Source organism: Platalea leucorodia (genome assembly GCF_965183815.1).
Source record: "Platalea leucorodia genome assembly, chromosome: 9".
Classification (NCBI taxonomy): Eukaryota; Metazoa; Chordata; class Aves; order Pelecaniformes; family Threskiornithidae; genus Platalea; species Platalea leucorodia.
Genome location: NC_138831.1, coordinates 48,522,360 through 48,592,651, shown reverse-complemented (window position 1 = coordinate 48,592,651; position 70,292 = coordinate 48,522,360). Strand labels below are relative to the sequence as shown.

The following is a 70,292-nucleotide window of genomic DNA, read 5'->3' as shown; positions in this document are numbered from 1 at the left end:
TAGAAAAGCAGCAGCATTTCCAAAGGGAAGAAATCCAAGGTCTGACGTGGACTAGATCTGAAAGAAAAACTTCTGGAAAGTATCAGGGCAAGGCCATGAATTTATGAAGTAGTTGTTCGGCTGACTCTAATTTTTAAAGCATTATTATCCTTTTAGCGGGGCTGTCAGGTAGATGGAAGCCAGAGCTGGCATGATGAAGAGCAGCTGAATAGTGATTTGCAGCAATTCCTGCCTTCCACACTTTTTTGTGCAGAGCGGCAAGCCAGATTGCTTGTAAGCAGCTTACTGCAGCCCGAAATGCTGCAAAAAGAGAAATTTCTGGGCTTGCAGCGTGAGGAATGAAGAGGGAGAATGAAAAAGGCAGAGAAACATCAATGGCATGTCCTGAGATCCACCAGCGTTCGAAAGCCCAAAGCCAGACAGAAGGTGACGGGAACATTTCCTTCAAATCCTTGGAGATTCCTTCTAGACTGACCCAAACAGGGCAAACCAAAAAGCCGTTCCTGGAGATTTAAATGCACTCCGTGTGCCCTTGCAGCAAATCCTCGCCTCGCTCACAACCGTGTCATCTGTATTTCTCCTGCATTGCGTACGCGCAAAAGCAGCTCAGTCGGATGCTGCATCTCTCTAACCTTCCAGGCGCTCATATGCCACCTTCCAAGTAATGCAATCAAAACAATCCAGCTAAAAGCATTTCATCTGGCCTCGACTGACATGAATTGTTTCTAATAAAACTAAAGCTCTGTGGGACAACTAATGGGTGCATATTAGTACAGGCAATGGACTATTCAATCAACCATATAGGGCAACTAATGGGGATTGATGGCTAAAATACAAGATGAGGACTTACCTCTTTAAATAAATAGCTGATGGGCCGGTGATTGGATTAATCTTACGTTTCTATGGAGAAAGTTTATACCTAGCTAATAAAGAGAAAAACAAAACGTGTGGAAAATATCATCACCGCGTCCCTGGAGGTTTTAATGTTATTGCTTTTGCAGTCATGGCAGCAAGTGGGTTTTCAGAGACACCCATCTTTCCAAACGGCACTGGTTTGGGAGAGAGTTAGCAGGTGGTGTAACCCAGATGATGCAAAAAATTCACAGAGCAGCTGGAAAACCTCTCCCAGCATTTTTATGTCTCCGGCTCTTCTGTTCGTCTCCACTTGTGACAGTCCTGGGTTTCACTACCATAATCTTTGCATTGGAATCATGAGCAGCAGGTTCTGGAGATGCGCGGCCACGCAGCATGCTGCAGGGGCAGCTGGGGAAGGCAAGCTGTAACCTTGCTTCGTTTCAGAAGTCAAAGCCTGATGGGTGCAGTCTGCAAGCGGGGCAATACCCCCTGGCCAGGCACTGCTTTTAATTTGCTTTCTGTGCTGCGGTGGTTTGCACCAGACCTCAGAGCTTGGTCGATTCCCTTCAACTCAGACATCCCACATCTAACCTGGGAAGTCCCTGAGCACAACGGAGGCTGCAGAGCACACCACAAACACCTTGCAGGCCTCTCTTCTGCTTTATTCTTCTCTGAGCATCACCCTCATCTTCCGCTGGGGAGAGGGTTCAGGTCTGGATGAACCTTTGCACTCACTCAGGATGGCCCTTTTTTTTTTAACCACCTTGCAGACAATCCTACCTGTCCTGCTTCATCTCTTCCCTTCGCAAAGCAAAGGCTTCCCAAGGTTTTTCCAAAATCCAAGATTTTTCTACCTTTGTCCTTGAGCTGACAGAGGAATGGAGTGATTTGCAGAGCTAAAGGAAGGGTACGGGCACCTCCGGGGCAGCAAACCCTTCCTTGATCTCCACCCTCCTGTTTCCTTCCCTTTGAAAGGCCTCCGACCGGATCACAGATGGCAATTCCTATGTGACAGATTCTTATGTCATTACTGACGACAGACCAGATGTCCAGGGAGGCATATTGCTCCTTTTAATCCAAAATTCATCAAGAGCCTCACCTTTGTAGTTTAGGGTAAGTAAGTGTAAAGGTATCTTCATGGGAAGGGTTGGGGGGGGGGGGCACGCATTTTTTTTCCCTCTTGCCTCGTTTTTCCTTTTCCTTTGAGGAGGGGAGAGCTTCGCACAGCATGGCTGGGAGCAACTAAACCCGACACCAAAGGGGTCCTGTTCTGTATAACAACGTCATTAAAATGCTACAAAAATCTCTCTTGAACTTTATAAGGACACGGGAAGGGATATGGTTTGTGTGATAGGGTATGTATGAGCCTCAAGCTGTTATAGCATGCTGCCCCTGCTCCTTGCTGCATCCTAGGTACCTATTGCCTAGTCAAGAGAAAGAAATAATTTGTATTTTGGGTTACAGAGCAATCCTGACTCCTAATGTATCAGTTTATCTCGCAGTACTCGACGATACCTGACCGCTCTCAGCTGGATGTAAATCAGATCTAACACTCACTTGCAGACACTGGTTAGGCCAGTGCAAAACTGCTCAGGGAGAGACTCGGTCTACGCAATCACCCAGCGTGGCTTTTTCTTCTTTAAATCACACAAATGCAGTTGTTGTTGTGAAAGTGCAGACTACTGACCTGGCTCATTTTGTCTTTGCCTGTCAGCTAAATACGGCATATTTTTCCCTAGATTAAGTGCCGTACAGCTCTCCTGCTATCGGGCATGGCAGCTGGATGAAAAGGAAACTACACGGGAACAGCCGTAAGTGGGAGATGCGGTGCGGACCGCAGCTAGTTAGCACCAGCTAAAAAAACCACAGGTGACTTGTTTCCACTAATATTTTAAAGCGAGAGCTCTCGTGCTCGTTATCTCTCTTGGAGACAGGGAAAAAATCCCAACAGCCTTTGTGGCAGCGAAGACAAAGCTTTGCTCGGTGGGAGATGTCCTATACGGCATAATGTATGCCGGGAGCAATCCTGTTGTTTTATGGGCCCGGTTAGTGTGAAGTGCAAAACAGGCTTGGGGCTGAAGCTGCATTATTCATGGGGGAGCTTAAATATTTCAGTGCGAGGCTGAGGTGGGGAACAACATAACAATAGCGTATTCTCCTCTTTCTTCCCCTAAAATCATTGCTTGTGTTTAAGAAGGCAAGAGAGGAATATTTTTTTCCTTTAAATGTAATGCCATGCGCTGACGCATCCCAGGGAAAAGCAGGATAACAGCAGGGCGACCCCCAGCCCCTCTGAGGGAGAGGGAATCGCCCCATCGCTTCCCGGCTCCCAAGGAAATATCAGTCCTGTTTTTAGAAGAGGAACGACTCAGCGCCTGGCATTTATTTTTGGAGCTGATTCACCGGTTCTGCCGTGCTGGAAGGGAACAAATCAGCAGGTGGGTGTGCAGACAAGGAAAGTTTCTTGCAGTTTTTCCCCTCCGAAGCAGCAGACTTACTTCCATGCCACTCTCTGATAACTCTCCCGTGCACGACTTCTTTGCTCAGAGGCAATGGCTGGTTCGCACCAGGGCAGCGGGAAGCTGCGTTATAACCCTAAGTTGCAATATTTGGGGCAATGTGGTGAGAGCAGCAAAGGGAAGAGGCAGGGGAGCAGGCAGAGCTGCCTGTCCCAGCCCTGCCTGCCCGGCCCTGCGCCCCGAGCTGCCTGCTGGCTGCCTCTGTGCAGATGCGCTGCTGCCATCAGCCGGCAAATGGAAACCAGCACAGGGCAGGATCCCGAGAGCTAAAGCAAGTACAATACACACCGCTTAACACGCCAAACCCTCCTTTTGCTGTTTTCACTCTGAAGAAGCATCCTTCGGCATAAAAAAAAGAGCAACGCAGCAGATGGGATGCTCAGACACAGGGGAAGCTGGACCTCTCCAAGCAAAACTTGCCTTTAAGTGCTGCTTTATCCTCCCCAACGCCACAGAGCTGAGAACTGCAGAAGCATAAGGCTGGAGTGATGGTGTGGACAGGCCTCTCCGGGTCCCGGGTTGGGTGTTTCGGAGCTCAGCAGAAGTGGGATTGCTCAGGCAGCTCCCTACATAGCATTCACACAGTGCTGAAGTTGCACCAGAGACATACACCCCATTCAATAGAAATTAAACAGTCGTGAGAAGCAAGGTTTGTCCATCATCATCAATCCATGGATCTTTCTTTTAGATTTTTTTTTTTTACATCATTCACATTCTAATTTCCAGTTCCCCTCCTCTGCCACCTCCTGCCGAGGCCCCCAAGACCCCGCTGTCCCCAGGAGCTGGCGGCAGCGAGCAGCCCCTCGCACAGGCTCGTGCCACATGAAATTGCGTCTACGCAGCGGTTCCCTGACCTCCTGCTGGGCAGATTGCTGCCAATCTCACAGCTCATTGCCTGCCCTCACCTCTAAAGCAAAAGGCTTCGTGGCCTTCCCGCAATACACATCTGTCATATGCTGGTTTGAATCATGAAAAAATGTATAAAAGAGGATGACAGGTATTTAAAAGAGGAGCAAAAACTGGTTGCAAAAATGGTAAGGGCAGAGGCTTCATGTTTCCCAAGCTAGAGCCCAGTCATTTCTGGGCAGCGGTGTGCGACCGGCTCCATCTCTGCATCCCACCCCGTGCCCGAGGGGGGCTCTGGGCACGCTCAGGCAGGAGCTGCAGAGGGGAGAGGACTGGGGGCTCGAGCCCACGGCTCACCGTGCCACCCCACCGCCCAGCGCGGGCTGGCACCTCCAGCCAGCCGTGCTCCCTGTGCTAACGGCCAGCAAAAGCGCACACCTTCCACCACCGACTGCGTTGAGACCTTCAGCTCCACACGGAGCCAGTCCAGACGGCTCTTCTGGGCTCAGAAACCCATTTTTCAGGTGCGCAGTTCCCTAGCAGACAGCTTGGCTCTTGCTATTTATCCCTACAGCTCTAGTCTGGCGTTGAGAGTCTCATGCAGAATGGGGTTTGGCCAAACTTCAGATAACCAGTTATTTCAGATAACATGATTTTGGCCAGAGCTATGTGAGATTCCAGACCTTTCTCACTTCTGTTTCCCTTTCTGCAAAAAAACCCACAAAGATAATTCTTGGCAGCTCTCTCTTGCACGAGATAGAACAGAACCCGCTCCCCAGATCTGACACAGCTGAAGTGCAACAAAATCCCTGTTTCTGCTCTTTTTGGAACTATCAGAAAGAAACTCAAGTGACTTCCCCAACAGCAAGAAACCACAAGCTTTTCAGTTCTCATTTAATTTCTATTTCTCTCCTATGTTCCTTCTCAGCTCAGATTCAGGTTCATAGCCAGAAGTTCGTAATTCATAGCCAGAAAACCTTACTCTAATCCATTGTAAGTGCTTGCCATGAAGTCAGTTTATTTGTAACCTGGTACACACACTGCAGAACTTTCCCTTTGGAATCAGCCCTCCGAAGGCAGGGAAACATAGGGCCTCAAATATTTCTGAGATAACAGCCCTTTCTGATTTGTGTCAGGGTCATGGAAAAACAATATTTAAAAAAAAAAAAATACCCTGGGGTTGCATGGAACATCCTCTGCCTGGGGCGTTGGGCAGCGTCACACCTGGAGGACGGGCAGGGTGGCCGTGAGCCCCCTTCGCAACCCCCAGAGCGGGGCTGCAAAGCTGCGTTTCCCACAGGGGCACCCACAGCACCCGGGGTCTCCTGGGCACAGACAAGTCCTTGCCACGTCTCTACCTTGGCTGCAGCTGGAGCAGGTGATGGACCAGCATTTATGGTTATTCCCGTGTTGCCAAAAGTAGGCTGGAGGGGCAAGTTAGGCAAGCTTCAAAGCAGCTTTGTGTCACTGTATACCGCGAGCCATTTTTATCGGACAAGGGAATCTGGCCCGTAACAAACACTATCACCTCGTGCCGTGGCGTGGCAATACTAGGCTAAAGAGTGATTTATGGACCTGCCCGCCTATTGCCAACGAAGTGGTCAGAACAGCACTTTGCCAGGAGGTGTTGCTGCCTCCAGGACAACGGTTGCACATCCACAGGTCTCTTCCTACAGGACTGATACGACTACTTTGAAGACTTCTGTTTAGACTACCTGGGAGGTAACAGGCACAGCTCATGTCGTGTTTCTGAGAAGATCATAGAATCATAGAATTGTTAAGATTGGAAAAGACCATGAAGATCATCGAGTCCAACCGTTAACCTATCACTACCAAGTCCACCACTAAACCATGTCCTCGAGCACCGCATCTGCCCGCCTTTTAAATACCTCCAGGGATGGAGACTCAACCACTTCCCTGGGCAGCCTGTTCCAATGCTTGACTACCCTTTCGGTGAAGGAGTTTTTTCTAATATCCAACCTAAACTTCCCCTGGAGCAGCTTGAGGCCGTTTCCTCTTGTCCTAAAAGACGGAGGAGAACACAGAGAGTGCAGTGCAGGGCTGGGCACGACCCGCACGTGCCCCATGCCAGAGCACTCAGCTTCCTCCAGCAAGAGCGTTCCCGAGAACCAAATCCTGGTGCAGCCCCCGTGCTGCCCCGGGGATGCCCACACTGGCTGGCTAGGTGCAGGAAAGTATTGTTTATCTCCTTGGAAAAGCTGCAAAGCTCTTATTTGGGAAGGGGGGAAGAAGCAAGAGGTCCCTCCTTTGTTGCTCACCAAGCAGGTGCAGTGCAGACGTCGGGGCTGCTGCCGTCCCCAGCTCCTGCCAAAGCTGACCCGGAGGCTTGCTCCTGACCTGGCTTGGCTTGGAGCCCGTGACCTAGAGGTGAACTGCTCTATATCCCATATCCAGTCTCCCACTGAGTTTATTTTCTAGTGTGTCAGATCAAAGACTGCTGTAAGAAGCAAATCTATGAAAAGCTCAGCACCCTAAGATAGATCCAGCTCGCTTTTATGTTTACTTTTAACAAGCATACTCCTTCCTATTGTTTAGCAATTGCTTTAAAATGGATAATTATCAGATTTCCCTATTAATGGGAAAAATCAGGCAATCATAAATCTTAAAACGTGCTATTTGCACACTGCATGTATCACATTAGGGAAAAAACAATCTGTGGAGCAAAGCTATTACTGAGTGACCATGTCGCGGCTCAGCAGCTGGTTTTAATTTCAGCAAAAGAACCCCTCTGCTGCCCAGCAATGCCACCAGCCCTGCTCTTCCCACCGCTTCCCTGTAAGCGCTGCAAAGCTCCGGCGCTGGCCTCGCACATCACACGCTACCGCAATTCAAATCCGGAGAACCTATGCATCCGAGACAATGAACGCCGGCTCGTTACTGCATCTGCCTTGCCTTTCTACACACTGTGAGCCCAGCTCTCTTCACACGCTGTTTTTTAGTCAAAACTATACTCGCTTTAGTGGAGTTGTTCCTGAATTTCACCCGAATAACTGAAAGGACTTCTCTGGCTACCTGATCATAGACACAAGGTATCAGAAAGCTCTGGAAAATTGCCATCTAGTAGGAATTAACTGACAGCACTTTCTATCCTCCGATGTGTCTGGACGAAGTGAAAACTTTATTTATTTCCCCCCATGTAGCGATTTACACAAAGCTGAACATGGACTCAAATGACTGGTGGCCGTGCCACCTTTCAAGTCCTGATATCTTCCTTATTGCACAAAGAGCAAAAGAATAAGGGAATGTGGGCCAAAAGATAAGGGACGGTCGTGTGGTTAAAGCAGCGGACCGGCATTCCGGACATTCGAGGTGAGATTCTGGCCCTCTCCCCCCAAAAAAGCTCGGAATCAACCGTAGCCTTGAGGACTAATCTGAGTTTTGCTACAGATTATGAGTAGCTTTGGGTAAATTGCTTAACCACCCTCATTCCCCACTCCCCACACTAGCTGGGATACTCGTGCCCGTTTTGCCGGGATGTTGCATGAATTCTCTGGTATTTGGGAAGCTCTTAAATCCGTGGAACCCACACGTAACAATTAAATGTGGCCCTGCTTTTAGATTAGAACTACAATAATTCAGAGCTGACCACATTTTGTTTTGATTTTCTTATGACTATATGAATTCACCGAGACAAGTGACAGAGAAATATGATTCATCACATTCATATGACTATTTCCAAAACAGTTCTTACTTTTATCTGAGCAATCGGAAAATGTTAAAGGCGAGACTATTTTACCCAGCTGACTTAAGAAGGTTGTTTTATTCCACATTTCTGTTTTCAATAAATCTCTCAGGACAAAAACATCCCCTGCAGCATATACGCGCAAAGGACAAAAAGGCGTTAAATCCTAAGGGGGGGCGGGGAGGAGAGATAAATAGTTTACTTCTATTATCTTTACCATATGTTCTATTCCAACTGGATACACATAAACAGCATGTAATCTTCAAGCTCAGCTTTAGACTCTTTGAAGTGACCTGACCATACTACTGATTTATTTCAAACTAACCTTTCTCTTTGAACCCTAGGTCAAGGTTAATTCTATAATAAAACATACCTTATACAGCTGGCTTTTCCAGTGGTGCTAGCGAGTAACGAACCCCTCAGTCATAAGCATTTGTTTCACTGAGTGTAGTATTGTATTTCTGTTTTCCCTTCCTTATATTAATTTCCTTCACAGACCCTAGTTAAGGGGAAAAAAAATCTCTTTTCCGGTCCATGAGATCAATTTTAAATACACTGGAATTAAATGAAGATATTTAAGCCACATTTCTCTGCTGAAATGCATCCACCAACACCAGAAACTATTTTTATTACAGTCTATGTTAAATAATCAGATCTTCAATTTCATAAGAAGCTGTACAGCTACGTTATTCAAACTCCTCCACTGGCAATGACCCTGGCAGAACCTTTTACAAAACCATCTTTGCACTGAATCATAGCAAACCACCGAGGACAGCTTTTCTATCTAGGAAAATAAAATTGGAAGAGGGAAATACATTTGAAGGGCACTTCTCAAAAAAAAAAGAGAGCTCCTTGCAAGTGCCCCCAGCCAGTCTTGCCTGCCTGTAGGTATCGAAGGGCAGAAGCACACCGAGCAGGGGTGCAAAAGCGCGCGAGCTAGCTTAGCGGCGTGGGATGCAGTCGTTAAGAGATGCTGAGGTGCACACCGTATTGTTCAAAGGCTGCTGATCGGGTTGTTTTTAAGAGGACTGGAAAGATGCTTTTGAATCTCAGCCTCCAGCCCACGGCACATACTTGCAGCATTTAATTAAAAAGCAGCAACGCAGAAGCTAAAACAGCAGCTGTTACGTATTTCTTCTGACTCCAAAGCCTTGCCAACACGGTGCCTGCTACAGCTGTCGGGAGAGGGATGAGAGGAGATCTGGGTTTGGGGCTTCTGCGAGGCATAGGCTGGAAGACCTTATCTGCCATCGTGCTTCCCCTCCCAATGAGTGATGACTTTATCCTGGCTTATCCTCACACATTTTGCAGGCCCAAGTCTACAGCGGGTTGATGTTCAGCATCACCAACACACAAAGGTGCGCTTCCCTTAAAACCGGCACCAAAAGCTTTCAGTACTTCATCTCTGGCTTAGTGGCCGCTTTGTAAACCAGGGTTTTAGTCCGGTGTTAGATGAGTTATATCAGACAGCACTCTCGGTCAGCGTCGATACAGCAAACTTGTTATCTCATCAATATCTGTCATTGCCTAACTCAGCTGAGCTTGCTGTAATGGAAGCACCATCCATTTCAAATCCCAAAGGTAGGCATCAGTTTTGGATCAATGCTCTCAGAATCTCCATTAACTATTATGATGCCAGTGATGTTTTAGATCTATTTTGGGTTAATTTCTTCATGCCAGGACAAGTCAACAAAAGGCCTTCACTTTGAGAGACTCTCTTATGGTAATACAAGAGTGGTGGCACGATGAGCCCAGCATCTCCAGAACTGACGTGGTTCCAAGGAAACCCATTTCCCTCCAGCTCTCCCACCCCATTCCACCACGCTCTCCTTTTTTTTTAGTTTCTCCTCAGGGACTATCGCCCATCCCTACTCCTTAATCGCATGCCAGGACGCCCCGCTCCCCACAGCAGAGCCCCAGTCGCCAATGCCGTATGTGTCCTGCCCTCCGCACCATACTCTGCCCCAAAATCACAGCCCTGGGCACGCTATGAGATAAAGGACACAGCACGCTGCCTGTCACGTAAAAGCCCTGAAGGGGAGACCAACACACCTTTCGCTACATGAAGTGTCTCTGCCCGTCCCAGGGATATCAGAAGTACTCTTCCTCTCTTCTCTACCGCAATACGTGGTATTTTAAACGAGGGCACTGGGATTACACCAATTCAAGAGCTCAAAATAGCAATGCAAAATTCCACCCAGAGGCGCTGAAAGAGACATCTCTACCATTTTCTAATACTATTCTTTAACAGCGCCAAAAATTATTACTAATGATTTATTAGTGACTGAAATCAGCCAATTAGACAGACGATGACTGATTTTCAAAGGGATCGCACCGAACAATTTAATATAATGCAAGATAATAAACATGTCCCGAGCTGAATCACTGAATGATGTCGCTAACAGCCTGTCAGAGATATCAGATATTTACAGCAGAATAAGGCACCACATCAGATAAAGTAAAATACATCCTCTCACGGATATAGAAATGTGGAAAGGAATCTCTCCGGCTGCATTTCAAGTCCGGGCAATTTACATAACTCCTGAGAAAAAGCTTTGTGTGGTGCCAGACCTCTTCTTACAAGTCACCCATCCATGCTGCTGGTATGCAGGAGACCCTCTGGACCAAGCGCGGCATGGCTGCTACCCAGTCTAAGAAAGCCAAGAGCACAAAATACAGCAGGAAACTGGAAATGTGCTGGTTGTGACACTCAGACAAACCTCTATCGGTGTGAGAAGTTCCACAAAGAGCAGACAAAACCTAGATTTCAAGGTTTCATCCAAAACCTGCACAATAAAAATCCATTACTAACAAGTCAAGAAGGAAAAAACAGCATGGACCTCATAGGCTAAATCATTTTTTAAAGATAAAAACATGTACAGATATCTAGTAAATGAGGTAACCTAAACCAAAGGTACCTTTAAAATCATTTTGTCTACATGTTGCCATTAAATATGTCAAACCTAAGCAAGTATTTTTGCTGTCCTAGAATTGAAGGCTTCATATTGCAGGGTTGTTCATGCAGCTGTTATTGAACAATGCATTTTTGATAAAATGGTAAAAAGCAAGTAAACAAACCTACAACTCAATTCAATTTATATACGCTGTGTGAAATCATTTTCAATTTAGTGTAACTGTGCACGGTCTATGATCTATTCAGTTCTATCCAGAATTATGAAAGCTCCTTATACTGCCAAGCCATTCAAGTGGGTGAGTAACAATATGAACTCTGCACTTAGGAATGAAGTTCACATTTTGTTTGCTTTGATATCAGTTTGCCCTTAGATGGTATTTAATACAGCTGCTGTTCCTGTTCGTTCGAGTAAGGCTGCAAATTACAGCTCAGAAAAAGAGTAAGACCGTCTTTGGAGATCCAGTTGCAGGATGAGAGCTCAATAACAGGTATCCACAAGTGACCTTGACCTTTTTCCGAGGATCTGCAATAGTCTATGGGAGCAGCGGCTCCATGGATATGTGCAATATCCCTCCTGAATGAAGAGGCCAAGAAAGGTGTTAGAAGACATCTAATATGGCTATACATTTCCTAAATTGGTCAGTCTCTGTAACTTGCGCTCAGGAGACCAACAGAGTTTGGGTTGAGGAGACCTCCACCCTGCCAATGGTGACTTCTAATACATCTTGGAAGTGAAGGGATGCCTCAGAGTGCTAACACTGCGCCAATATTTCAGAGAGGAAGATTAAGCCCCCATCTCAGGCAACATAGAGAATGCAACCTGGTGAAACCACTGGTAAGAGGTTCAATTAAAAAGTAAATTCCTCTCCCTTAATTCTGCAACACCAGCCTGCAGGAGATGACTCAAAGAAACCTGGAGTCATTCTTCGAGGCTACAAGCTTGGATGATAAAGGGAATTGCTAAGGAGTAATGGCATCTATGTGCTTTCGACTTACTGTCACGTAACAGTCTGTTAAAATCAGAGCTACATAACACCACGTTTTACATGAAAAGCAGACTCCCCGGATGACAGGGCTAATCCGGTCTCCCTGGATTACCCATTCTGGCTAAGGAGCGCTGCTGTTTCGCATGAATGCAATGCCCAAGCTGTGAGTTTGCATCTGCCGTGCCCCAGCAGCCGGGGATCAGGGCTTGGGACCCTCCTGATGCCATGCAGGGGAGGGGGCACCCGGTGTCTGACAGGGCCGTGGCGCAGCTCCCATCCCAGCACGTCGCCGCCATCCCCGCCAGCCGCCGTCCCCTGCCTTGAGCTCACGACGCGCTGGCGTTGTGGGTACAGAGAGCTGGGCTCCCCCTCCATGTTCTCCCTGCCCCACAGGCCACGGACCTGTCCTGGTCTCTTGCTGAGGGGAAGGCGCCATTTCCCCTTGTACCTCTCTCCCAGTCGCTACCCGAGGGACAGGCACCATTGCCCCTGTACCCCCATCCTGGTCTCTACCGGAGGAGAAGGCGCCATTCCCCCTGTATCCCTCTCCAGGTCTCTACCCCAGGGGCAGGCACCATTTCCCCTGTACCCCCATCCCGGTCTCTACCCCAGGGGCAGGCGCCATTGCCCCTGTACCCCTCTCCAGGTCTCTAACCGAGGGGCCAGGCGCCATTGCCCCTGTACCCCCATCCCGGTCTCTACCCGAGGAGAAGGCGCCATTGCCCCTGTACCCCCATCCCAGTCTCTACCCGAGGAGAAGGCGCCATTGCCCCTGTACCCCCATCCCAGTCTCTACCCGAGGAGAAGGCGCCATTGCCCCTGTACCCCCATCCCAGTCTCTACCCGAGGAGAAGGCGCCATTTCCCCTGTACCCCCATCCCGGTCTCTACCCGAGGAGAAGGCGCCATTGCCCCTGTACCCCCATCCCAGTCTCTACCCGAGGAGAAGGCGCCATTGCCCCTGTACCCCCATCCCAGTCTCTACCCGAGGAGAAGGCGCCATTGCCCCTGTACCCCCATCCCGGTCTCTACCCCAGGGGCAGGCGCCATTCCCCCCAGGCCTCCCTCCTCCCCGTGCCGGGGGAACGGTCGCAGCCGCGGCCGCGGCGGCCCCAGCGGCCCGGCCACGCGGGTCAGGAGAGCCCCGCCGCGGCCCGGGGAGGGCGGACCGAGGCGCCGCAGCGGGCGGAGGCGGCCGCCCGGCAGCGGGGCGGGGCGGGGCGGCGGGGCCAGGCCGCGGCCCCGGCGGCGAGGCGGAAGGGGCGACGCCGGCCGGGCGGGAGCTCTCGCCTCCTGGGAGCGGCCGCCGCTCGGCAGCCCCCGCCGGGCATGTCACCGCCCGGCCCCGGCCCCGGCCCCGGCCCCGGCGAGGCGGCCTCCCGCGTCAGGGAGGCGGCGGGGAGGGACCCGCTGGCCGCCGACCTGCGGTGCAGCCTCTTCGCCGCCGCGCTGCAGAGCTACAAGCGCGACTCGGCGCTGAGGCCCTTCCCGGGCCGCTACGCGGGCGGCGACACCAAGGACTTCGAGGGGCTGGTGAGTGGCAGTGCCCCCGGCCCGGGGCGGGTATCCGAGCCGGGAGCACGGGGTGCCGCCTCGGGAGTGAGGGAACAGCCCCGTGAAAGGGCCCGGTGGGCGCGGGAGCCCGGGCCGAGCGCCTGGGCTGGGCTGGGGGAGAAGCAGGCGAGGTCGCCCTCGGAGGCGAGGGCAGCGGCGCCTCAGGGTTCCAGATAAAACAGGAGGAATGGTTTATCCCCTCAAGGAATCCAGGTTTTAAAGTACATTTGGGATTCTGACCAATAAACCCACGCTTGGAAACTTCCAAATCCAGCGTTGGGATATGAAGCGTTAGAAGAGCTTGCCCGACGTGAAATTCAAATGAATTTTGAAGGGTTTGTGTTTTCCATGGCCTGCACACCCCCCTGTGTCTGTCCCGCTGCAGATACTGCGCTGTGATGGCTTGTTTTCTTTCAGCAGTTGGTTTGGTTATTCTTGTATGTACCTTGCGGATATTCTGGGTAAATATAAATATTTTATAACTTGTCTGGTATGTGCTTTCCGAACAGGTGGCAAACTTTCCCACAAACTGGATACAAATGTATCTCAGAACGGAAACTGTTTTTTAGTTTACAACCTATTAGGGTGAAATATTGTTTTGTTTTCACTAGAGGTCTCTGTTTAATCATAATGAAAAGAAGGAGCTTGTACTAAATGCCCGTCTTGTTAGCTTGCAGATACCAACGCTCTACCAAGCCTGAAAGAACTTCTGGAGTCTGTTCCAAACACAGAGAAAAGGACCTGGGATTTGTTAAGTTGGATTTTATCATCTAAGGTCTTCATGATACAAAGTACTAAGAAACAGGAGGTAAGTTTTGAATTCTAAACGTTTCGATTAGGATTCATCTTTTGAGGCAAACTTGCACTTCAGAAAGTATTTCCTCCTGCCAGAAGTTAGTTGGTTATTGTCAGAGCTTGATGGTTCAACATGAATGCGTTATTTTTCTGTATATAGAGAGGGGTTTTTTAAATAAAATTTTCAGGAACACTACTTGGAAGAAATAGTTATCGCTGTCAGTAGTTGGTGATGGGCAGTGATTGTAGGTGGTTACTGCCGTTAACGTAGCACGCACCTTCATGTTCTAAACCAAGATAGTCCGACTCGGGTGTCATGGAGCTAGGTCCTGCTTCTCACTGAGAAAGACAACTTTGTACTTCTGCATACGGCCCCAAAAATGGAAAGGTTGAGAGCCACTGAGGAACTTCTGTAACAGGGATCAAAATAGTTGTAGGGATTAGCAGCAAGATGAAAACAACTTCTGTTTTCACTTTGTTTCCTCTTCCAAGATCAGCTGATGAATATATCATCTTAGTAGCCAAAGTGGCATAGTAGGATTGGATATTGTCCTTATGTCATCAATTAAACCATAACCACAATTCAGGTTTTTTTTCTGGAAAGAAGAATTAGGATTTAGCTTTCATAGCAAGGAACTGTCAGAATTCTCACCGTATATTTACTCGTCCTGAATTGTGACAGTGTTGAATTCTAATGCAGAAAGCTTAATAAAAATACATAAAGCAACGTGAAAGACTAAGGGACAGTAAGCAAAATTTCCAGTGAGTAATCTAACCCCATAAACCAACACTCATATTCCTTCCTGTTTTTAAGTACGAAAAGATCCAAGAACTCACAGGGATGTCTGGGGCTGCGGTTCCTGCTCCAGACTACCTCTTTGAGATCGTGTATTGCGATCAAATGAACTCCAAGTTTGCTGAGACCAAGGGAGAGCGGGACCTCATCTACGCCTTCCACGGGAGCCGCCTCGAGAACTTCCATTCCATACTGCACAACGGCCTGCACTGCCATTTGAACAGGGTGAGGCTCCTGGTATTGGCACCATTTTCTGTTGGTCACTTGCAGCTAGCGACACTTTTTAAAAATAGGCCCAAATTCCTTTAGGGATTTGAAATGTGCTGATGATCTTACCCTGCTGTTTTCACTTCGGTGTAGGCCTTTGTGGATGATTGTGTTGGATTTTCTAGTGCAGCCTGAGGGTAAAAACTGGAAGCAGCACAAAACTCTTTTCTCCGGTGTGACGAATTACAGGTAGCCTTTGCTTCTTTGTAAGGAAGTGTAATGCCCCTGAAAATACTGGCCTGTCTGACAGCCTGCAGCTGGAAAGTGCCTGTGCACAGAGGAGGATACTGGCCCAGGCAATGCAGAGATTCTCTCTTTCTGCCTAGCTTCAAGTTTAGATCAACTAAGTTTTAGGTGCTGTTTGCAAATGGAGCCTTCTTTACATGGCCTGGTTAAGGGAGACATCCCATAGGATTTGCACCTCTTCCGATTTCAGCGGAAAGGCAATTGCGACTCCTGGCTTTTTCTGTCATCTGTAAAGCAGCTTTAACACAACAGCTGCTTGACCTTCCACTCAACCTGGACCATGGTTTTGTCCCCACATTCTTTATGAGTAGTGGCTTATCAGGTACAGCGGACTTACTGGATTAATAATTTTAGCCAGAGTGGCAAATCCCCGGATTCAAAGTTATTAAAACAGTTAGATTTGAAAGGAATTCACAATTGAAAAGTACTTCCCTCTTTTCTAGTACAGCACGGATTTCAATGTGAGTAAAACCTTGTCTTGTTTGTGGAGGTTGGATTATTTGAATGACGGCAGTCTCAATAAATCAGTGAAATGCCTCTGACAGCAGTGCAGTCATGTTGATATAAAATACTTAGGCTGGCAAACTAAATCCAAATCCGGGAAAGCATGAATCTGTCCACACCAAGGGCTGTGCCAAGCAGCTAGTTTGAGGGATGGGAGAGGGCAGCTGCCCCACCCTGAGGAAGTTGTGCCAGGACAAAAACAGTGCATGGACCAGGCCCAACACAGGTCAGAAAAGCCTTTCTTAATTTACCTTCAGAAACAGAACTGCCTGTCTGAAAGTAAAGAACACTTGTATGTTGTTTATAGTTTGCGCTGCAGGATTTCAGGATATATTTCTGCTCCGTTTCAGACGTCCCTGTTTGGTGAAGGTACCTATCTTACCAGTGACCTGAGCCTGGCTCTCCTTTATAGCCCTCATGGTCTTGGTTGGCAGCGAAGTGCGTTGGGCTCTATCCTTAGCTGCGTAGCTGTTTGCGAGATCATTGACCATCCAGATGTGAAGTGTCAGGTCAAAAAGAAAGGTGAGTCTATTGCAATAATAACTACGGGTAGTTCATCTCTTACTTAGCGCTTCTCATATTTCAGCTTTGTGCTATCATATAAAGAGCGCAGTGTATGGAGCGTGCATACCCTTCGGCAGAAACTGGCTGCAGACTCCTTTTCCAATTGACCCTTCAACAAATGCACAACAGCCTTGTTGTCTGTGAAGTTTCTCTTAAAATAGTATATTTAAGGGGTAGAAAATACTTTGGTGGCATTATTTGGTTTTCCTAGTTTCAGTAGTATGATAAAATCATGTTCCGTAATGCCCGATCATTTCACCTGGGATGATGAAACAGAAGCATCACAAACGTATCAAGAAGGAGCTATGTTAGATGCCTAGGAAGCCTCTGCTCAGATCCTTTGACTGCTTCCTGCTTGCAGGGCTCAATCAGTCCTTCCACGTTGTTTTTCGTTCCCTGTTAATATTAGCAGCTCCTCAAGCACTGTGTGGGAGACTCGCCTCCGTTTCACCCTGGTCTGGGCCATAATGCCATCCATACCAAGGATGACTAGGAGTGGTATAGCCTCAAGCAAACTTTTCAGTCTATTCTTGGATGCTGAGGAATTCAGGGGAATACCAAGACCAGATCTTTGGTTATCATCTCATCCCCACTCGTGTGTGTGTGTGTTTGTGTAGGGGGTGGGAGAGTGTTGGCTGGTTGCTTTTTTACTTGAAGTTGTGCATCTCTTTTTGCTTTTCTATTCCCCAAAGACCACTTCTTTTCTCTTCCCTTGCAGATTCAGAAGAAATAGACAAAAAAAGAGCAAGAGTGAAAAACAGCGAAGGGGGTGATGTACCACAGAAATACTTTGTTGTCACAAACAATCAGCTTTTACGAGTTAAATACTTGCTAGTATATTCACAGAAACAGCATAGGAGGTAAGAGTTCAGTTGTCTAGAGTGATGAGCATGGTATGACAGCCAAATAAGCACATCTCATTCTTGAAAAACAACAGAAAACAAGCAAGAGAGATATGCTGCACTGCCAGAATTTGGTTTTCGTCTGTTGCCTGTGAAATAAGGCTTACACCGTCATGTTGCCTCTGTCTCACTCTTTGACACTCCCAGGCTCAGCTAAATTTGCTTTTTCACCAGACCTGTAAGCAGCTAGTAGCTTTGAGAGCTCTAATAATCTCTTTGTGGCAGGAAAGAAAGAGTGAAACACTGACAAGTGCAGCTCTTAAAACTAGGGCAGTTTTAACTCTGCCCTCATCTATCCCAAGTGGCAGCATTCACCCAGCTAACCAGCGTGGCTGTACAGGGCAGGCGGTTACAGCTCCAAACCACAGCGAGAGGTGTGAACGTGGGGAGGAAGGACAGGACTGTGCACGGAGACGTCGGGAAAAGGGACGGGGAATCAGGCTTTGTTAGTTACAGGGATTGCGGAACAACATTCTGGTTTTGTCGCATTAGCTTAACAACTGAAAATCACAAAACCTAAAGTAGTACCCTTTGCCAAGGTATTTGTGCATCTCTGACAGAATTCATGCTCTTCTCCCTTTTCAGGCCTTCTAGTCAATCTTCCTGGTTTTACACCCACCGTTTTGCCATCATGATGATGCTGTACCTCCTGCTGCTAATAGTGATAGGGGCCAGCAACTCGCCAACCTTCGTCTACTACTGGCACAGAATGTTTGACTCGGAGAGATGAATTGCTCGAGATGATAAACTGTTACTTTCACTACGTGCCTTAGGAATAACCAATCTACAACGCACTGCGTCTGTTCCAGAGCTCTGGAAATAAAGGTGCCGGGAGCTTTCCAGTTCTGTCTCCAGTATATTATCCTCATGGCATCTTTCCATTTATTCTTATTTCTGTGCTCTGATGATTCATGAGGATGCCCAGTACAGCTGAAAAGGATCACAATGGTGCAGCTTAGCATGAATCAATTGTTAAGGGTCCATGGGAAAAAGTTACTTAAAGTTAATGAAAACTCAGTGTGGAAACACTCAGGTGTAACTATCTTCTGTCAAACTGAAGTGGTAATATTTGCACAAGTTGGAAAGGAGGATTTTTCTGTCTGTTGGACAAAGCAGCCTGGAGGGCGTCTTACCAGTTTGTTTTCAGAAACTGAATTTAGTGACGTTTAGCATGTATCAATGCAGATGGGATCACTTCTAAAACTAACTTTGGCTTTGGCCAGGAATTTTTATATTTGAGCATAATGATTGTAAGAAAACAACAAGAAATAAAACAACCACCAAAATGGAAGAAGTTAAATGGTTTCTAGTATGTGTTTTTTCCCCCCTGTAAAACAACCCCAAGGTTTGTGCTCTCAGCCCTGATCTACCTTGTCCTTCATTAGTGTGCAGATGAGACAAACTCGGGCCCTTCAGCGTCAATACTGAGTAAGGATTATTCCTATCAAACTGCCTTCCGCTTGGCTTTTCTGCACCAAGAAGAGGTGAAGGGTTCCACTGATGCTGCCACCTGCCAGGAGTTTTGGGGTTGGGGCTGCCTGGGCTTTGGGATCTGGTTCAACATTTTTGCCTGCGTTGAACTGCTTTCAGCCTCCCTTTACGAACAAATGGACTAACGCAGTAACGTGCCAGCGATTTCCTGAAACACTTGTAAGAAATGGAGTAAAACGGCAGCAGAACTGGTAGGGTTGTATTTTATGTCTGTGAACATTTGTAGTACAGTTAACTTTGCGTAGACTTCACTTAGGCCTCTACGTGACAACTTGTGCGTGCTACTATATGTTTGTAAGGTAGACTGTCCGCGCTAAGTTCTCACAAAGGTTGAGTTTTCTGTGGTTGGAATTACGGCAGTGACGCTGTTTGCGAAGTGCTTTGGCTTAATGCTGGTGTGTAAAACCTCAGTCTCTCTCAGGTTCATCTTTCCTAATCTTCAAGAAGGACATTTTTGGCGTTTGTTTGGAAACACACATACAGGTATGCTCAAGTTAGTCATGCAACATAAACCGGGCAACGCTCTCGCCCTCCTGTCCGAGTCCTTTGCATTTGCTGTTGTTAGAAAGCAACCTACAACTACCTGAAACTGAAAAAGGAGCAAAGGAGCGTCCTCTGGTTAGTGACTGAAAAAGAGCCCGGGGATTCTAGGCAAAGAAAAGCTAGATATGTGCCACAGTTCCAGCTTGCAGCCTAGCTTTTAGCAGACTTGATAAATGCAGGTTTTCATTGCACAGTGAACCCTAGCCACAAAAAAAAAAATCTCGTCACATATTTCCAGCAAATGAGTCTATGATTACTACCTTACTCATTAAATATTTCAAAGAAAATTTCTTCTTTCTCTGATGTTGTTCTGGTACCTAATTGCCAGAAATAATGACCTGGTAATCAGGTTTTCTAACTCAAGGCTGAGAACAAGTTCATTTACAGCAACCCCTCTTCTTGGTGGATGGAGCTAGAAGCATTTATTCCAGTTAATTTTGCTGCCAGAACAAATTTATTTATTCACCATACAGCTTGCAAAACAAGAACATTATAATCCAATTCCCCATTGCCTTTTACAGTCCATTAATAATGCTCACTGTTAAAGCACATTGCGTTGCCTCAGCCCAAGAGATGTATGTGCTAATTATAGCGTTGATTTGCAATTAAAATATACATAAACTAACAATTTCTTGCACAACAGATTCAACTACTTTATAGTAGTTTACTGTTTGATATTCCAATGCAGAAACTTGAGGTTTGAGACATGCATGGGGTTCCCAGGAGTATTTGCCCATTTCTGGGCCACCTCAGCACGTTCTATATAACCTCGCGCCTATATATATCCTATATAAGTTCGGGGTAAAACCTAGAGGTATTGGATGCTACCTAAAGGATATTGTGTTGTTAAAAGGCTTGTACATCTGCAAACGCACCAGCTTTTGGAACAGATGGGCTATCATCGGGCTTTTTGGAAAAGGAGGAGGCTGGGCAGCAGTTGTGGGATGGATGGATGGCTGTTGGCGCTGCAGGGAAAGGCGCAAACCGGGGCCTCAGACGAGAGGAACAGATGGGGAGGAACGCAGCGGGGTTTTCAGGCTCCCTCCTTAGGCTTTCTTTGCGTAGGAAAGTTTCTGAAGAGTAATCAAAAGGAATGAATACATAGTGGCCGTTCAGCACTATCTCCTAGTGTCTGTCTGGGCTTTTATTTGGCTTTAAGGCATTCAGCTGAGCTCTCATCCCAAGCGCGGGGCAGTAGCATCCGCGGAGGGAGCTAGTCCCCAGGCTGATCTTCTGCACCAGCTGCTCCAGGCTCTATCCCCAGAGAGAAAAGTACCGCGGGGCTTCTCACGGCAGACACACGCAGTCCAGCACTGCAATTAAATCAGCAGGTATCAAAGGAAAAAAAATGGTTTTTTCTGCTTTGAACAGTTTAAATGGACCCACAAGGAAGAGGGGGCTGAGTCCTGATGGACATGTCTGGAGTGCCCCTCGGAGGGCTCGCAGCCCCATCCCTCCCGCTCCCAAGCCTGCAGGGACCCTGGGCTCAAACTCCTCGGTGCTTCAGCTCCACATCTGCGGAGCGGGGTAACGCTGTCCTTAAAGGCAATGGGAAAATAAATACATTTAAGGTGCTCAGACTCTACCTTAGCGGGCCAGCAAAATACTTAATATCCTACTCCCACGCTTGTTTTCTGTGCTCCCTGCTGATTTCGGCATGTGTTTCCCAACGTGGCAAGATGCAGGCAGCTGAATTCATGCGAGTATTGTGCTGAGTAACTCACAATATTATGAATTAACCCAAGGTTCGTGTTAACCTCTTAAGCCACTTGCGTGCCTCTTTGAACATGCATAGTGCTATAAAAATGCTAATGGGGAATGAATCAGAATTTCCTCCCGAACAAAAGACCGCTGTGTCTGAAGCAGGCAGCCCAGGGTGAGGTCGAGGAGTTGTAAAATATAGAGCTACCTGTGCTTATTAATATGCTCATTACATTATTGTGGTGAATATTAAGGAACCGTTACTGAGTCAGACAAATCCAGCCCTGCTGTGACTGCAAGGAGAAGTGTGGCAGCTGGTGTTTCCTGGGGGGAATGCGCAGATTTTGGGGAAGTGGGAGAATTTTCCTCCCATAAGGGGAAATAGATAATAAATATATATGGAGAGAAGTCCGGAGCCAGCTGAGGAGGAGGGCAGGTGCTGTTGGAGAGCTGGGTTTGAGGCAACGTGGGGAGAGAAGGAACCACGGCAGAAAGCAGGATCACCCCTGGGGCGGGGAGGAGCGAGGCTCTGGGTTTTGCGTTCCTGATGAGTGATGCAAAAATCTTTTGCTCTCAAATGGATTTAAGAAATGCAGAATCAGAAATATGGAGACATTCAAACCAGGCCTGGGCTTCGGTCTGCCTCTGGCCGGACCCAGACCCAGGCTGATCCCCGGTGACCCGGAGGCTGCCCGGCTTCCCCGGGGAGGTGCTGCCCGCCTGCTCGCTCCCCCTTCCCGTGTGTGTTAGGCGCACGGCTTGGCAGCATCCTCTTCTAGTGACATTTTCCTTCTATCATGAAAGCTGTCACTTTGGGCACCTTGCCCATACTCCAGGCTTCCCAAAACGTTAGCCTTGAGCACCAGCAATGGGAGGGAAGGTATCAAGAGGCAGGCAGAAGGAGCAGCACTGGAGTGCCTGCGAGCATCCCAAGGGATGTGTCGTGCTTCCCCCAAGAACCAAGGCATGTATCTTTGCCAGCATCCCGATTTTCCTACTCTTCACCTAAAGCCAAACCTGCTTCTGCCCTCCCACCGTACCCATGGGGTGTAAAGGTGCTGGGTCCCTCCCACAAGGGAAAAACTGCTTCTTGTCCTCTCCAAGCTCTCCTGCCGCTGTGCAAGAGGGCACAAGTGACCTAAAGCGTGCAAGCAATGCTGGACCCGTTCTCTCCCACTCAGCAGAAAGCAGATGAAGAACGTTCTTAGGAGATTAAAGACACTTTCCTGCTTATTTGACGCCTGCCAGAAAACCAACACACCTTCAAAGTCTGCCTCCCATTAGCCATCATCGGTAATATAAACAGTGAGACCAAATGAGTGTTTGATGAATAAATTAGCTTCCCCTACCACAAGTCATTCCCATCACCTTACAAGGAACACTTATTTCCACTGGTCGAGCCGAGCCAGCCTGGCAGCAGCGAGCCCCGATCCCGTTAGCATTGCGTAATTAACCTTGAGCAGAACGAGTCCAGGAAAGCCAAACGGCGATTACGCATCTCATTGGAGTTTGGATGCTTCCTAAAGGGCTCACGCTAATCCCCACCAGCCCGTCTGGGCTCCTGCAGTTCTAATAATTGAATATTTTTCTCCTTGGGCAGCATGTTTAGCATAAATGATAGCATGGGGAAAGGCAAGTGCTCAACACCCATCCACAGCTTGGCACCACCCTGAGCAAAATGGCTTCCCACATCCTCACTGCCCAGCCTCAGCCAACCTTCAAACACCGCTTGCCATCTCTCTAATTTTAATAATTTGTTAGCTGGGGCACTGGGAGACCAGTCCAGATCCTTTCTGACCGATGGGGATCCATCCCTTCTTGGAGACAGGGTTGAGCAGGCCCCCTTGGTGCCCAAAGGAGATTTGCTTTCTTGGGGGGGAGACATCTCCCAGCTTCCCTACACACACAGCCACAGCAAGTTAAGAATTGTTTTTAAAACAAAGCTCTTTCATCCTAATAAAGTCCAGATGCTCATTCAAAGCTGCAGTGGCCACAGAAATACCAAGAGAGCTGCCTCCTGACAAATCCAGAGCTCCTGAGCTGCCCAAAGATTTCACAAAACCAAAAAAAAAAAAAAAACCAAAAAACCCACCTGGCTCAAAACTAAATTTCTTTTCAAAAGCAAAAAATGCATTTAACAACAATCAGCACATAATGAACAAATAAATAAGCTACTATTTCTAGTTGCATGAAAGGGAACAACACAGCTGAATAAAGCCACCTCTTCAACCCACACCCAGAAAAGAGGCCTCCACCTTCACAAGCAACTTTTGGCACATTGGTGAAAAGCAAAAAAAAAAAAATCCATTTTACTCACCATAGCTCAGCTGATCCCTCCAGCAGCCTCCCTTGCCCTCGCAGTGCAACCAAAGACCATCAGCACTTGTGGGTGCCAGGTGGGTGCTGATAGACCCCTTCACCCACAGGTGTTTCCCATCACCTTCCTCATTGGCATCACCTGTGGGGTGGCTGCACCCACCCTGCTTGGGGCAGAGACGAGGTGCTGGCATTGGGTCAAGCCATTAAGGTGAAGTAAATGGGTATAAATGAGAGAGGGAAAAACAGAGAGGAGAAAATGTGGGGTTTGCCACCGAGACCTGCCAGCTCGTGCCCTGGGACACGGGGACAGAGACAGTCAAGAGGGGCTGAGCAGCGTCGCGTCTGGTTCTCACTCTCTGGTTACCCCAAATACTCTCTCTCCTGGTCAACCCTGTGTCTCAAAAAGCTGCTATGTAAGGATGTGTTCATACTGCTCCCTGTATGCCAGAACAAGGTAGCAGGGACTGTTTTCCCTTCTGGCTGTCTCCAAAAGGGAGAGAAAACCCCATCCCATCCCACTGCAGTTCTTCATACCCCTCTTGCCTGAGCCCCTCCATCCCAGCAGCACCTTCTCCCTCCCCAGCGTGGAGGCAGCCCATGGGGGATTAATGTCCTTGCATTAGTAGTCCCTCCCCAAAGATTTACATCCTTCCCAGGGCTTCACACATGGCCATGGGAGAACCAGGTAGGTTCTGAGCCAGGAGAGCCAAAATTTCTGGAGAGCCTTTCCTACAGCAGGTGGGGAAAATGGAATAAAAGCCTGTGATCGCACCTTTGCAGCCTCTCAGGGTGACACCACATAGTGCTGTGCATCTGTGCAGCTCCACACTTCGGTGTAGGTGCAAAGGGCACTTATAGATTGGCCACCCTGGGAGACGTGGCCCTGGACTATGGAGAAGCTAGTATGTCTCCTCTCAGGGGTCGATGCTGGAAGTGTGGCAGATGCTTTCTCCCAGAATCAGGGTTAGAGCTTGTGTAGGGTACAAAAAGGATGGTTTTCTAGTTGTCACGGGACTGCCAGAATATGGAAGAATGACCATAAATACCCCCAAATATTTTTCACCCTGAGTACAGGCAGGAGAGACATTCCCAGTTTCTGGCCAGAGACCCTCACCCACCAAAGTGGGGTGGCAAACCTCCTTATGACAGTCTCCAGAATGATCCTGTGGGACAAGGCAGCACCCAAAGCTGTGCCTCCCATCTCCTTGTGGGTATGTCTCTTCAGCAGACTGTGTTGACAGTTGTCCCATTGGAGCCCCCTGATGCCACCCCACCATTTACAGCACCATCCTTGATGTTCTTCTCCGAGACCGAGATGGGTTTGTGTCTCTCGTGCTTGGTAATGGCTGTTTCAATGCTCCTGAGACACAACTGCACGTCCTCCCGAAAGGAGGGGGTGTACAGTCCATAAATGACAGGGTCGGTGCAGGTGTGCAGCAAGCCAAAGAGAAAGAAGCTGTGGTTGACATACTCCGGCATCTTCTGGATCATGGCTGGCTGGAACCAGTACCACAAGCCCAGGAGGTAGTATGGGGTCCAGCAGATGATGAAGGTGGCAACAATCACTATGGTCATCTTGAGAGTCTTCATGCGTGCCTTGGAGATGTGGTCATTTTGATTTCTTATCAAACCTGCCAGGGAGAGTCAAAAGGATAGCTGGAGATGGGAGAAAACGAGGAAAACATAACCACCCATGACCATGCTTCTGCCAGAGAGGGGAGACCATCTCTGGTCCGTGGCCCGCAGGAAGCAGAAGACAGCAAGAAGGGGGGTCAAGAAGTTTGTGTAAAACCCCTTAGTTGGATTACTCTTCAAAGGGTGTTGGGACAGACCAGGCTCCAGGCTGGAGCAGGTTCAGTCATAGAGTCACGGTGGACACTAAAGGGCTGGGATCTGCTTACCTTTATTGATCTTTAGCTGCTTACTGATCTCCCAAATGATCCGGATGTAGCAAACGATCATGACGCTCAGGGGGGTGATGTAGAGGGTGGTGAAGGTGAACATATTGTAGACAGTTTCCTCCCAGTGCGCTCGGAAGCTTCCGTGAGTAACGCACTGGGTGAAGTTCCCTCCCGGGACCGTGTGCAGGTGGAAGAGGAAAAGCTGAAATGGAGAACCAAATAACTCAGAGAGGCTTTGGAACAGGGCATCACATCATGCAGATGCTCCTGGCTGTGCATGGAGAACATCTCCCTGCCCTGTCGGACTGGGAGAGGCACTCTGGGCACGTAACTCATGGCTATGGCCAGGAGGGATGGGATCTGACGGCTGAGAAATCCCATTTTCTGGCCATACCAAATGTTATTTTGGTCAGGAACTGCTCAGATTTATCTTTGTCTGCTCCAACATGTTTTGTAGTGGTGCAGTGATACATTTTTAGGAGAAGATAACCATGTGCATGAGGAATAAAAAATAGCGGACACAATTTTTTCCCAGCCCTTGGCATAACACCCTGATGGTGTTGCAATGAATGGGTGCCATAAAGAAGGTGCAAAGCAGCGCTGAGCACCCAATGCAGCAACCACACCGCTTTGCTCAGCAAAGCCAATCCAGTGGTGGTGGAGCCCGTGGATTGGGATGGACTTGTTGGGGCTGTCGGGATGGGGAAGCCCTTCTCCAAAACCACCCCAGCCTGGGCAAGCCACATGGGGAGAGCACCGAGCCCTACCTGGGGCAAAGCCAGGAGCACGCTGCCAGCCCAGGCAGCGCGGAGCAGCAGTCCATTGCGGCTGCGAGCACGGGAGAAGGGATGGAGGACAGCTGCATGCCGATCCAGGCTGATGACCACCAGCACCAGGGCAGCTGCGTACATGGCAAAGAGCTTGAGGAAGTTGAGGACCTTGCAGGAGATGTCCCCTCCATACCACTGTACCGTCACGTTCCACGCAGCGTCCAGGGGCATCACCGCCACCGTCACCAGCAGGTCTGCCAGTGCCAGGCTGACGATCAGTGGCCGCACGTGGGATTTCCTCCTCTTCCTCAGCAGGCTGACGAGTACTGTTGCGTTGCTGCCCGCCGCCAGCAAGAAGAAGATGGCTGTGATGATCACGCGGACCCTTGCCGCTTGCGTGAACTGGGGTTCGACCCAGTGCTCAGGGCAGCTAGAGGCTGAGACGTTGGCATCCCCATCCACGGCGGGGCAGCGGGGAGATGTGGGGAGCCGCTCATCACTCATCCCCTGCTGAAACACAAGCAGCAAAGTGAACCCCCTCTTAGGGACTGTGTCATGTGCTGCAGCGTCAATATAAGGAGAAATGGGGAGATGGTGGGATCTGCACCAGAGGCACCAGCAGCAACCTGCCAGTCCCGGCCTGTCCCTGCCTGTCCCCTCCATGTTGCCCGTTTTGCCGAGCTGCCGCACCTCCCCGTTGCAGTGACACTGCCCGGCTGCCCTCTTTGGCTAACCCCTGCTGTAGCTATAGTGATTGCTCACAGACACATATATTTTTAGCTCTTTATGAGGTGGTTGAGCAGCTGGGAAGCGGGAGCGGTGGCCAGGACCACGGGACGAGCCGCTGCCCGCCAGTACCCGACAGGGAATGGGTCACACTGGAGCTGGCTGAGCCTGTGCCGGGGCAGCCGTGCTCGGTTCAAGGACTTGTCCTTCCAAAGGGGTTTTGCAAGCAGGGCTCAGCTTTTTAGAAACCCTACGGCACTTTCAATTAGTGTGTTAAACCTTAATGGTCTACCTCCATCTCCAGTGCTGGATCTGGGGCTGTGGGTGGGAGCACTTGGGGGTGGGCAGGAGGGGGATCCCATACTGTCAGGGCACTGACAGTGGCTCTCGGGAGAGGATCACAGTGGCATTTAGGAGCCTGGACCTTCCCAGGACTGGGGCAGCACCAGCTCAACACCTCTTTCCCTTTGCCTTCAGGAGGCGAAGAAGGAGGAGGAGGTGAAGGTAGAAGCACACCCACACGGGGGGGTGGCGAGGGGGTGATGAGCAGCGTGGTGGTCCCCCACGGCTTGATTTAATTGCCCTTTTTGCCCAAGCACAACCAACTTGGGGACAACTCATGTTTCAAGGGCAAATACTTCCAACTCTCAGGGACACAAGCTGTTAACATTTCCAGCCACAGGTAGGGTATGTATCTTAACTGTTTCAAGCACCTTCTGGTTTGCTGATACCAAGATAAAGCATTCCCCACCTTTGCACAAATAACACAAGCAGCAGAGATCAAATCTGTCTCCCCAGCTCTGTGGGATGGAGATGCTGACACCTTGCAGCAAGCCGCTCTCCTCCAGCCCCACCACCCGCACCCCAAGCCCCTGAGAGCAAGCCCCCCTGCTACCTTCGCCCCCCTCCCTCCCCAAAGACCAACCCAACAAGCAAGCAGCAAAAAGAAAAAGTGCCGAGCTGCCTGCTGGCTGGCTGGGAGAAACAAGGGGAAACAGATGTCAAGGTCTGGATTTGTCCCAGCTGATGGGAACGTACCTGGCATACGCATGCCATGATGCCAAGAGAAGATGCTCCTTGTTTTGCCCCGCGGGTTTCCCACTGCCACGGTGCCGAGTCAGGATGCTCCAGCGCCTCTTTGCATCACATCCTTGCAACAAACCCCTTGAAGCAGCAAAATTTCCCCTTGCCGGCGGCCAAGCCGGGAGCTACGCTGTTTTTAGCACAGGCGTATGCAGGCATCTGGAGATGGCAACGCTGATGCAAACATCCCCTGCACTGGCAAACCAGGAGCGGGACAGGCGGAGGTGGGCACCCACGGGCAGCCCGGCTCAGGCAGCTGCCGGTGTTTCACCCCCAGGCAGGGGCCGGCACCCCTGCCCTTGCGGACTTAACGAGCTGCCCGATTTCAGGCTTAATGAGCAGGCAGTGGGGATGATGACAAAGCCGCCGTATTGCAAGAAATGGCCAAAATTCAAGATGTTGTAGCCAAATGTGGCCCCATCAGGGATAAGTGCCAACGCTCCCTGCATTGGTTTTCTATAAATACAGGAAAATGAGTTAATTATCCCTGTTAGTGATGAATGTCCCGTTGCTCAGACAACCAGGAGACTCGCAGCACACACAGACACACACACATGCCCCAGCGATGCTCCTGGACCACACAGGTCTGTGGGAGCATCATGGATGAACATAGGTACGTGCCTGGACTGGAGATGCTGTAAGGAGAGAATTAATAAGGAGAAACTTGGGTCATTTTGCCATTTTAATGAATATACTCTTTCCTCTGCACTCTAGAAGTTCCCACCTTGTTCTTTTTGTATCTCTTTCAAGCGTAAGAGCTTCAATGTGCGGCACCAAACCCTGGGAGGGACAAAGAGCTCACAAGGGCTTAAAAAATACAATGTGCGATGCAAGGCCAGGGAGGGAAACAGAGGACACTCTGCTCTTCTGGCCAGCAAAAGTAAAAGAGCTGTGGGGATGACAAGCCCCGCTGGGGCTGGTGCTGGCACGCACGCTCCCAGGGGCATCGCGGGGACTTTCATCACATGCAAACAGACCTTCACATCTCCCACTCTATTCAGTTAAGAATACATGGTGTACGAGGGGACCGCAGGTCCCAGGCTGGTGGCAGTGGCTCTGCGTTGTTCCCTGAGAGGATGAGGTTCACTTTCTGGGATAGGAGGTTTTCTGTCGTTAAACCTATTCCCACCTATTTTTGGGAGGAAATGGCCGAACTCTGAGTGGGAGGAAGATAGACCGTCTTTGAGGCTGTTCCGCTTGCAGGACTGTTCCTGGGCACAGGAAAAACAGAGGATTTTTTTCCCTTTGTCGGTTTAAGAGTCAAATTGTGTGGCGGAGAGACCAGCTCCTCAGACGCAGGAGATGCTGCAGGCGCTGGACCACGTCAGCCCTTGAGGCATCACCGTCCATCGGGGCCCTCCAAACCCTCCATCGCTTCTTCATTTGACCGCCAAAAGGGATCAGGCTGGAAACTCTCAGCTCAGAGCCGCAGAGGGCAATTTATGCATTCAAAGTGCTTTACATCCGAGGGGAAAGAGAAGAGCAGACTCACCCCCGGCACTGCCAGCCCTCCACCCAAAACGTGGTCTCACAAGGTGAGAGCGAAGGGACATTGTCCTCCCAAGACCCAGTTTCAAAGCAGTTTAACATCAACAATACCCCTCCAGAGGGGGGTACCAGCCCCCTGATCCTGCCGGAGCCTGGCTGAAACCCCAAAGCCACCGCGAGCAGAGCGGGAGGGCAGGCGCCCGACAAGCACCGGCCACCCCTGCCACGCAGGAGGGGACCGTCCCCATCACCTCCTTACCTGCCGGAGCATCACCCACCAGTGCAGCGGGAAAGAGCCTGGTCCCTGGGGGAAAAGAAAGCACAGAAACCACAAAGAAGTTGGGTGGAAGCCCATTTATTACAGCAGCCATCTCCTTCTTGCGTTAGACTCCTGCTTAAAGCCGAGATTAATTCGGCCCCACATGCTCATCCTTATTTTTCCTTTCATTTAGCTCTTTGCACCTGCACTAAAGCAATTAAATAGCGAGTCAGGAATGTATTCCCTGTTTGTCCTCCTTCCCGGCTGGCTGCCTTTTTGTCTAGAAATGTCCTCTCCATCCCCGACTGTATGATGCAAGAGAGGGACAGGATTTTTCTTAGGAACTGTAAGTCTCACTCATGCCACAACAAAGCCTTTGGTCCCTGTTCAGAGAGGATTTTTTTAGCATGCCATCACGCAGAAATGTCCTGGGCATGCATTAGCAATAAGTCTTATTTTAAGGGTGGGGTCCCTTATTAAAATGACTATTTTTCTCCAGCGTTTGCACAGTAACCCCCTTGTGTTTTCTCTTTTTTTTTTTTTTTTGCTCGTCTCCTCAAAGGTCAGCTTGGATGTTGTCTGCTCAGCAGCCTTCAGCTGAATCTCTGAACACTGGTTTAACAATCAGAGGTTTTTGGTCCCCAGGATTAGGAAACAGTACTGGCAGGCAGGGGTTGTTTCCATACACCCCGGCTCGGCTCTTTCCGAAATCCCCTCCTTTTGGGATGCTGCCCCAGTACATCCCCGGAGCTGCAGCCCAGCGCTGGATCACGGGGAGTCAGAGCATCTCCAGGCTCCCCAAACAGGACTTTTTTCTCCAAATCCATACAGATCATCCCAAGATGCTGGAGAAAACAGAAACCAGCAAGCCACAACAGGTAGCACAGCCCCAGTGGCAATTTTTTGCATGAGGAGACCTTGAAGAGAAGTACAAGCGCTGTGTTTTTCCATCGGACATCCCATGTAAATTGGGATCTCATGCAGGGAAAGCGGCATGGGATATAATTTCCATTAACCTAGTGCAAACACGGGGCAGGGAACCTGCTGCCGTTTATCCTAATAAATCACTGCCAGGGTCTCGGCTTCACAAAAAAGAGAAAAACTTGTCTTTTTGCCTCCAAGAGAAACTCCTGCTGCTGGGCATTACGGGGGGTCATGATGGCTCTTCTTCAAGCAGAGCCATCCTACAGCAGCACCCATCACTCGCCCCCTCGCCCCCAGCACCATCACCCCAGGCAGGTGCTTCTGCTGGGCTGGCTGTCCAAAAATTCCCCTTTGCTCAGAGAAGCCTCATGATTTCAGAGTTTTTAATGCTGATTTTTTTTTTTTTCCCTCCAATATTCTTCTCCTCCTCCAAGCCTTGAATTGTCTCAGGAGCAGCTTGTCCAAGGAAATTTTTGTCTCATACTGGACTCGAAACAGAAAGTCTAGTCAGGGACATCTGACATGCAATGTTTTTGTGAGTAAATACCAGCGTCCATGAAGTCATTTCCCGGGGTTAGAAATGAGCTCACCTCTGGAACGGCTTCTCTTCTTACCCAAAGTTCACAAGTGAAGCAGTTGTGAAGCTCCCAGTTTTCATCCTTCTCATTAAAAAACAGCATCGGGGCTGCGTGCGGCACAGTGCTGCCTCCGGCTGTACGCTACAGACGGACCCTGGGCATCGGCTGTCGCAGGGCATCACCCTAAATTCCCCAAAATCTTTTGCAGCAAAAGGCAGAGGACCAAAGCTCAGCGGTCACCGGGGATAAACCAGCAGCTCATTCTGCCTGATCACCCAGCCCTGGCCACTCTGCCGAGCCTGCCAAGAGGAACGATAATTGCTGTCCCTCGTGGGGATAATCTGGGTCATCCCGTCCCCCTCCTAAAAGTCCTTGTTTAAAGCAGAGGGAGGGATCTCTCCTGCCCACTGTGCTCAGTATCTTGGCAAACTGTGTCTTTGGGCCGTTTCTTGGTGAAATAACACGCTGTTTCTGATTTGGCTTTGTATATCAGAGCCTCGCTGGAGCCCTTGCTGGTAAAAGCCCTTCTCCAGGGGATATCATGCCATCGGACAGTGGTGCTGAGAAAAATGTGCTCTTGATGCTCAAACCTGCTGCAATTCCCATGTTTTAATAACCTGGCTGGTGCTCCTGGTGTTGCTGAGCCCAGCACATCACGCTGGATATTCAAGTGACGTACCCAGCCAGGATGGCATAGAGGACAAGGACCCCGCTGGCAGGGGAGCCCAGATGTCCAGAGCATCATTCCCAGATGTTCCCCAAATTTACATCTGCCCACACAGAGCAGCAGCTCGCAGCATCTTTCCTCCGTCTTTCACCAGGACATCTCAACCAAAGCAAAATCCCCTTTCTCCGTTTCTAAACTAGACAAGAGAGAAGAGTAAATTTATCACCCTAGACCAAACCCTGAGGTCAAGCTCCAGAAAATGTGGTGGGCTTTGGTGTCGAGCCCCTTCCGCTCACCGCCAAGCAATAAAACCTGGATGTGTGCCTTGCTGCTCCACTCACAGTGCATCTTTCCCATGGCAGCTCCGCTTCCTTGCCCAGGCTGGAAATCCCAGCTGGGGGGATTTATTTGGGAAGTCTCACCTGGCACCCCAGTCCCGTGATGCTCCTGTCCCCAATAAACCAGGAAAATCACCCACGAGGCCGATGGAGGGGCCATGGGTCCCCTTCGGCTCTGGCACGCACTGACCCGGCCAGGGCTTTCGCTGCCCTAACTGGGTATTTTTCTTGAGCTGGAAGAAATTATGAAATCCCAATGTTTTCATTGTGACTAACCCATGGAAGTGAACAATTTTGCCCTTGTTTTTGGATGGGCTTTAGTTGCTGTCCTTGCCTTTGCCTTTCATGCTCTCTTTTATCCTCCGCTTTTTTTTCCTCCCTGTGGGACCTGCCCATTGCATTGCTCCAAACATCGAATATCCTCCTCTCTCCATGCTCCCAAATTGGACTGTGTGCCCCAAGACCGTGTTTCAGCGCTCCCTTTGGATGCTCCTTCCCAAACACAGGCCAGACTCGAGGGCTGGTTTCCTCCATTTTGCTGGGGGAGAGGTGAGATGGGGGGAAAGCTGAGACTCCCGCGGGAACCTCAGCAGCGTTACCTGGAGCTTGCAGGAGCGAGAAGCAGGGAAAACCTCCCCCGGCACCTCTTTCCCCTGTGCTTGGTATCTCCAAGCAGTTTTAAAGGCTTAAAAACACCCTTGGGTGAGCTTCAAGTGGGGCACAACTCCTTTTAGGAAAGGATCAGTGGCTCGGTGGGGAGAGGTGCCGTTAATGCTGAATTAAATCAGCTGGAGGAATGTAATTTCTGCTCCCCCACCCTGTTTTTGCCCTCCCGCAAGAAACCTGCTCTGAGCCAAGCCCTGGGACTGTGGGACCCCGGTGTCCCTTGGGATGAGCATCGGTGCTGACATCTCCCCCCGGCTGGATTTGGGCTCCCAGGGAGGCATTTTGGGGAGGCAGCGCTTGATCCAATGCCAGGAGCATTGTGCTGAGTTTCTCTCGGGAAGGGCTTATCTCCCATGCCGCCTTCCCGACCTGCTCCCAGCGGTTATCATCTCAGCCGGTCCCAGGTGCTCACACTGGGGGGCTGCCAGCCCTTCCCTTCGCCAGCGCTTGGCCCCCGCTGAACACCTCTGCCCACTGCTGGCAAAGGCACACTTACCCTCTGGGGAAAGCTGATATGGCCATGACCACGCCACGGGGAATCCCAGCAGCGCTGGAATTAGCTTGGCAGAGAGCGGCTTTTCCGAGCATGCCCTTGGCATGATGCATGAGGTTGTGAGATATTTTATGGCTCTGGTCGCCCCCATGACCACAGGCGCTCCGGGAAGGGGAGGCGTTTCTATGCCGCTTTTTGCCAGTGCGGATGCTGGCAAACTCTTTCGGAGCCAAAACTCAGAGGCAGATCAGCCCTGATTATCCCAGCCCAGGCTCAGCTCCATGTTGCTCAGTGCAATAATTAACCTGAAATAAATTCATGCATGGTTTAACGAGGAGTCCCCACCATCCACCCAGCTCCATCCCTTCCACATTTTCTGCCCATCCCAAGTAGAGGCTCATCCGCACACTAAAAAGCAGCTTTTAACCTGATGCTCCAGTTTTGCTGCCAACACCAGATCCTCTGGTCCGGCTTGCACAGCCTACGTGCTGCCGGTGCACATCAGCTGGGAATCCCTGCAGAGCAGGAGGGGGACAAATTGCAGGGTGCTGGAAGACCCAAGCCCTCCCCAGCACCCTCGCAGGTCATGCAGGATTTTGCCATTTTTTTTGGAAAAACTGGCCAGTGTTTGCTGGTGTAAATCAGCTGCAAACTGGCCCACCTTGACGTGGTCTATAGCAAAAAAATCGAGGAGGAAAAGGCACAGATGAGACCAGGGACCGCCATCCCACAGGTGGGAGGCTGCCCTCCCCACCAGCACGGGTGCGCAGCCCAGAGAGCATCTGAGCGCAAAGCTAATGCCAGTAAATAAGAGCAATAAATTAAGGATTTCTTCAGGAGCAATTAATTGCCCAAAGCAACATGTGCTTCAACACAGGACGGTCTTTGTCCACCAAGCCCTGTCCAGAGCTAAAGCAAACAGCCGGCGGGCTGCGGGTTGGAGCTCTGCTCCTGCTCTTTCTCTGCGGTTTAAATGCCCCCATTGAGGTGCTGCCTCGGCTCGGACCTGGCCACGTTCCCATCGCTCCCGTTTGCATCCTGCGACCGCATTTCCATCACCAACACGAGGCTGTGCAATAACTCAGGCCCTGCTGCTAGCCCGCGTCTGCCGGCAGAATGTTCCCGGAAAATAGCGGTGCTGCGCCGGCACGTGGCACCGTGATGCTGCCCTGCGAGTGTCCCCAGGGGGTTAATGCTCCAGGCACAGGGCAGGGAGAGGCTGGGACCTGTGTTACTCATGGAGGGCTTGAAAATAATGGCCTTCTCCATCTCGCAGAAAGTTTCTAAACGAGCCAGAATACTTATCTTAATTTCCCCAGCTCAGCAACGCAATTAAAAAGGGATTCACTATTGAGACACTTGTGGTGCTCTTATAGCATCTCTTGTCTCTGCTTTTCCGAGCTGTGATGGGGAAGGAGAGATGGCAGGGATGGGGATGGCAACCAGGAGGAAAATGCCAGCAGGACCCTTTGGCGGTCCAGGATGTCCCAGTGACTGTGAACCCCTCTCCAGGTGATGTGGGTCTGGATGCAGGGCTGGATGTGTGCGGCAGGGATGGAGGTAATAGTCCCTAGGCACTCAGATAACAGCCATTCCCTGCAAAAACACTAGGAAAAGCCCTTTTCCTTGGCAGATGTGATCACGGAGCAGGGGACACCCCCCGTTTTACATGCTGGGGGGGTCAGTCATGTTGTGCTGGTGCCAGCAGACATTCAGGGGCTTGCTCCATGGCTGGACCCCACGAGCAGCACGGCCGCAGCCACTTGCTCTTCCCCAGTTCCTGGCTCTTTCACGGCTCCAGAAAAAGCCTTCCCGACCTCCAGAGCTAAAATCAGCCTTTCCCTGGCTCCTGGCTTTCATGTCGTCCCCCCTCAGTGGTGCGTTTTGCATCTGTTTCATAAATGACGTACATGGAGCTGAGCACCGCTCAGCCACGGTCGAGGCTTTAGCTCCTAAGTAAATCCTTCCAGGGGGGAAAGGTCCACTTGCTCCTTTTCTCCCAGCCACAGCCTGTAAATCCTCATCCACACAATAAAAACAAACTCCAGTAGTTCATTTTTTGGGCTCTTTTCCAAGGCTTTTAGGCAGCTGGACTGCGACTTTGTGCTGATGAAGCGGTGGAGGAGGGCTTAAGTGAAACAATATTGTGGTGGCTGCGAGGTTTGCTGGTGGTTCAGAGCTCAGAGTGAACCCCGGGGACTCGCCACATCTCCAAGTTCTTCTACAAACCATGAAAATCGCCAGGCCGGCTCCTGGGATAGCAAAACAGGATTTAAAAAACAACGTTAGCCACCCCTGGAGCATGGCTGGAGAAGTGCCGGGAGCCAAGCGCTTAATGAAATCCCAGCTCCCTGCTCGCCCTCCTAAACCACACAAACTTCCCCAAAGTGTTTGGGATGGAACAAAGTCATCAATCAGTTATTTTAACTCCCATCTCTGTAAACAGGAGCAAGCCCAGAAACATGCAGCAGGGGAAAATAACCGTCAGCTCCCTTTGGTGGAGAGAAGAGGGTGCAGGGAGGGAGGACGGGGGCAGCTGGCGGGGAGCTGAGCACAGTGTCCACCCCAAAGGACATATCATGGACCCCATAGGATGTTTCACGGAGCCCATAGGATATTTCATGGAGCCCACAGAGCATTTCTGAGACCCCACAGCCTGTAAATCCCACACACAGCCCTGAGAGCAGCCCCTCCATCCCTGCCGCCCTCCCAGCATGGTGCAGTTGGCTTTTGGTGGTGGTCACTCTGCCAACACCGTATCGGAAAAGGAGGGAGGTACAAATAGCCAGGATGAGCATCAGTAGCCTGTTTTCCCCTGGATTTATTAGAGGGGCACGAGAAGAGTGATGGAGACAACGACAGAGGAACGTGGAGAGGGAGATGCTGCTGCACCATCAGTTATCACAGTCCTCTTATGCTGCCCCATCCTTGGCCCTGGCTTGGGGGGAGCATTCAGCGTGGCAGCATTCACATAAATATACTATGGCCTTGTAATTACACATCGGTGATGAAACCATGGAAAAATCCCATGAGAGCCAGGCAGGGCCCCCAGGGGATTAATCCGGGAGGTGAATGCATCTGTGGCTCTGCTGTACCAATGGTTTGGTTGGGCAACACCAGCCTTGGACAGCTGAACCCACAGCCAGAAAGGTAAGAGCAGTTTGGTCTGGGTTGCATCCTTCCCCGCCAGCCAAGGGTGCTACAGCCCTGCAGAGCAACGGCCCAGCTGCCTCTGGGCATGGGCCAGCACCCACCTTGTCCCCTCCACCCCACGGGTCGGGGCATCGTCCACCTCAGGCAGACGGAAAGCAGCCGAGCATCTCCTGGAGCCGCGGCGCAGCCAGCGGTGCTCAGCGCTGGAAACATCTGGGGCTCTGCTCATGCTGCTCCATCCAACGTCAGCCACATGCCGGAGCTGCAGCGAAGGATGGCCAAGCCAAGAGTGATTGCGCAACCAGACTGTTCTAGAGACTTGGTTTTTGCATGAACTCACGCGTCCCAGACCCGCTCCTGAATCCACACACACGTCTCCTGAGCTTGTCTTGCAGGACCCACGCTGGGGAGGGGACACCTGTGCTAAGGAGGCTGCAAAATCCCATGCAGAAACACCTGTGTCTGCGCTGGGCTAGAGCTAATACCTGGTTTCCATACCACAAAGACTAATATCTTTTGCCTTTTGCAGAAAAGCATGTTTCTTTACCCTGCAGTGTGACCCATGGAAATCAATGCCAGCACATGCCAAGCAGCCACTGGGATCGGAGCTGCCTGCTGAGGCACCGGGGCTGTGCCAGGGACAGGCCGGCTGCGGCGGGAAGTAGGTGCCATCCAGGGAAGATGAATTCCTTGCTCTCAGTCTCGGCACCTTTCCCACATCTTGTCCTCATCATGGCGGGGAAACGCGGCTGAGCTTCATGTTTATCTCACAGGTCTGGGGCCCCTGGCTCGCCAGGCTCTCCTTGCCCACCGGATAAATATTCTGCCACTTTTTGGCACATCTCAGGTGTTTTTTCCTTTTCCCTCGTAAATATAAACAGGAGCCGGTGCAGGCCACCGCCAATTATTTTTTATGTGACACCTTGATCGATGTTCCTCTTGCACCGCTCCCTCTGGCAGCAGGGTCGGCAAGGATTACTAAGAGGCAGCCCAGGACACTGCCGGCACATCCCGCTGGCTGCCCTGCCGCCCATCCCCGTCCCTCAGGGATGGCTCCCGCCGTGCACCGCACAGGTTTCTGCACCAGGCTCCTGCAGCAAACCGGCAGCACAGCCCCACGGTGCCCGGGGCTGCGTGCGTGGGTGGTACCCACTCGCACACGGTCGCACACTTCGTGCAACACCCAAGAGCCCCGAGCCAGGACTGGCTGCCGCGAGTTACATGGGAATAACACGGCTGCAGAGGGAGGAAGGAGCTGGGGGGATTGAAGCCAGCCTGGGGCAGGCGGGGAGCTCTCATTAGGGGTCATTGCTAGATCTCCCCACGGCTCGAGTGAGACGCAGTCACGTTTATTTGCAAGCATGGTCCTGCCTCTGCAGCTCTGTGCTGCCCCGGGTGTCCAAACCAAGCCATCTGGCTTTGTCCCACATCCCCACAGCATCCTCATTTGACCCCTGCCAGAGCCAGTGCCGGGGCAGAGGCAAGTGGGCAGCATGGGCAGCGCGGGCAGCGCGTGGGATGGCACCGAGCCGAGCCCTGCCCCATGCCTGCAAAACGTGGGAACGCCATGGGCAACTCTGGGTGGGCACTGTGTTTGTCCTGGACCAGGTGAGAGCCAAAAAGCATCCCCAAAACTCATTGCGCCACGTGCCTGTACCTCCATCTTCAACACTCAGCAGCATCTATTTGGGATCCGGACCTAGGGCAAACCCCTAAGACTGACGGTGCCGTGCCAGGACGCGGTGCCAACACCAGGACGTGGTACCCACACCGGGACGTGGTACCCACACCGTGCCCTGCCCTGCCACCGCCAGCACCCTGCCATGCTGTGACATTGCCGCCAGCCCCGGCGGCTGCTGTTTCACCGAGGGTTTGTGTTTACCATCACCTTGTTAAGGGATTATTCAGCCTGCGGTTTCCTCGCTCGTCCGATCTGTTTTTGCTCGGCGGCCGGTGGCTCACTGCCATCCCCTAAGCTACACGCCGGGCTATATAAGCGACCTCGCCGCCTCGGCTGCGGGGAGGCTCGTGCGCAGCCCGGCTCGGCGGCGGTGCAGGGGAGGTTTCGGTAAGCTGCAACTTTCTCTCTCCTTCCCAACTGGCTGCAAATCCCTTAACCCACAGCTGACAAGCCCTCACCTCGCCCCCGGACCGCAGCTCAGCTGGCGGCTCTGTGGTGAGAGGACAAGACCCTCCTTAACTGGGGTTTTTATGGTTTTTGTAGGTAAGATCAAAAAAAACCCCCAGCCTTGCTACGTTTTTCCCCTTCGTCGCAGCTAGTGGTTATATAATTTTGCTGTGTTATTAAGGCAGTGTAATTAAGAGCGGCTGTGATTGAGGGCAAGGTGGAAATTAATTGATGGAAAGATGAAGGCACAGAGGCTGCGGGCTGGAAAACATTGGTGGGGATGTGATTCTTCGCGTCCCGCTTCTCCCCTCCTCATCCCAGCTAATGGGTTTGGGGCAGGGTTACGGGGACAGCCGGAGCAGGGGCTTTGGGGGGGCATGGGGCTGTTTGATCTCCCGTGGCTCCGTCCCGTGCCGGCTCTCCCAGTGCCCTGCCAGAGAGGGGACACGGGCGATGCCGAACCCTCCCCGTCACGGAGATCCAGCCGCTTGAACTCCCCCCTTTCCAGCATCGCGTGTCCCGGGGAAAGAGGGACGCATCCCATTCCAAACCCAGCGCCGAACAACTCGCAGCCAGCTCCCAAAATAGCCACCGAGTGGGAAACAGCCTTTCAGCCTGGATTAATTTTTCCTGGTTATTGTCTGGCTGCGAGTTCATGACCCTGCCGTAAGCCCACAAAACACCGCTCATGTGTTGCTTGTTATTTTTGCTTGACTGGGATTTGCTGAGCCATAATCAAAGTATTTCCTAGTCCCACATTCCCCAGTCTCGCAGGGGATGGTTAATACCTCTTACAAATAACAGGGTGTTCTCGCTGCCAGCTGCTCTTTGTAAGTCTCATTTTATGGGTAAACTGAGGCACTGAAAGGCTGAGGCAATATTTCCACCCACCCCACGCCCCCCCCAAGTTCATTAATTTGGGGTGCATAAAATAAAGCACCTGTAGTTCCAGCTGCTGTCACTTGGGATAACACCAGCTCCATGGGTGCATTCACAAATTAAATACCCAAATGCTTGACGCCGCAGGGCTAAGGGACTCCAAACAAAATCTGAAGTTGCTGAGCTGGGGAAGAGCAACACAAAGCCTCAGTCCCTCATCTCTGCATGTAAAAAAAGGAAAATATTTGGCTTCTTACTCACATTTGCAGTGAAGGCTTGGCTTGTGCACGGGATTTTCCATTTTCAGAGGCGCTCAGGAGCCTTCCCCCTCCCCACACTCCTGGGATGTACTGGGACGAGCCGCTATCCTCACACTAAGCCCAGTTTGCAGGCGGAGGGACGGAGGCACGGAGACGTCCTTGCTCGTGTTGGGGGCCGAGCAGGGAGCTGGGGGTCTCGTGGAGCCGCATGGGCTGCAAAAGCATCCCTGCAGAAGTATTTAAGCTGTTAAAAGGCGCTTTAAGGAGATGTCATTACAAAGCAGCGCTCTGCAGAATAGATTTGGGCTCAGATGCGATGGCGAGTAGCAGAGGGGATGCGAGCGCAGACGCCGAGTCCCTGCTGCTCCCCCCTTGGGTGTAAGTGGGGGGCTGCCGGGGGTGGGCAGGGGGTATAAGCAGCCCCATGGCGTGTTTTGGACTGGTTCAGCCTGGAGAAGGTCCCTGAAGGCAGCAGAACCCTGGGTGAGCCTCGACACGGCCAGGCTTGTCTCTGCAGGTCTGGGGAAGGTGCGAGACGGCTGTGGCTGCTCCAAGAAGCCCCTGGTCACCTCTGAAGACAGCAATGATCACCGCAAAAGGATTGATCCTCCTCTTCCTCCTGGGAGCCACGTCCGTTTTAGGTGAAGGTTAAAACATTTCTATTCCCATCACCGTGCTGTCCCCTGCCCGCGGGCACACCGACACGAAGGCACGTCCGCCGGTGGCTGCTGAGCCAGCAGACATGGGGCCGACACCGATGCCGGGCGCTGCTCTGGGTCAGTGCGACATTCGCCCGGCCAAACCACTTCCAGACAAGGGCTGGCGCCTGTCCAGACCCCAGAGCATGGGCAAAGCCTGTCTGCAAGTCAGCCAGCCTCTGGTTGACCGGGGGTGAGCCCCTGTGCCCACTGGGCGTGCTGGGACCATCCCAGAGACCCCACAGTGTCCAGACAGCACCCCGGCTCCCCTCTGCTCCAAGCAGACCCACCCTGGCCGGTGCCTTATCCATCACCCGAGCACGAAACAACCCCAGCCTCGGAGCCAAGCTGTTGGGAAGCAGCAGTGTTGCTCTTCTCCAGGAGAAGATGCTCAGGAGCAGCAGGATCTGTCCGCTGCTGGCTCTGGCGGGTTGCACATACCAAAGCGCTGAGCGATAAGCAACCTGCCCCTCTGCTCCGGTGGGTCTCGCAGAGCAAATGTGTTTGCAGGCTCTTTGGATTTGTTTTCTGAGGCTATAGAGGAATTTTGCCCTGAAGTGCTCTGGCCAGACGCCCAGGGATAAGAACAGGGAGAGTCAATTTGTAGCTGGGGAGGTGCCCAGAAGTCCTGCTGAGCCCCCAGGAGCTGGGCACGGGTGAGAGCTGGTGCTGGGCAGCTTCGGACTTAGCTCCCCAGTTTAAATGGGACCGGTCCCAGCAAGCACCCCAGGAACCAGCTATGACCACCAGCTCCCCATGGGCAGCCAGCAAGTGCAGAAACCAGTCCATGTCCCATAGTGACAACCGTCCTCGTTAGGTCCAACCTCATGCACCTCAGGTTCATTTCTCCTCATGCAGGGAGAAGCAGGATATATTTTATACCGCCAGCTATAAAAAGATGATTTGATCTGAGCTGCTCCAACACAGAAAGCACAAAAAAGTTTTTCTTGGGTGCTAAGGGAAATAGCAAATTTGCATCATACCCGAGCCGCAGCGATGCTGCGGGGCATCTCCATCATGCCCTTCACTTGGCATCGCCTGCACGTGATGCACCGCAGCCCACAGGAGCTCCAATCAGCAGCTCTAACCAGCCACAACCCAAAGGGAAATCTAAAAAACTGAGCCTAAGGATGCCCAATCCCTCAAATCTAAATAATTTATTATTAATCTAATTTAATCTCTAATTTATTGACCCTTAGGTCAAAGGCTTCTGAAACCAGCCCTCGGCAGGATCCAGATAAGACAGAAAACCTTCAGCCCGCTGGTAATGCTCAGCTTGGAGAGTAAGTTATTTCCCAGCTCGGGCAGCTTTCCCTCTCCAGGACAAGAGGTGTTTACATGCATATTATTTTTTTCAGCCTTAATTTACAACCGAACAATATTATTTGAGTAGATGAGGACATTTAGGCAATGGAATAAATGTTAATCATCCGCGACCTCCTGTAGGGTTTTGGCTATCGCTGACACATGCTGTTGGCTCCTCTCCTGGAAAAGTGAAGGTCAAGTGCATGACCACAGCCCCAACTCCCATCAGAGGCATGCACGGCCCCTCGCCGGGCTGGGAGGGCGAGGAGAGCCCAGGGATGGGCAAGCACACGCTCCGACCTGCCTTTGCCCTGCCCAGCCTGTCCCCATGCCCGGGGCGGTTTGCGACGCAATTGCTTTAGGATTAAAGCCCATAGGGCATTAATTACCCGCAGAGCCCGCTCTGCTCGTTAATCCCCAGGAGATACCCCGACCCCTCAAGCTGTACTGCCCAGGGCTTGGGATTTAAATGCCAGCAGGACTGAAAGGGCTGGACATGCTGATGCCGTAGCCGAGGGATTAGGGGACTTTCCCAGCTTTCTGTCCCATTCCCAGCAGCTCTTTTAGCTGCTGGGGAGAAGCAAAGCACTGAAAACATGGACACTCAGAGAGAGGTCCCCTCCACCTGCTGAGAGGTATTTTTAGGAAAGCTACCAGGAAAATTGCTTTCCCCTCAAAGTGGATGGCACAAAGCAGTGATGCTGAGGCTGGGGCTCGCAGAGCAGGGGGTGACTCCTGCTCCTCTAGGGAGAAATAAAGGAAGATCTTGAGTTTTTGACCAATGCCACTGGAAATGAAAACATCTGCCCTTGGCAGCAGTGAGCTGTAAACTCAGTTTTTGCCTCCAGGAGAGGGTGTGCCAGACCTGCTCGGCCTGAGCAGCCGGGCTCGGTGCAGCCAGGCCGGCAGGTAGGACTGGTGCTCAGGCAGGGAGCAGGCAAACCCTGCCCGAATCATCCTGCGCGTCCTCTGCCCGCAGGTACGAGGAGCAGCTCTCGCCGGGGAGACCCGACCTTGGCCTACGCCAGACGCAGTACGTTCCTGCCGGCCGGTGCCACGGGGTAGCTCTGTCCCTCCCCATGTCCCCACCAGCGCTCGACCCCTCGGCTTCTCCCTCGACCTCCGCTTTCTGCTTTTTCTGCTGCCGAGGTGCTACCCAGAGCCATATAATGCCATTTTCCTCCACAGGACTCCCCTCCTCCTTTCTTACCATCACCAGCCTGTAGATCAAAGCAGCCGATCCCAAACAAGCTTAGGATCTTACTAAGACCCCACTTTACCCTGTTGCACATTAGATTTTCACTCGGGGCAGGTACAGATGGGCATTTATCCATGTGCCACCCGGGATGGGACCACGTCTCCAAGCCCACCTCCTCCTGCATCTCCCAAATTGCTAAATAAGGTCTATGGAAGCACCCCTCGGGCTGCTGAACTGGAGATGCCAACATGCCAACAGATTAAAAACTCGCCCATCTAAGCCAAGCGCTCGCTCCAAACCAGACAAGACACTTCCGTGGCTGCTCATTTAAAGGGTCTTTTCCAGCCACTTGCTTTTGTAAGCCAGGGGCTTGGTTTTGACCATCACTACTCAAATAGTCCAGCCATGTGCCTGTCTGCCTTTCTAGGAAATAACCTGACCTGGTTTATTACAAATCGGGTGGAAGAGTAGGTGTGGGAGACAACACGGCACATGTTCCCAAGAGACCTCATTTATAGAACCTTTGGTTACAAACTCATCCTCATAAAAGTTATTAGAACATTGTCATTTAAAAATAAACCCAAACCACAGACTTGGAGTGTATCTTATCCATTCAAAGCAGCTTAAATTAATACCATCTCGTAGACCGGTTAAAGAAATTCCTTTAAAAATCTAGCCGTACATTAAACTCTCGATAAACCCTCTTTGTGTTTTACAAATCAGCTGGCCCCTAACATGCTCAGCCTGCTCGGTAGCATCTTAGGCTTCTGTTTGCACACAGTAAAACTGGTGCTCACAACAGGACACGCGCTTCCCCTATAGAGAACATGTGTTGAAGTACAGTTAAAGACATTCAACATGATCATACCAACAATTTTACGCTCTTTTTTTGTTGGTTGGTTTTTTTTTTTTACTTAACCACATTTGAAATGCAGGCGAGTGTTGCCCCTCAGACAGCATTTAAATGACAATGTGTGTTTGATTTCCTTTAAGCCAAAGTTATTCAACACTAAGCATGAGCTCCATGCACTTTGCTCCCCTTGAGTTTATCTATCTTAATCATCCTGAATTCAGTAGCCTGCAGGGAATTCAGTCAGAAGCATTCAGGCGCCTACTCGTGCTTTATTTCCCAGCTCCCTGAACATGCTTTGAGTTTGTTTAATCCATGTGGTGCGTAATATCCAAACGCATAGCCTGAGCTGTATAGAAAAGCTGCTATATAGAAGCTGCTACAAAACCAACTGCCTGTTTTCAGGCAGCCATACACGTAACGTGCATCTCAGTAACACACTGATGTTATTCAAGGTCCGCTGGTGCAAGATTCAAAACGGTTTTTGTCTCCGTGGTCGAAATGGAGCGAGTGCTCAGGAACGTGTGGCCAAACCGGCGTGCAGAAGCGGACCAGATCCTGCCTAGCCGAGCGCCTCTGGGGCGTGCACTGTAACGAAGCAACTGAGGAAGGGCGGCTCTGCATTGGACATGTTTGCTCAGGTGCTCCTATAACCTCACTTACGGGCAGGGGACAAGGTCCTGATCTCACCACTCCCTAGGCGTTGTACTCCCTTCGCTGCCGTTTTACTGTTTTTCTCTCCCTTGCCAGAATTTTGTGATGCCAGTGCCTTCAGGAGCAGGGCTGGAGAGTACTAAGGGAGCAGGGCATGGGGAGTTTATAGCCAAATAGCAAGATGAGGGGGGAATCCAGGTATGGGGAATCATCAGGGACCCATAAAGATCCTGGGGATATAGGAAAAATCCCGTTAATCGTGTTGCAATGGCAGCTCTTAAGGTGGAGTCGGCGATTGCAGGCAGCTGCCTCCATGCAATCTCCAGGAAGGAGAAGAGTTGGGAATATTGAATTGCCGCAGCCCTTGCTAAAGGGGCTTGTAATTAATTATATTATTCTTATAATCCTCTTTTAAACATGTGGCTCTGAAAACAGTCCATGTTTTCTCCAGGAAAGTTGTTTCGGGTTTTCCCTGATTTCTTCCATTTATTTCCAGCTACAAAAAAAATTATCACGTAGCTGCTGTACAGGGATGCTCTGTGATTGTAAAAGGAATGACCTGAGCCCTTGCATTGGGAAAAGACAGAGATTATTATTTAGGATTAATCACTACAGGTAATGAAAATGTTTCAGAATCACCGTTTGGGAGACCATTCCTTAAATCCATCAGATAATGCTCATTTGGCGATTAACCTATGTCTTGCTCAAGCCAGGCTACCATCGAGTAAAGGGAGACAGCTTTTAAGATAGACCAAAGTCATGACTTTTGGGCATGAGTTGGTAACAGAAACCTACAAAGTTTAAGGGATTTGGATTTGTAATTTTGCCAGGGTTGAGCTAAGAGCTCACGTGCTGATCTGGATTCAAATTTTCCTGAAATTCAGTCCTCTGGGGAAGGTAAATAACAGTTCCTAGCTGTAATTATATCCACGTGGCTGCTTTCTACTAATTGTCAGGTTCAAAACAACATTGTCGCTGTGTTTCTAATGCACAGCTGTTGATAATCAGCAAAAATATGTTTTGGATACAATTTATTCCTTATGCAGTATCTGCCTTATTGCATCTAAATTAAAAGCAGACGTGAAACCATGCTGTGAGCATTACGGGGACTTGGGGCTGCTTTCTGACCTGCGTACCTCTCCTCCAGCCTGCAACATCACCTGCCCCATGGGCCGCGTCAACGCCGACTGCGACGCCTGCATGTGCGAGGATGCGACCCTGCACGGGAAGGTCTCCCTGGAGGACGGGTCGCCCGCTGCCGGTGCCCGGGTCTACCTGCAAGCCAAGAAACTCAAGCTGTTGACAACGGCCGATAACAGGGGCATGTTTAGGATCCCAGGAATCTGCCCCGATGGCAAAAACGCCCTTAAAATCAAGAAGGCTAAATACGCAACAGCGACTGTCACCGTGCCAGAGAGCAACAGAAGAAACCTGGCGATCCAAGTGCAGCTGCAACGATCAGGTAGCCCCAAAGAGGGTGGGAATGCAGGAGGCTTTATGCAGGAATCAGAAATAAACCCTGATTTTTAGGAGGGGAGGAGTAACGAGATGGCCTTTTCCTCCTCCCGCAGGCAAACCCTACATTTTCAGGAGCCCCGAGGACAAAGCAAGGAGAGTGGGACAGAGCGTGTCGCTCTGCTGCGATGCCCTCGGGAGCCCGGCCCCCGACCGCTACCTCTGGTAAGGAACTCGAGTTTGATCGGACAGAAGTCTTACCTGTCCCACAAATTCAATTTTTATCTCCTTACCATCTCCATAAAGGTGTTTTTTTAGCTGTAAAACAGCTAAATACGCCGAGAACTGCTGGAAACAATGGTTTCCTCGAGATGTGCAGAGCTGGCGTTTCTCACAGGTGCAGTAATGTCGTCTGCAGAGGGACTTACTGGAAAAAAATACAAATAAGAGTTTGAAAAACCTCAGCAGGCACGACTGGCAGCTCCGCCTGCCTGCCAGCCGCCCGGCAGCCACATCTCAGTACTGCCAGGGGAAGGGGAATAACTTTTGGGTGATGCCACTCAGCCAGACTTCAAATGGGGAAACTGAGGCAAGAAGTCTGGCAAAATCCACAGGGCAGGATGCAGGATTAGGCCATCGCTGTGCTCCAGCCAGGCGGTCAGTCTCTGTCCCCTTAACTGCCTGCTTGTTCCTGACAGGTACCACAACGGCTCACTGCTGGATCCCTCCTTGTACAAATATAAAAACAACCTGATTCTGAAGAACTTGAAGAGAGAGCAGTCAGGAGAGTATTTCTGCAAGGCCAGCAGCGCCGGGGGCTCGGCGAAGTCCCAATCTGCCAAGCTCGCTGTCATAGGTAAGAGAAAGTGCACATGATGCTCTCCAAGCAGCTGGGGAGGCGGCGGGGTGCAGAAACCAGAAATCGTGATCCATGCGGGAAAGAAAAGTCGCAGGAAAAATATTTGGGGTTTATTTCATGCATCTGTTAGCAGATAAGCTTGCGTGAGCTGGTTATGAACCAGATGCTCTCTACAAACTGGAGCTCTGGATTGCAGGTGACCTCAGTCTGCTGATTTCAGCAGGTTTCCCACTGCACTTGCTGCCTGATGTGGGAATATTTCTGTTTGGTTTGGTGTTTGTTTTTTTTTTTTTAAACCCCGGGACACATTTGGGTCTGTCCATAGCCAAAAAGCCAGGCAGCTGCAGAACATCCAGCCGAGGCTGGGTTGGATGCAGTGGTGGGTAAGCAGGAGCTGGGACGCTCCTGCAAACAGCACTGCTCTTAATCAGGTACCTAAAGTTAAAGCTGAGCACCTGCTTCACCAAAACGGAGGCCAGATGAATTCAGCTAACCAAAATCCTGCAAAACATCTGTTTTACGGCTGCAAAAACCTCACTCTTATTAGCAATGTTTAGCTCTGAGGGTGTCAGACCACATAGCGATGACTGTACAATTATTTCACGCTGCTCATTAAGAAATCCTATTCAACAGGACGACAAGAGGCAGCCTGCAACTCCCAGCCCCAAAGCCACCTCATCCGACTTCCACATGACTGCCTCCAAAAAGCGACCAACTCCTTCTACTACGATGTGGGCAAGTGCCCAACGAAGACCTGCGCTGGGAAGCTGGATAAGGGACTCCGGTGTAAGGACAACGTCGCCTACTGCTGCGGGGTGTCCAAGATGGAAACCAGAGACATCTCCTGCAACGGGTACACGCTCCCCACTAAAGTCGTCACAGAATGTGGCTGCAAAAAATGCACCGAGACCAAAATAACAGTTCGAGGCAGAGCTACAGCAGCAGATAACGGTGAGCCACTGAGGTTTGGCCACATCTACATGGGGAATAAGAAAGTGAGTATGACCGGCTACAAGGGAACCTTCTCTATCCACGTCCCAGCAGACACAGAGAGACTGGTTCTAACTTTCGTCGATCGGCTGCAGAAGTTTGTGAACACAACGAAAGTTCTGCCCTTCAAGGAAAATGGAGGGGCTGTGTTTCATGAGATCAAGCTACTAAGAAAGAAAGCTCCTGTTACGCTGGAATCCACGGAAACCAACGTGATTTCCTTGGGAGAAATGGAAGATGATGATCCAATTGCCGAATTAGAAATCCCTCCCGATGCATTTTATAGGAAAAACGGAGAAGCCTACAGAGGCAAAGTGAAAGCCAGCGTGACATTTCTGGACCCAAGAAACATCTCAACGGCCACTGCGACACAAAGTGACCTGAACTTTGTAGACGAGGAAGGAGACGTATTCCCGCTTCGTACGTACGGCATGTTTTCCGTGGACTTCACTGACGAACAGGGCACCGAGTCTCTTAATGCAGAGGAAGTGAAAGTTCATTTGGATGCTGCTCAGGTCAAGATGCCAGAGCACCTGCAAGAGATGAAGCTTTGGTCGCTGAACCCGGAGACAGGATTATGGGAGGAAGAAGGGGACTTCAACCTTGAGAAAAGCAGACGGCGCAAAAGGGAGGAGAGAACTTTTTTGGTTGGGAACATGGAGATCAAAGAAAGGCGGCTTTTTAACCTGGACGTCCCAGAGAGCAGACGGTGCTACATCAAAGTCCGGGCGTACAGAAGCGAGAGATTTCTGCAAAGCGAACAGATCCAAGGGGTTGTGATTTCTGTTATAAACACGGAGCCAGAACCAGGTTTCTCCTCCAACCCCAGAGCATGGGGTCGTTTTGACAGCGTGGTCACTGGTCCCAATGGTGCCTGCGTGCCTGCCTTCTGCGATGATCAAAACCCCAAGGCCTACACAGCTTATATCTTGGCGAGCTTGGGGGGCGAAGAGCTTGAAGCTGTGTCCTCTGCTCCCAAACTCAACCCTAACGCTGTTGGGGTCCCACAGCCGTACCTCAACAAGCTCAACTACAGGAGAACAGACCATGAGGACTCTAGCACTAAGAAAACGGCATTCAGCATTAACATGGCCAAGCCAAGCCCTAATTCCCCAGAAGAGAACAACGGCCCTATTTATGCCTACGAAAACCTAAGAGAATGCGAGGAAGCTCCATACAACGCTGCTCACTTCAGGTTTTACAGGATAGAGGGAGACCGGTACGACTACAACACCGTTCCCTTCAGTGAAGATGACCTCATGAGCTGGACTGATGACTACCTGGCATGGTGGCCCAAACCCATGGAATTTAGGGCCTGCTACATTAAAGTAAAAATAAACGGCCCCCAAGAGGTGAACGTAAGGTCTCGTAACATGGGTGGGACGCACCCGCGTACCATTGGCAAGCTCTACGGCATCAGGGACGTCCGCAGCATTCGTGACTCCAGGCAGCCAGATGTGTCGGCAGCCTGCCTGGAGTTCAAGTGCAGCGGCATGCTCTTCGACCAAGACCGCGTGGACCGCACGCTCGTGAAAGTGGTCCCACAAGGCAGCTGCCGCCGAGAGAGCGTCAACAGCATGCTCCACGAGTACCTGGTGAACCACCTCCCCATGGCTACAAACAACGACTCCAGCGAGTACACAATGCTGGCTCCTCTCGACCCGCTGGGACACAACTACGGCATCTACACCGTCACTGACCAAGACCCAAGGATCGCCAAGGAAATCGCCCTGGGCAGGTGTTTCGATGGCACGTCCGATGGCACCTCCCGAACTATGAAGAGCAACGTCGGCGTCGGGTTGACTTTCACCTGTTCAGAGAGGAGCGCAGCGGAGCAAAGCATCTTCCAGTCTCAGAGGAACGCGGGCCAGCAGTCCATACTGGTTCTGCCAGGGGAGAGCCCCGCGTACCGAAGGCAGCCAGCGAGCCGCCAAACCACCCAAGGCAGGATCCCGATGAGACGTCAACGTTCTCCTGCGTACTAGAGCTCTATAGGAGCTCGGTAAAATCGCCTGCACTTGATTAAATATAATTTGAAAGTAACACCTGCCTGCTAATAACCTAATTCAAAGCTGGTAGGTGTCATTATTTTTGAGATGTAATTAAGGTGCACTTTTTTTTTTTCCACCAGAAACGAAAGACATAAGGCAAAAACTGGGGGCCAGTAGCAGTAGTGGGTTTGTGTCTTACTAAATGCATCCATAAAAATCTTCTTTCTGCCTGACATTAAACAGCTTCACATGATAGCCTAAAGGGAAGACTAAACACATAATTCAATTAAGTCATGTACATAAAACATTCTTCTGTTCTGCACCTGCAGACTTTGCCAGCCCAAGTACCTGTACAGTAGTTGGTAACATGAAAAAGAATAAACTGATTTCCTCATACTGAATTCAACTGCGAGGTTTTGTACTTGAAATGTAAGTATTTTATTTATTTCTAGCTTGTTTTAGAATGACTGTATTCAAGCTAAACTACCGGCAGCTGCATTTCTAAAAACTCACATGCTCGATAGCACAGAGGAGCCATGTGGATTTGTAGGTTCCACATGGATTAAACTACAGTTTTCTCTTGCTTCTTGCATTATTTGACAAGAAAAATCCACGCTCTATGATAGGGTAGGTTAATAAAAAAAAGTCATTTTGTAACTTCGACAATACTGTGTTGCTTTTGTGTTTGACGTGCCCAAGTAAACCACGTGCAGAGCTGACCAAATAACTTGCAAAATTTCACCTTTCTGTTCACAAACAGGTCACAGCTTTATCAATGTGAGACCGATCTGGGTACGGGTGAGGGGTTTGGCGGGTAGCTGGTGCTCCCCCAGGTCTGGGGCTTGGCCACGGCGTGCTGCGGTCAGGGAATCTGTCCCCAGCTCAAGATGTGGAGAGGCAGCAACGGTGCTGGGAGAAGCGGAGCAGCAGGTCAGGGCAAGGGATGAAGTAAGGAGACAGCAGCAGGGCTCCCAGAGTGGGACAAGATGGGGGGAGAAGAGGGCTTTAAGGATGAGAGGAAGCCAGGCAACGTAGAGCAAGGCTGGGAGATGCAGAGACAGGAGACAGGCTTCCCCCCACATTCAGCAGCAGGGAGCAGGATGCTGCTGGGCAAGAAGCTGCTCTTAGCTGAAGGTACAGATGGCCACAGAAAGGGTCAGACAGACAGTGATCCATCTCCAAGTGAGCTATTAAGTTGCCCTACCAAACCCCCTTACTTCTAGCATGGAGTCAAGGACCTCACCAGCACAGAAGACATCCTGTGTTTATACCCAATCACACCATTGGCAATCGATTATTGGGGTGCAGGCAAGCCAGCAAGCCTCCAACACTGAAATTTCCATCAAGAGACCACAAAAAGGTGGGCAGCCCTACTGGATGAAAACTGGAATTCAAACACATGCTCAAGCATGGATTTGCCTCTCCTACCCCAACCCCTCCACTGGGTACGGAGCCAGTCCTAGGTCTACGTTGTCTTACCTACAGCCCATTAAGGGCACGGGGAATCTTTCGACAGCCTTTAGCAAGCTTCAGAACAGGTTCTCAGGTCTGACACGGGGAATCCCAGGCAATAAATGCAGAGCTGTGCAGGACTGAGTGCCTATGCAGCCCGACTTATGCTTAAAAAGGTTAAAAAAATCCCTTAATAATCCATGTTTTTATGCAAATTGACAGTTATCAAAGAGAAGCAGAAAAGGAAGAGCTGTGGAATACTCTGGCACATCCTCTTCATACCAACGAATTCAGACTGTGTGTTTTCTTTTGTGTCTAGTCTGCTGCAAGGGCTTGGCGTGAGCTGGGGCCAAGGCAGCCAGTGGGGAGCATTAGCTCGGACCTTCCCACAGAGCTCTTGGCTTGCGCTGCAGACTCGCAGAGAAACGTCTCTTCCCTCTGCTCCCCTCCTCCTCTGCAGCCAGCCAGCCAAATCCCAAACTCGGTTTCATCACTTTGAGGGTGAAGTAACACAAATGACTTCTACAGATCAACCCAGGAGATACATGGATGAAAGCAGGCTCGGGATCTCGTCCCTGTGCTGCACGTGGGCTTGCCAGAGCCAAACATGGCAGAGTACAGGGCTCTTCCTTTTGGGGAGAAATGTCTGTTTAACAGGAATGAAATGGCCACAGCCCTACAGCCTGAAACAGCAAGACGCTCTCCAAGTTTCCCCAAACTGTCCCCCACGGCAGCTTAACTCTGACTTGGAGGAACAAACTAATCTCTGCACTCACTGAGTCCCTGAGCTCTCGGAGGAGGCTGCTGGCAGAGTACATTGGATACGGAGCAAGACAGAGAGGTTTCAAACACGGGTGCTTAAGCACGATCAACAGAAACCAACCTTGGCCCAAGCACCACCACTCAGTGCTAACACTTCATCGTTCCTGATGAGCCACCGTGCCAAATACATGAAGAAACGACAAAGGCTACAGCAGGTCCTGGCATCCCCCGCCCACACGAGTTTTATGCTGTAGTTCAACGTCAGCGCTGACTTCTCCAGCTTGTGTTTATGGTCAGTGCACGGCAATGTCCTTTCTGCAACCTGAAGCCTAAGCCAGACTCCCACATCTCAAAGGAGAGCATCAGCTGGAGGAACGCAGGAGGGCTGCGACTCAGCTCCTCCCTCGGCCTTCGCCTTCGGACCACCAGCCTTGAGAAACAGGCTGAAGCAGGAGACCTGGCTCCTAAACGTCGGCAGGTTTGCGGCTAATGGCAAAGCATCTTCCATTAAGGTCGCTTAGTTTCCAACCCTCAGATAAATCTGGTGACCTATCCCTCCTCCTATTTTTAAGAAAAGGATTCCCAGAAGCTATCAGGCCGTCAGCAGTTAGGATAAACAAAAGGAGAGCTATTCTTGTCTAGTCTCAACCTTCCAATTACTCAGGGATTTTGCAATCAGCTTTTTAAAAAGACTCAAGTACTGCTGTGATTAGTCACTTACACTTTTTGTTTATTTGTAATTTATTCAGCAGAAAACAGGAATAAAGAGGTTTCCTAGGAAGCAGGGGAAGTAGTAAAGTTTCAGATCATGAAACAGATGCATCTAACTGCGAGTCACCAGCACTCTAGAAAATATCACTCCCTCTAACATTTACTTGAAATCCAAGATGAAATCATTCTTATCCAACACCAGAGCCCTTCTGGTGCCCAAACGTTTTGCAGTTCTACCAGTAATTTGGCTTCAGTGATCTTAAACTGAGCCGTAGCGGACGCTGGGGCTATGAATACCTCCGCTACTTTCCCTCTCTCGTCCGAGAGGAGGCCAGCTGTTTTATTTTGCTAGTATCGCTTTGCAATTGCTAGGGTGGCTGTACTCAACCTCGGCAGTGGTACTGGGGATTGAATCACCACGTCTGTGTTCCAGAGTCAAGCCTGACATGCTATTCCACACCTCATCAGTGAATGCCCCGTTTTTGTTTTGTCTGTTCTGCAAAAATAATCAGATTTTCATTACCTACCTAGTTAAATCCCTACGGAGCTAGGTGAAAGCAAAGTTTCCAAAGAGACATTTTGGCTAACAGCTGCCTGGGGAACACCAATTCCCTTTAAAGCTTCTCTACCAGGTCAAAAATAGCATGCCAAAGACTTCCTCCATAAAAAATAAATTAATCTTACCCTGTTTTCCTCCATAAAACAACTAGGGTAAAGTTGTGCCTATTCAGAGCTAGGACATTAACTGTTAAGCAACAGAGAACTGTCTAATCTTTGATAACCTCTTGCACAGAAAGCAATTCTGAGAAGCCTTAAAGCAAACTCTGCACAGATCAAAAGCTTAAGTTATAAGTATAGGTATCTTGGCTACAATATGGTTTAGATATTATTTGGTATTAAGCAACGAACCGAAGACGTTCTGTACCAGATGTCCACGATCTTCTGCCCAGCTGACCTTGGTTTTCCCCTAAAAGAGAAGCAGCGAGCTCCATCTGCTGGGTTTCGAGCACACACCGCCGCAAACTCCCCCAGAGACACAGGGAAACTCGTTACGCCTTAGTTAGACCTGAAATTACCACCTGCCAGCGATGACTAGCAGCGACAGATCTCACACAAGGCGCCATCTAAAACCGCCAGCGAGAGATGTACAAATTGCCCTACAGGTTCTCCCCGACGCTACCATCTAACGCAGCCGCTGCTGGCTGAAAGCTGATATTCCAATTAGCAGCATTAACGCCACCCAGCAAGGACATCGCTTTGCTCCGTGTCGTTCTGGAGACGCGGAGGATAGACACATAGTTCTTTGCTGTCAGCTTTGTGATGCCAGAGCAGATTCCAAAAAGCAACGAAGTTCAAGAACTTGCAAGCAATTTTCCTCAAAAGTCATTCCTAGGAACAAAGCAGTTGATTTAACAGTTTGGTCAGCTAAAAACTTAGGAACAAAGCGGTTGATTTAACAGTTTGGTCATCTAAAAACTTTTAACCCTAAATTGCCTGAACGTTTGTAAACATATCGTTTCTGTGGGAATCACACCTCACCGTTCGTTTTGCTCAGGTCATAATGAACCACAATTTGTTTTCCAGAGCCTGGGGACCTGGTACATCAGAAAAGTTGGGTCCACCCATACTAACAGATAACTAAAACACTTCTCCAAGTCCAAAATTCTTCATCGTTTGTGCTTAAAATTAGCTGTAAATTGTGGTGGTGGGGTTTTGGGTGCGGGGTTTTTTTTGTATACTCATTTCTCTGGTAATTCAGCTTCTGATACAATTCATGCCTGAGGCCAGACTCCTACCACGCAGCTGATGTGTGTCAAAAAGCCTCACTGTCTGTAGAGAAGACACTTGAGAGAAAATGTTATCCTCAGCAAACATCAAATATTTGAATCCCAATAATACCTATGAGTGTTCTTTAAAAATAACCAATTCCCAGAAGCTCCTGCTGGGAAAATGCAAGGCAAGCAGCCACCCAACTGAGACCAGTGCTGTAACAAACCCCAGAAACCCCCGAACCCACCCACCCGCCATCCCTTCTATTGGCATAAACTGATAACCAACCTGTCACAGACCGATCTGAACAGAGCGAAAGCAAAAATGACTTCACCACCTTTACTTGCAAGTAGTAGGTAGGAGGGAGCAAAGCACTAAAATATATCATTTGCTTAGGAACAAACTTGCCGGGTTTATAATTTCTACAGCACAAATTGCGCCCTTGAGTCTGCGGTCAAAACCGAGCGGAATTCTCCACAGGAGCCCGACTCCCACCTTGCTGTTGTTTCCAGCTTTTGACTCTGATTCACAGGCTTGGATCTCCTGGCGAATCGTGTTCTGGAAAACCTGTCAGAGGCAGATTAATTGTTGGACCAATGGCAACGAAAGAAAAATCCTGCAGCATCTGCTTCAACAGACGCTTCTTCAGAAACATTTTAATCCATGTTATACAACATATTTTTCTAGATTTTTTGCTTTCCCTCATTCAGTGAGTCAGACTCAAGCACGTCAGGCTCCTGTCACTTTGATACGCCTCAGGAATTCAACGCCTGACTTGAGCTTTACGTTCCAGACCCGAGTGCTTGAAAAACCCCGAGAAGTCTGAAGAGCCAACAGGACACATGGAAGAGGATGAGCATGAGCAAAACGGAGCCACTGTAACACCAGCCCTACGCAACTCCCGCAATTTCTTTTTTTTCCCTTTTGAGGCTTCCAAAATTTCCGTGGTAATGCTGTAAATGTGAAGCTAACAGAACAGTGCCTCCCCGAGTCTGAATAGCTCCAGTGGCTCTGCTTTTACTTCAGTAGTATTCAGAAAAATCAAGAATTAATTGAGCAAATAACACGAGAGCAGCTCCTAAGATCTGGCCGGTCTTTGTTTTGCGTTACTCTCACAGTGCTACGTTACTTCTACGACAAGAAAGTAAGACAGTTATCAGGTTGGGGTTCTTCACCTGAAATGCCCCTTCTTACCCATACATTAACCAAAGGCAGGTTGAGGAAAAGCTTGGATTAGATGAACAACTCCTCATCGGGTAAAAACTTCTCTCGTCAAAGTACGGCAGCAGAACGTGAACTTCCTGCATGGATATCACACAAATATCAACCCAGTAGGATATATACTAGGATACAACAACAAAAAGGAGAAGGAAGAGATGATAATCAAGATGACTAAATAGGAAGGGTAAGCAATTGATCAGAAAAGCTAAAGATATCGAAGAAAAATATCTACTGAACAAGGTGAATGACAAGTTTATGAGATTAAAACAAGTCACTTGTACTGAAAAGCAAATATATGCAGTACATTTTTCTTTTCTGAATTTAAAAGGAAACAAAATTATGTGTTCACGTCATATGCAGGTGCCTAAAAACAGTCAGCTGGCATTTGTGGATGCTATTAAGTAGTACCTACTATTTACAGCATTTTCAAAGTCAACAGACCCAAATAAACATGATGGTCCTGTGAGAACTGGATGAGATCTCAGATTAGAACAAAATATATAATTTAAATATTATATTTAAATATAAGATGAATTGTATATAATAATTATATAAAATTTATAAATATAATATATAATTTTATATATTGTATTATAAATTATATATTATATTTAAATAAAATAAATTCCATTTATTCCCTTTCTAAATCTGAGACTTATTGAAACTAAATTCCAGCACAGTGGAAGTTCCAGTAGACTAAGACTATGCAATGAGAATATGCAGGAAGACACATGTAATTCAGCAGTTGGCATGGATTGTTGGATTGGGGGGGGGGAGAAGATAAAATTTCATTTAACTTCCCACAAATGAAGAACGACTGTAACATTTCACATGACAAGATTCCCCCCCCTCCTTAGAGTCAATTGCAAAGTTGTTCAGAGGGGTTAAGAATGGAAACGATTTAAACGCAGATCCATCTGAGCTCTGACGTGGCTTCAACTTGTAGTACTACAGGATATTATAATTAAAGGGGTCAACAACCTGTAATATTGATAAAGCGCATTAGCTAGTTCTTTATCCAATTATAGTTGAAATATGTAGTAGTGCAATATGTAGGAATTCTGCAAGATCAACACAAAGCTTGAAATTATGCAGTATATTCATCAAGCACCACAAAGTTGCTTGTCAAGTAACATTATTGTTAGTAAGAGAAAATATATACATAACCAAGAATAAAAGACAAAAAAAGTTGATCACCCAGAACATCCGACTGCTCAGGAAACCCCACCTAGCAAACAACCCCAAAAAAGGCACACGACCAACTGCACACAGCTCCAGGTACGGTATTCTAGCAAGACGCTGCATCAAATTCCAGTCAGAAGTAAGGGATGTTTTTGCGTTCAGACTCGTTGACTCTTTTAAGAAAACTATCACAGGCAGGAAAAGGTTCTGCAGAAGCTCCCAGCTAAGGCTTAAGTTATTCATCTCAGTGTGGGGATACAAAGGTAGTTTAAGGGTCCGCAAGAAAATCAAACTAGACCACCTAAGAGTCTCGGTGAGCATTAAACTCTGAGGTAGAGCCGATACCCTAGGCAACTCCCATCCATTAATTTCCCCAGAAAATATTCCACGGAGAAGCATTGCAAAGCTGTAAGAAAAACACTGCCCGGATACTCTTTTGCTAGACATCCTATCAAAGATGAGAAGATATTTGACATAAATTATTTGGAAACGAAACAGGCTTCTGTTCTTAGAATCTCTCTTTTGTGGAACCCCACGTGAATTACAGAGAAGCACGGTTTTTTAACATTTCCACATTAAAGTAACTGTGCACAACTTGTGCTTGAAGAAAATTATACCAAAAGTCCTCAAAAATAAATTGAAAACATTGTACAAAAATAAATTTATTACCCAACAGTGGAAACAGGAATTTATTCACTATCTTCAGCATTCACAGAGATTCTCTTCCTTGGTGGGGAAAGAGAAATGAGTATCATCAGGAATCCACGATGAAAACGTGCAGATGACAGTGAGATCAAACACTTCGGGAGGAAAGCCCTTAACCGAGTTGAATGTTAGAGGTGGGCATTGAAATATTTTATATTCCTATGAACTTACAGACATCTTTTTCGACATTTTAAAATATATCTATTGTTTCACATCCTGTGCCAATATTTCTCTCTCTTTCCGAGTCTTTTTTGTCGTGCTAAGTTTGAGTGTCTGAAATCTGCATTCCTGATGAACTGTTCTTGAGTTCTGCTGGAACCAAGAGTGCATATATCCGTTGTAGAAGTCAACCGCTGTAAGCTTCTTCTTTAATACGACTGTTTTAATTCCAACCCAGCCTTCCTAAAAATAAAAACAAAAAACTGGCAGTAAGCTTCTTCCCTGTTTTATAATTATGATCTTTAGCTGTCACTAGGTTGGCTTACAGAACGCATTTTATTTAATTTCATCATGTTTACATTACAAATCAAATTCTCGCTTGCAAGTCAAAAGCCTGTTAGTGGAAATTGAAAGTTTTTCAAGGTATCAAATAAAAAAACTGAAGCTAATCTAAACTACTGCAGTGAACGACGACGGATAATTAAGACAAAAGCTGTGTAACACACAAATACTAAAAACCTCATCTTTAAGGTCGTGAACATAAAACAAATGGGAAAAACCTACCTTGCAACGAGCCATCAGTGTTTGGGACACTTTATGGTATAGTAGCGAACCAGGAACAGCTCCACGGTCATTCAATATTTGATCTAAAAGCAAAGAGAGATTGTCTTGCATTTTTATGCCACCAAGTCCAAAAAAAGTTTGAAACACTTAAGTCTCTTTGAAGCATGATAATCAGCTTGAGTCTCTATTTTACTCAAAAATATTGTATTGTATTCTGTGTTTTATTATACCCAAATCAGGAAGGTAGAATCAGAACAGTCACTCCCTGGCACTGCTCTCCATCTCCTCCACAAGCAGCCACGAAGCCCCGTGTGCTTTGGCACACCACTGTGCCCACAAGGCGCTCAGACTCACAGGCTGCTAGAGGAAACGGTTTAAGCGACAGTACACAGGGCCAGCTTTCCTCGTGAGAGGTCCCCAGACAATGGCGTTAGAAAAGGATCTCCTAACTAATTAGAGGATTAAAATCCTCCAATCTCAGGATTCACAGGACTGTACCTGCTGTTCACTCAACATCATCACAAAGCAGGAATGCCCTTAAAAGCCATCTTTTACTCATCTTTGGCCACAGAAACTTATTGCACTCTGCATATATATGAGACTGACTGTCCTGGTTTCAGCTGAGATAGAGTTCATTTTTCTTCCTAGTAGCTGGTATAGTGCTGTGGTTTGGATTTAGTATGAGAATAACGTTGATAACACACTGACGTTTTAGTTGTTGCTAAGTAGGGCTTACACCAGTCAAGGACTTTTTAGCTCCCCATGCTCTGCCTGGTGCACAAGGAGCTGGGAAGGGGCACAGCCAGGACAGCTGGCCCAGCCTGGCCAAAGGGCTATTCCATACCGTATGGCATCATGCCCAGTACAGAAACTGGGGGGAACTGGCCGGGGGGCAGCAATCGCTGCTCACGGACCTGCTGGGCATCCGTCGGCATGTGGTAAGCAACTGTATAGTGTATCACTTGCTTTGTATATTAGTATGGCATTATTATATTATTATTATTACTATTACTACTATTCTATTTCATTTTACTTCAATTATTAAACTGTTCTGATCTCAAGCCACAAGATTTTCTGACTTTCACCGTTCCAATTCTCTCCCCCGCCCCACTGGGGTGGGGGGAGTGAGCGAGCGGCTGTGTGGTGCTTAGTTGCTGGCTGGGGTTAAACCACGACACTGACTTAGTTCTCCTGGAGTTTCAGAAAGTAGTACTTAAAGCTATTGTTTAGTACTATCTTCAAGTCAATGTTTGAAAAGACAGGAAATTTTAACTTAACAGATTAATTTAAAAGTAAATACCAGCAAAACCAGGGATGTTATCCACTTCCACAAAATCCAGAAGTTTAACAGTGCTACCCTTCCAGAGCGTCTGTAAAGGAAACTGCAAACAGAAGCAGATATCACATCGAGAATATTTTCACAATTTCCAGGCAACTCTCTAGGCTTTTTTCTTATGCAAGGTACCTGTGACAATAACATTAGGGCAAAAATTTAGGTCTCTGTCCAGATAAGAGACTTTCTTTACTATATCCAGTTTTCCTTGTTCTTCATCTCATTGACAAGCAAACCATTAGCATATGCAGTAATGAGTTAAGCAACTAGCGATAGTAGCTGTTCAGTGGTGCTGTTCACTGTCACGCAAAGATGTCAATATAGTGTTCTTAGCGTTCTGAAACCCTCTCAAACGCATCGGTGGAAATTTCAGAGCTAAGGAAACAAAATAAAACTATTGAGCCGATTTCAACACTTGGGATCAAATTCAAGAAAATTCTCCTCCGCTCTAACTCCATCTCTAACAGTAAACTACGTGGAGATTTTAAAAAATATGCTGGGGTTTAGAGGCTAAAATAACTAAATTTGAGTTTTAGCCATTAGTTAAAATATCTACACCAAACTCAGACATGCTACAGGACAGAAAAGGGTTAAAAAAAAAATCCACTGTTTTACCATACTTCCTATCGCACGATGTAGTTGAATTATTTGTGCAGCTGTTTGCTCTTCCCATTTTATACAACTCTTAGCTATAGATATTTTAGGAGCTGGGGGGGGGAAAAGAAAAAAAAAGAAATTAAAGGACTTCGTATCTTGTTTTGCATCTTTTTGCAAACAAATAGCTGCACTATTTTATCTTAAACTATTTTAAAACAGATTTTATCCTGACCAACGGCAGGTTTACACTCTAACCATATATACCTTAGACAACAACTGGAGAAAAGATTTTGTAGAAACCTCAAATTGGCTTATTTATAGTTTATTCTCAGCTGTCCTCTTATTTACCCATTGCACTGAAAACTGAGAACACACATTTACAAGCACAGCTGTAACATTTTTGTTAGTGTTACAACCATGAAGAATAACAAACTGGCACTGATTTTGGGACATTGCTAGTAATTTTGGTATTGTACCAGCAACTGGAAAAAAGCGTTAATGTAGTAAGACTGAAGAATTCTGAAGCATTTTTTCCCCCTCTCTATGACTATTTTAAGCCAGAGAAGGCAGTGAAGAGACATACTGATAAAGGTATCTAAAAAAAAAAAAAATATAACTCAGCACAGTAGGAAGAAAGTTAGTTTTCCAACTGATAAAAGAAAAAACAAACAAGGTGCATTAAATACATGTACCTACCAAATGTTACTCCTTCTTGTGGTTGCTCTTTTTTATTTTTTAAACTTTCAGGCAAGTTCTTCAAAACTGATATCAGCTGCAAAATTAAATTTTGTACATAATATTAACAAAGGTAAGTAGAGTGTATTTATTAAGTCCAAGACATATAAATACAGTGTTTAATTTTTTATCAGTGAAAGTTTCTTGTGAGCTTTCAGAAAATTGGGTCACTATATTCAGAAGAGTTGTATCATACACACAAACACACTAAAGGCATCCTTCCCACTGAATTACAATTAAAAAACCCCAAGTATTCTTTTATGGATGATCTCCTCTCTGATATTAATCCTCAAATAGGACAAAAGCTGATTATTAAGATGAAAAAGCAGATATTCACTTCAACAGAAAGAAGCAACTGCACTGTTTCCATACAAAGCACTTGATTTCTTCACTGAATAGAAACAGAACGGCATCGTGCAGGACCAACACTGGCAGCTTATCACAGACCGCTCAGCTTCCCTCTCAGCGAGGCAAGTGCTCACAAACGCTAAGTTTCAGATCACTCTCCTCTTAACACTTGCAGTCAACTCACAACAAGATTAAAAAGAACTCTGTTTACACATGTTAAAAGCGAGGCACTAATTAGAAGTGACGCTAGCTTGCATGACTTTACCATGTTTGCACCCATCTTTGATAAGATCACTTCCAGCTCCTTTGCAGTACAGCGGGGAGGAACAGCAAACTCTTCTTGCTTAATAATTGGACCTACATCAAACCTACAAAGCAGAAAACATACAAGCTTACTGGAGAAATAAAAACTCAATCAGTAGTTCAAAAGTCTACATTCAATAGATTAACTCAGTTACAAATTAGCCTTTATTTCCCCTAAAACTTCACTTTTCACACATTATCAAATAATGTTTGGTTCACAAGACAATATGGGGAAAAGAATATCAGATATATCTTAGCAAGTAAGATTCATCTCAGCAAGCTGGGATTGTTACGAATGCACAATTTACAGTTCAGAAACACAAGATCTCTACACAATCTGAAGTATTCAGAAGAAATTTGTTTCGCGCTTTCCTGAGATCTGTTATCAGACAAGCATCTAAGAAAGAAAAGACAACTATGATAATATGTTTCCACAAGCCTTTTAAGCCAAAGTTTGTGCTGAAACTAAAACATAAAATCTCTCTCATCCCTAGACAGGCAACGTCTGTTTCACTTACAGGAGGTTACAGGCAACTCTGAAGTCTGAAAAACAGCTCTTTTCTGTCATGTCATACCAAGCCTATCCATCTAGCTGTGTGAGTGTTTGTTCTCTGCCTGCTCCCTGTAATAATGCTAAGAATTAGAGAACAGGCCTAGAGTCTAGAGCGCAAATTACACACTCACCAAAATACTGTATTTGTGGCAAGTCTCATAGGGTCAGATGAAAGTTTCTAAGTGTTTCAAATTTTAATATTAAACACACACATTTAAAGAAATTAGCGATTACATAGGATGATTTAAACGATGACTTAAGTGGTGATGATTTACAGTCCTGAGAGGCAACAGAAGCAGCGAGTTGTTTTGGGAAGCACATCTAACGTACCTTTTTGGTCTTATTTCCATAATTGTCACCCCAGTCACTTTATCACCATGAAGCACTGTGTGGACTATTGGTGCAGGACCACGCCATCGTGGGAGACAGCTGGGATGGACATTCAGCACGCCACTGAATTGAAGTATTTTAAAGTTAGAATAGGAACAGTACCTGAAGCTGAACCCATATGTGAATGGGTGTGCAACATTTATTACACTGAAAGTACTTTAAGAATTAACTTTTCAGGCGTTCTGAAGTGTTACTGGTTTAAATATACATTTAAAGGAAAATTCACATTATACAACCTTCAGTTTCTCAGTGAGCACAGAAAGGGAGATGAGAGGAATAAAGGTAAACATGTTATGCTGAACATTTGCACAGATCTACATCATCGTGTTAGAGAACAGCACTGAACCTCACAATGACAGCAGGGCTCAGGCTAAGCAGATGAACCCAGGGAAGAAGTTGACCTCACCTGCTACATCACAGGTGCTGACTCAAAAACAGAATCTAGCTTTGCTAATGAAGCAGTAATAGATGTCCTGTCAACTCACTCACTATGGGAACTGCAGAATAAGGTCCTCGCTTAGGAGACGTCCGAATGATGCCACCACACCCACATCAAACTGCCCCGCAGGTCCCGTCTGTGGCCACTCATGAACAGGCAGCTGGAGCTCCCGGGCACAGCTCCTCACAGGCAGGTCCCCAGGCAGGCGGGAGGGCAGGGTCACCACCTCCAGCCTGGACACGAGCGAGTCCTCGCTGGGCTCCCTGGGGTGGACAAGGCACTGAAGGCCTCATGCAGGCACAGCAAGCGAGAGGCAAAACCCAGGTCACCTCCACCCCTCACCATGCCCCTGTGCCGTCCCACAGCACCTGCCCCTCCGACTCCTATCCCCTGTTTGATCCCCAGCCTCCCTCCACTGACCCCAGCCTCCCAACCCTGCCACCCCCAACCCCCTCACCACCCCCGCCTTCCTCCTCTCAATCCCAGACCCCCCCCTTACTCAGCCCCACGCTCCTACCCCCTTTCCAAATCCTGACCCCCCGTGATTCCCCTTCATCAGCCTACTCGTGACACCACGGTCCCTGTCGCACCTAAGGTCCCTTTCCCCCCCGCTTCCCTACCAACCGCTGCCCTCCCCCGACCCCAGCTCATCCCCCAATGACCCCTGAACCCCATCCCCATCTCCCATCCCTCGGTGCCCAGCCCTCCCTCACCGTCCCCAGCCCCTCTCTCCCCAGCCCCTGCCATTCCCCCCTCAGTCCCCAGCCCCTCAGTCCCGGCCCTCCCTCACCACCCCGGTTCTCTCCCCGCAGCCCCCAGCCGCCTCGGCCCGTGTCCCCCCAGCTCCCCCGCCGGCGGGCGGTACCTGGCCGCCTCCAGGGCTCGCAGGGCGGTGACGGCGAAGCGGTCGGTGCCGAAGAAGAGCACCCGCCATGGCGGCGCCCCGGCCCGCCCCGCCGCCCCGCGCGCCGCCGGCACCCCCTGGCGCCAGGCGCGCAGCAGCCGGCCCCGCATCGCGGCCCTTCCGGCGCCGGGAGATGACGCAAGCAAGGGCCCGCCTCGTGGGCGGGGCGAGGGACGTCGCGGTGCCGCCCCTCGGGCTGAGGCGGCGGCGCCATCTTGGTGCGGGGCGGTGTGGAGAGGCGGGCAGGGCTGGCCCGGAGCAGCGCTCCGAGCTGGGCTCCGGGGCAGCGTGGTACCCCGCGGGTAGCGCTTCCTGGCCCCCAGGGGCAGCACCACGCCGAGGGAAAGGCGAGCGATCTCGGGGAGCGCAGCCAGGCCTCAGCCCCGGTCTCGGCTGCGCACCCCGAGCGCGGCCTCCAGCCCTGGCTTCTGTCTCTCCACCGCGTCGGTGCTGCCCGAGCGAGCGTCTCCCATGGCGGTGGACCCCTGACCCTGGCCCTCATGGCCGTAAATTGGCCGCTCTGCCCCAGCGCGAAGATAACGCGGAAAAACGTTGCGGCGGAAAGGGATGTTGACACCGCAGCCGCTGATCTGCTGCTGGCTCCGATGCGGCGTTTGAAAAGCTCATTTCTGCATCTGCCGCTGTGGACAGCTTTGTTTTAACAGTGATTAAAGAATGTTTTCATGTAAACTCTGGGGTCAGAATACCCAATTAAAGAACTATCATTTCCCATAACATAAGAATGAAAATATTTTATCGTTCTACTAAGAACATTCTTTTCCCTCATGGGAAGATGGTTTATTTGTGTAGCGTGTCATTTAATGTAAATTACATACACAAGTCCCCTACGCGTGTAAAGCACAGTCTATCCTACAGTCTTTGACACTAGAAACAGAACGTGAGAATCAGAAAACAATTCCTATATGCCAGTGAAAACACGTAAATTACTTGGGAAATTGGGTGACGATTTATATCGGATGGATACACACGGGAAGGATCGCTAAGGACAGTGACATTTTGTGCCACGCTAAGCGGTGCTGTGCATATTTATTCCCTTTTTATGTCTGTTTTGCTCGTTGTTAGGGCTTTCTTCTCTCAGACAAAGGAAACCTAATGAAAAAGTGCTGTTAAGAGGTAAAAAAAGAATGAGTCAGGCCATCCTAACTTACATTCCTGCACCCTGAGAAGAAGAGAATACGCTACCAAATACCGAGGTAATTACCTAGCTGAGAATCAGTACATAAAAATCAGTTGCTCCAGAAAAGTTTATTGCTTGGGGAGCCCCAGGAAAATCCTATTTAGTCGCATGCAGGGCGCTCTTCAATCCCAGCCATCGCATCTCAGGGCGCATCCATGGTACGGTAAAAATTAAAAAGATAAACAAGAGGGTAGCAGGGCTGAAGGAATGGCTTCTGCTTGAGAGGAGGTTAAAGCAATCAGCGTAGTTCATCTTGGAAAGCGGACGTGGGGGGAAGCGCAGGGGAGCAGTCTGTCTTATCATAGATAGTACGGAGCTGGTAAACAGGCAACAATTAGTCGTTGTACAATAACGAAGCGATTGCAGGCACCTAACAGATACCAGACCCCCAAAGAGAGGAAGCAGTGTTCCACCCAGCGTGTAATTCGACCGCTTAGATGCTGAAAAAATGTGACCACATAGTATCTCAGATGCTGAAAAATACTCATGGTTTCCAGAAGCAGACAGCGCGGTTGCTGGAAGGCAGGCTGGAAGGAGGCGTTCTGTGTCGTGCCGGCGAATACCAGCTCTCTGAGGTCTTGGGTGAAACCCTGGATTCATCACCAGTGCTTCAGAAAGGCCAGGGACATCCCATGCCTGTCTGGATGGCCCAAATGCCACCCGAAAGCTCGGAATTTGAAGCCGGCATCCAGCTGCTGCTTGATCTCCAGGTATCAGATCCCGGGAGGCATTGAACGTGTCAGCGGTGCACCGGCACTGCGCGCAGAGCTTCACCTGCTGCTCGTCGGGGACCTAAACCCTGGAGACGGACTCTCAGTTCTGGCAGTAGTTAAGGCTCCTGGAAGTACTGAAAGTCCATGCTGAGTTTTTGCCAGACTTGTGCATGAAGTAATTAATGTTTCATCTGCAGTGAGTTTATCGAGTGCAATTACGTGCTTCCAAGTAATTCATGCTCAGCTCTGATATGACTGTACGGTTCAGATTACAGCTATTATTTAGTATTATGCCTTGGACACAGTGTACATGAATTTTAACTGAAGATTTATTTCGATAGAAATTTTTCCAGCAGACTGAAAGCAACAATCTGATTGTTTCACACAAAAAAACCACAAACCAACCCTCACAAATCTTGCTTTCCTGCTGCATTTGGAGTCTGATTTGTACATGAAAAAGAAAAAAAACCCAACCCTGAATGTTTAGTTATTCTGTAACCAGGCATTTCGGGTCAAAGACACAGAAGGGATCAAAAAAGATAAGCAAAATTAAAACGCCAAGGTCAGACAAGTTCTTCCTAAGAGTAGTGAAGACAAATCCGAGAAGGAAGCAGAACACAAATCAACGTCCTATCTCCACTTTGCTTCCTAGCCAAAGACACTGAAAGTGTCTCCAAGAAGTAAAAAGATATCTCCCGTTAAAGAGTGCCAGTGTTGTCAAGGGAAATATGAAATAAAACACTCACAGCCATTGCTGAAGACATTGCTCCTGAGCGTCTTCGTGGTCCTCTGGGGAAGGAGAGGATTGCTGGGCACAAGGGCTAGCCCTAACCAGTGGGAAACTGGTTTTATTTCCATCACGCTGAGTCCTAAAGGCGTCTCGGCCACCTACCTGCATTTTGACACTATTTTTGGGGGGTGAAATAGGAACTACTGTGCTGGTGCTTGTCCCCGACCCACGCCACTCCACCCCGGGGAGGCGAGCGGAGGTAGCCCGTCACTTCACCGCTGGCTGTGGGACATGGGGCTTGCAGGGGCGGCAGTAGGGCTTTGGGGGTCTCCCGTACGGGAGGAGCTGGCAGACACCTCTTCTGCAAACAGCCCAAAGGTGGGACAGGACCCAGACAGCCACTGCGGAGCTGCAGAGGTGCCTGTGACTTCCCACGAGGTGCAGGCACTCTGGCTCCTCTGATCAGGTTTCTCCACCTGGTTTCAGAGGCTTCAGTTTTGGCAAATGTGGGTTATACTGTCACACCCAGCTTCCACACAGCAGTTGGAGAAAATGTTTTTTTTTTTAATTAAAATATAGATACATAAATCAAGCCGTGTAGGAAATTGGGATGAAAAGGGACCCTCTGGGGCTTTGCAGTCTCCCTCCTCCTGTTACAGTCACCTCTTCGCCATGGCTAGCGTCCCTATCCCTCTACTCAGAGCCTGCACTACGGGGGGCAGGCGTTTTCTTTGCACCTTTCTCAAAGGCAGCGAGCCAGAGGATTTGGTTGTGTAGCCTGTGCGACCGCTTGTTGGCCTGTCACTGTACCCCTTCCCTGGCGATGGAAAGGTCACGAGGACACTGTACAAAAGCATTCCCTACTGTGATGGCACTTTTTAAATGATCCGACTCGAAATGAGGAGGAAAGATGGCACGATTTACAGCATGTCCCGGCTCGACCTGCCTTCCCCAGCAGAGGGGAGCTCTTGTTTCCCAGAGGATTCGTTTCTGAGTGAGAGCTCCCATCCGATCGCTGCCAGGCTGACGCTGAACAGTAAAACATCTCTGTTTGGGGAGTATGCGTGTCTGCTGGTGAACTTTCACAGGGGCAGCCGGAGGAGGCTCTGCGTCGGATGTGAGGTGGGATTCAAAGGATTAATCACACTGGAACACGGCTTCAATGCCAAAGACACTGTATTTCAAGCTGGAAAACACTGAGAACAGGACGAACATAAGGAGACTGTGCCCGTCTCCGATTAAGCTTAAGCTAACCAGAGCTAGTTGTGTGCTCCAAACCCACCCCTGAGAGGTACCTAGCTTGCTTTGCAATATGCAGCTCCATCCATGGATCAGATAGTTCAGGGAGGAGGAATCCTCCTTTCCAAATGCGGCTGGCACAAAAAGGCAGCGCATCAGCCGTGTGACACTGCAAAGCCTCTTGGTAGCCTGTTGACTTAGCCAACTCTGTTGCCAGTGCCAGTGAAACAGGGACAGCAAAATCTCTGCCGGGTGCTTTGCCTGCCAAGTCAGTCGCTCTTGCAAGACGCTCTGAGAGCCTTAGAATGACCATTCACTGGAAAAAAGGGCTGATATCTGCTTTATCAGGACATGCTTCCTTTCTGCAATGAGGACCGAGCCAGGCAGAGCGAACGTTATCATTTATTTTAACCCCAGGGTAACTTATTACTGAGTGTCATTCTACTTGGCGTGCTCTTTTAATACTGATTATGCCAATAGCTTGAGCAAATAAACTGAAAGTTCCTATGGTTCATTCTTTGGGAAAAGGTCGTTCACCCCATGCTGTAAATGGACCCACAAAAGAGGTGTGTTTTTTTTTAGGGGCTGGAGCGAACCTCACCTGTTGGACTGGCCTTCACACATGACTCAGGAGCAGAATGAATCACAGCTCATAGCATACCGGGAGTAGGAGGAAAGGCAACTTTGTCGTCGTAGTAAGGCTCTGACGGGTGCTCGGAGGAGACCTCTTCAGATGGCAGGGCTTAAAGAAGAAATGTAGCTTCCTCTCTGCTGGGAACTGCGTGTTTCTGGTGAGTTAGCGGAGATTAACGGACATTCCTGGTGCACTAGCTGGCGGGTTAATTTATAGCTATCTGTAAAGAAAGGCTTATTTATTTATTTCAGTTAGAAAGCTCAGATGCTTTGAAATTTTAAACAAAGGCTGTATGACTTGTTTAAGGAGAGACTGAACGGCAAGTGAGAAGCAGGCTGGGATAACTCCTACATATAAACAGCCTGGAAAGCAGTCAAAGGAAAATATTTAATATAACTCAGATTTGCTCTTTAACTTTTGACTTTACAAAGGTTAAAAAATAGTACAGACTGCATTCTTGCTTTAGTATTTTAAATATTAAACATTTTTCTTGTGTTCTTTAATTGAACTCGGTCCTTAATGTACCTTTATAAACCAACCCATCCGTTTGTATCTCTGTGGTGTGCCATTGTATATCCTGTATGAATCCCAAAGATAGGGCTTCCGACTTTTGTAATATATTTGGAATAACTGACACATTTTAACACAATCAGTTAAGATAAGATAACCACCAGAGAGAGTCTGAATGACAAGAGGAGACTATTTTACAAAGACTGGGACATTATAAGTGTGTTGCCCCATATTGTGTAGTGAGTAGAGTGTCCAGAGGGACATTATCATCTTAACAGAAGCTGTACTTGATGGTCTTTTCAGAAGACCTTCTTTCCCCATCTTTACTTATATCAATATAAGAAGTACCTCAAGACTCATCATTTGCAGAGTGAGGGCAACATCTGGCTTGGTAAGCAGCCTTGAGTATTAGACCTGAGAAAACCAACATACAAAGCATATGGTGGTTTCACAGCGCCGCGTGCTGTGCCCTGGCTGGAAACAGTCCGCAGGCAGCTGGAGACATGCGTGTTCCCGCATGGGACAGGCTCCTCGCCAGGTTATGCCAACCTTTAGGCCACCAATCCCTCAGCTCTGCCTTGTGCATGTGGTGGGTCTCCAAAGGCTTCCATCATGGGGAAGGATTTTACCATTTAAGTGCTGGGATCAATAGGTAGAGCAAAAATCGGTCACTTGCCATTTTTCTGTATTTTCTTTAGATTTCATAGGGTGCCACCAAAGTCCACAGATCCGCATTTTGAACAAGAGGATTTGGGACAGCATTGGCGAGTGACTCTTTGTTCCTGAAGTATGCACAGCATATAAATTTTGCAGGGTTTGATGTGAAAGTCTCATTTGCAAAAAGAAAAAAATTACAAAATTGTTCAGGTGTAAATACGAACTCAAAATAAGACAGGTAAAATGTTTCCTTGAGAGGTGCTGGCCTCTTTCTTCTTTCCATACAAGCTTAAAATGCATGAGCTTTCTCTCATTTGAGTTCCCCGTGTTGTACCCAAGCTGGGAAGCAACCTCAGAAGGGTCTTGGGTGTCTTCAGAGGGCTAGGAGACCAAAGTCCACAGCTCAGAGTTGTCCAAGGCCTGGATCTAAGGGCTCATCCCCATCCAACAGCAGCCAGAGTGACTGCTGACATGTGTGGGCAAGGGAGCAACAGTGAAGACATCACCCACGCTCCCTCAGCTTGTTTGGTGGAGCAGTGCTCACCCACGCCGGGAGGTGGGCAGCGGGGCAGAGCAGCTGTGTGGGGGAAGCTGGAGGAGATGACTTTAAAAATCTCTCTTTCAGGCTGGAAGATCCAAACTCTCCAGACCACCAGCCCAATTGTG

The 70,292-nt window shown here is 49.1% G+C and overlaps 4 protein-coding genes across 5 annotated transcripts; 2 read left to right on the top strand and 2 right to left on the bottom strand.

Annotated features, from left to right (window-relative positions):
- The first annotated feature begins 13,104 nt into the window (after positions 1-13,104).
- Positions 13,105-18,719, top strand: PARP16 (poly(ADP-ribose) polymerase family member 16). The gene is made up of 6 exons (XM_082321365.1): positions 13,105-13,355; positions 14,047-14,184; positions 14,986-15,192; positions 16,335-16,506; positions 17,267-17,408; positions 18,036-18,719. The coding sequence occupies exons 1-6, from the start codon at positions 13,152-13,154 to the stop codon at positions 18,178-18,180; spliced, it is 1,008 nt and encodes a 335-aa protein (XP_082177491.1). The 5' UTR covers positions 13,105-13,151; the 3' UTR covers positions 18,181-18,719.
- Positions 18,720-24,725: 6,006 nt separating this feature from the next.
- Positions 24,726-26,679, bottom strand: LOC309594963 (gonadotropin-releasing hormone II receptor-like; the record flags this gene model as incomplete). The annotated part of the gene is made up of 3 exons (XM_082321381.1): positions 24,726-25,135; positions 25,406-25,607; positions 26,173-26,679. 3 exons carry the CDS (start codon positions 26,677-26,679, stop codon positions 24,726-24,728), a joined length of 1,119 nt encoding a protein of 372 aa, XP_082177507.1.
- Positions 26,680-40,400: 13,721 nt separating this feature from the next.
- Positions 40,401-50,344, top strand: CILP (cartilage intermediate layer protein; the record flags this gene model as incomplete). The annotated part of the gene is made up of 8 exons (XM_082322346.1): positions 40,401-40,458; positions 41,715-41,798; positions 42,800-42,853; positions 44,324-44,509; positions 45,670-45,984; positions 46,094-46,202; positions 46,676-46,833; positions 47,470-50,344. 8 exons carry the CDS (start codon positions 40,401-40,403, stop codon positions 49,809-49,811), a joined length of 3,306 nt encoding a protein of 1,101 aa, XP_082178472.1. The 3' UTR covers positions 49,812-50,344.
- Positions 50,345-55,778: 5,434 nt separating this feature from the next.
- MTFMT (mitochondrial methionyl-tRNA formyltransferase) lies at positions 55,779-64,055 on the bottom strand (the record flags this gene model as incomplete). 2 transcript variants are annotated; one of them, XR_014229241.1, is made up of 10 exons in its annotated part: positions 55,779-55,813; positions 57,585-58,022; positions 58,344-58,426; positions 59,644-59,725; positions 60,292-60,383; positions 60,970-61,045; positions 61,622-61,724; positions 62,543-62,665; positions 63,092-63,304; positions 63,907-64,055. XR_014229241.1 is itself a non-coding variant. In XM_082322347.1 (9 exons), 9 exons carry the CDS (start codon positions 64,053-64,055, stop codon positions 57,822-57,824), a joined length of 1,122 nt encoding a protein of 373 aa, XP_082178473.1. In that variant the 3' UTR covers positions 56,403-57,821. The 2 variants fall into 2 exon arrangements, 1 of the variants encoding a protein (XP_082178473.1); XM_082322347.1 differs by lacking the exon at positions 55,779-55,813 and having other exon boundaries at positions 56,403-58,022.
- Between the last annotated feature and the right edge of the window lie 6,237 nt (positions 64,056-70,292).

Coding starts and splice junctions, on each gene's coding strand:
- PARP16 (XM_082321365.1), top strand. CDS start 13,152: ATGTCACCGCCCGGCCCCGGCCCCGGCCCCGGCCCCGGCGAGGCGGCC. Junction 15,193..16,334: donor TGCACTGCCATTTGAACAGG/GTGAGGCTCCTG, acceptor GCTCCGTTTCAG/ACGTCCCTGTTTGGTGAAGG. Junction 17,409..18,035: donor TCACAGAAACAGCATAGGAG/GTAAGAGTTCAG, acceptor CTCCCTTTTCAG/GCCTTCTAGTCAATCTTCCT.